A 60948-nucleotide genomic window follows, 5' to 3' on the forward strand; every position below is an offset into this window, starting at 1 on the left:
GTTCATATCTAGAATAGAATCCTGAAATTTAATATTTAAAAGAAAATATTAATCACATATTTTTCAGTATCTTTTAAACTCAAGCTTGACAATATAGTCATATCAGAAACAATTACTGGGTTATTTAAGTAAGAGATATTGATCAGATCATCTGCATTGTAGGAGGCAAAATTATTAGGCCTAATTAGTAGAAGCAAAATAAATAAATTTAGAGAATTTAAGGAAAATTAAACAAGTTGACATGATTTTATACAGAAACAATCTAAATCCTGAAGTGGTCAGCAGAATAATAAAAACTAAAATCCACAGAGCACACGCTGTATGCCAGCTATCATCCCAAGGGCTTTGCATATTTTCTGATTCAGTTTTCAGAACAACCCTATAAGACAGGTACTTAGGCAGCTGATGCATATAGGCACAGAGAGGTTAAGTAACTGGGCAAAGATCACACAGCCAGTCAATGGCAGAGACAGGAGCTGGACTCGGGAGGTCTGACTCCAAAGTCAGTCAGCAGTATTGTAAAAAAGGTGAATGCTTTACAGATTTTGGACCTCAGGAGTGACAGGAACCAAAATGACATTGGGAACATAACCAAACAGGGCATATAGTCCCACTGAGCCTGAAATGAGGGCTCACCACTTGTAGTCGCCTTCGCAACGAACCCCTTTGGCGGCTACGAGAGCAACATGAGAAAAGAAAATGAAATTTTGTTTCATAATTTTGCAAATTACTTAATTACTTAATAGTCGAAGCGGCAGAGAAACAGGGGAAGCGGACATCTCTACTGGAGAAGAAGATGTACGGAGGCATTTGGCACGGCTTATAGGAAAGAATGTGGGCTCCAAAAACTGGGGCTCAATAAACTGTTGTGCTCCAAAGCATACAGGCATATCTGTCGTTTCTCTCACTGATCTGATCAACAAAGAGCCAGTAAATCAAAAAGTAAAAATCTAGTGTCTCCTTTTTACCACGTGTCATCATTGCTGAAGGAGAGGGTTGCAAAACTCATCCTCCAGGCCGTCCGTGCAAACAGACCGGAGATTGGAGCCTCGAGCATGCTGTTTGGGTGACTCTCCCCGCATGGTGCTGTGTGCCTTCTGCCAATGGCAATGTACTGGGGGGGGGGGGGGGGGGGGAAGCACTTATTCATTATATACATATTTTGCCTAAAGAAATGCCTTTTACATTTCAATTTATGGGTTCACATATCTAAAACATTATTTTTCAAAAGGGGGCTACATGGGGCGCCTGGGTGGCACAGTCGGTTAAGCGTCCGACTTCAGCCAGGTCACGATCTCGCGGTCCGTGAGTTCGAGCCCCGCGTCGGGCTCTGGGCTAATGGCTCGGAGCCTGGAGCCTGTTTCCGATTCTGTGTCTCCCTCTCTCTCTGCCCCTCCCCCGTTCATGCTCTGTCTCTCTCTGTCCCAAAAATAAATAAACGTTGAAAAAAAAAATTTAAAAAAAAAGGGGGGGGGGCTACATATATACATCTACTCGGCTGCATGCAAACAAATAGAGGGACCAGCTTTTAAACAAAATTAAATCGTTACCAGTGGCAAGGAGGGAAGTATAGTGACAATAGAGACAAAACTTGACTTTTCTGAAGGAACTTGGTTTTGTAGATTTGACTTTGGAATCATGTGAGTGTTTTTCCATGCTTACATAAAAAAATAAACTAATAGAAAAGCAATCTCTAAATATTGAATGCAAAAACGAGATAAATGAGCCTTAGAGTGCATCCAGTTGATCTTCATAATCACACAAATAAAAACTACTCCAAGTGATTTTACATCAGTTATTTGACTTATATCCCAGTGGAATAACCCTAAGGACAAACAAGAACTTAAAAAAACAAACATGTAGACTGCTTTCAGTGTTCATACTGTTATCTGTAATGTTGTTATTTTGAGGCAAATGTGTGACTACTGTGGGGTAAAATGAAGGGAAAATGAGGTTCGTGTCACTGAGAACAAGTAGTTTGGGCATGGGGCAGAAATATCTACAGCTGCAAGATGAATGAGATTGAGTAAAATCCTAAAGTACTGAATTTAAATAGGAAGTTCCCTGGTGTACTCACAGTCTAGTTTATCTTTAAAAGAAAGCCTTTCTCGGGGTGCCCGTATGGCTCAGTTGGTTAAGCATCGGACTTTGGCTCAGGTCACGATCTCACAGTTCACAAGTTCAAGCTCCGCGTCAGGCTCTGTGCTGACAGCTCAGAGCCTGGAGCCTGCTTCGGATTCTGGGTCTCCCTCTCGCTCTCTGCCCCTCCCCCACTTGCGCGCTCTCTCTGTCTCTGTTCTCTCTGTCTCTCTCTCAAAAATAATAAACATCTAAAAATTTAAATAAAAAATGAAGAAAGCCTTTTTCAAATCAGTTTTTAAAAGATCGAGAAACAATGACCAACCCAGTAGCGATGAACACCCCTGGCATCCAGACTCGGGTCTCTAAATGCCATTTGCTACTAAAAAGAAACAAGGCTCCAGGGAGCAACGGTTGATTCTAGGTAAAATATGAAGCTGCCAGACCCAACAGCAAGACCTAATTGCCAAGGCTGACAAGAATCATGTCAAGAAGATGAAGGAGCCTTCGACTGAAAGAGGCTCCTACCGGTTGCAGATGGAACAGTATGATGAGCATCAGTGGACAATAGTTATGTGGCAATGCACTGAACCATAAGCTCGAAATAATACTGAAAAAACAAGGCAAGGGGCGCCTGGGTGGCTCAGTCACTTAAGCGTCCGACTTCGGCTCAGGTCATGATCTCACAGTTCATGGGCTCAAGCCCCACATCAGGCTCTGTGCTGACAGCTCGGAACCTGGAGCCTCCTTCGGATTCTGTGTCTCCCTCGCTCTCTGCCCCTCCCCTGCTCATGCTCTGTCTCTCTCTGTCTCTCAAAAATAAAGAAACGCTAAGAAAAAAGGCAAAAATTCCATTGATCACCTTTGGAGGCTGCTACACTCATTACTTTGAAAACTGACAAGTAAACGGGAAATCAGTCATTTATCTTACCTTTCCTATGAACTATAACTCGGAGTAATTAAATGGTTACTAAAGAGGCAAGTAACAGAAACAAAGAAATAAAGATGTCTTTATAGAAATATTCCAGCTAGAATATGAAAAAGGAATGATATAATTAGAACACTATTATTTTCAGATCCTAATAAATGAAAGGATCTAAGCAGTGATTTTCAATGGCTGCTAACATCACAAAAAAAGAGACCACCAGATACCTAGACATCAAAGTCTAGAAATACACCACCTCGCCTCGTGTTGCTACGTGAAATCTCCAAGCAGCAGCTTTGACAAATAGCTTCGTAGGCATCGTGCTGGGAAGAAGTCAGATTTCAGTTCCCCCTAGCAGATTTTAACACTGTTTCCCAAACTTGTGTGCATCTGAGTCATCAGAGGATGTTAGTTTTTAAATACTGAACGCTGAGAACATAATCCAGTAGTCCTCAATTGAGAGATTAATTTTATAAAGTTCCACAGGTATCTCTGGTGTTCAGGCAAGTATGGGAACCATTGATTTGCATCACTTATTGTCCCCAACACCTCACCTACAACCTGCATGGAGCAGGTTGCAGGCAGGTGAAGCATTGGGATTTTTGGGGAATTCATCGAAAGGCTAATATCCTCAATCCCTCCTTCAGCTCATGGCTGGCACCTTAAATTCCGCCATCAGCACCCAACGCATTTAAGTTGCCTGCTGTCAAAATAAGGGCTAGACGTTCCAAGAAAACGATCAAGATCCCAGCGAGGAATCTTGATAACCCTGTCATTCAAGCTAGGTTCAAAGCACTCTGATGTCTTCCCTGATACAACATTCTTGATTTCTGGAAGTGGGAGTCCTAGGGCGATCTTTGCAGCAATGAAGGCCAATGGGTAGCTACCAAGGAGGAGATTTTATTTATTTATTTATGTATTTATTTATTTCAGCAATAAGTGTTAAAGACAGCCCCAAACACAAATTGGCCTTTCTTAGAAATTCGGGAAGTAAAGAAGGGAATGGAAAATACATGGCCAATGTGATGTCATTTTTCACTCCCAGCCCATTACCCCACTACTAACTGATCACCATCCCCTTTCCCACCGAAATCAGATGTGACTCCAGAATCCTTTCTACTCCAATGTTCCAGGCAGTCACTACCCGTTAACTCTTTGCTGACAGACACATCAGAAACAATGTGTCATCCTCGGCTTCATGTGTGACGGGGGTCCCTTGTGCACTTTAAGTAGACAGAAAAATAGAATCTGTTTGCAGCTACGTCTTACCACGCATGAGGGTCTAAGAGTAGAGACGCTGAAGAGGGAGAGACCACGAACACTTCACGAGGCTGGGGCTGGTAGCGGAGGATATGCCCACTCCTTCAGCGAGTATCTGCAGAACTGACCGGGCCCAGGTCCCAGGCTGGGCAGCAGGGCTTGAAAGGGGGACACCCAGCCTCGGTGGCATCCCCATGGACCTTCCTCTCCCACACTTCTCAGAAGGTTCTTGTCAAGGAGGGAGCACGCGGCCTGGCAGTTTCAGAGAAAGAAGGAGTTGGAACAATTTTGTTCACGTAACCTGATGAACAGGATACGGAACGTGGGCTATTATTTCCACAACAGCTTGCTCTCTTGTGCTGTCTCATGTGCTGTGAGGACAGAGCCTGTCCTTTGGCCTCAGCGAGCAATTCACGTACAGGAGCGATCTCCTCATATTCTCCCAGCATCTGTGGGTTTACTCTTCAACTGAATGTGTTAATTCGCATAATTTGTTGTTGCTCCTGTGTTTGTGATGACCAGGTTCACTATAAAGGATCAATGGCTTGAAGGTTGTTCATCGAGATGGAAAATTAGAGATGACAACGGTCTCAAACACCACAGCACAGAATAATATAATAAACTTAAAAACCAGCTCCGGGTCAAATGACTCTGGAAGGATGAGAGGAATACAAGGAACAATACAATGTTTTCCATTTTCCTTCTGGTCCCTGATATACAAATGATCCTCCAAAAGTGGCATCCATTTTTGACATTCTCATGACATTTTTTTTTTTTAGCAAAAGATAGCAACCTCTTTGTTAAGAGTATTCCTTAAAACAAGCAGAAAATAATACTGTCCTCAGTACGGGGTTTATTAATAGCGGGATGAGCTCAGGAGCAGGAAGGTGGCCTTCAGTGTTGTGTTCCTTGGGGCAAAAACAGGTGCAAATGACAGCTTCACAGAGGAGCTTATAAAACCAGCCTCAAAGACAGTGACAAGTATTTTTGAGAGGTCACAGAATAAGCTATTGGTGCAATTGCTTCATCGGATGAAATTGTTGGACGTGCAGAGGAGAAACGATATCTTTTTCTTTACCCCTTCAAGTTCTCAAGTGGGACCTCCAAAACTAAAGACAGGTTAACAAGAGAAAAGTGTACAGATTTGTTTAATATAAAGTTTATGTGATGCTGGAGTCTTCATAAGGAGAAGACCTAAAGAAACAGTTAAACCTGAGTGCTTCATGCTGGGTTTGATGAAGAATTGCAAGCTGTGGAAAGATCCGGAAGGGCAGACTATGTAGTGAGTGTCGTAAACTGGGGGAAATTGAGCAAGACCTGTTCTTTCAGATTCTCCTCTGAGTACCTTCATCTTCAGGGGTAAAGATGCCCCTTCCCTCAGACCCCTCACACGAAGTTCTTAATACCTGCTTTAGGGAAAGATCAGAGAGTCCTTCCTGTGTCTGCCATTTCTCAAATTCCCTCAGCTTAAAAGAGTCAGTACGGGGCGCCTGGGTGGCTCAGTCGTTGAAGCGTCCAACTTCGGCTCAGGTCATGATCTCACGACTTGAAGACTCATGAGTTCGAGCCCCAGGTCAGGCTCTGTGCTGACAGCTCAGAACCTGGAGTTTGCTTCCAATTCTGTGTCTCCCTCTCTCTCTCTGCCCCTCCCCTGCTTGCGCTCTGTCTCTCCCTCTCTCTCTCAAAAATAAATAAACATTAAAAGAGTCAGTATGCCACAAGGTGCCATATTTGGGGAATAGCATGTCCTGAACCGGTGGGATTGCTATGACTTGTGTGACAGCAATTCAACATGGAATGCAGTGCGAGGGAAACATTTGATGACCTGTGGTCCCTCTTTATTGCTGAAAGCCCATGCGGCAGGAGGAACGACTTCCATCCAGCTGAACGATTGGTGTGTGAGCCATCAGATAAGCTGGAGGAGGAGTACTGGGACCACCACCGACAGCACCAGCTCTGTTTGCAGCAGGGAGGCTGCGACCACACAACTGGAAAACGTGGCACCAGAATGACAGTTGTCACATGGCTGAGTTTGCGAAGAACGGTTGGTCAGCTTTCAAGTGCCCTCTGATCCTGACACAGAGCTGAGAAAATGGTGGCATTTTGACTCTAACAGTGTCGAGACCATGGAATATTCCTTGTGTGCTACATGAAGAAGAGAGCATAAGTTCTGGGGGGAAGTGTGTTCACTTGAAGGAGACAAAAGCCTTTTCTTTTTTTTTTTTTTTTTTAAATTTTTTTTTTTCAACGTTTATTTATTTTTGGGACAGAGAGAGACAGAGCATGAACGGGGGAGGGGCAGAGAGAGAGGGAGACACAGAATCGGAAATAGGCTCCAGGCTCTGAGCCATCAGCCCAGAGCCCGACGCGGGGCTCGAACTCGTGGACCGCGAGATCGTGACCTGGCTGAAGTCGGAGGCTTAACCGACTGCGTCACCCAGGCGCCCCAAGCCTTTTCTTTTTTAACGTTTATTTATTTTTGAGACAGAGAGAGACAGCATGAATGGGGAAGGGTCAGAGAGAGAGGGAGACACAGAATCTGAAACAGGCTCCAGGCTCTGAGCCATCAGCACAGAGCCTGATGCGGGGCTTGAACTCACGGACCGTGAAATCATGACCTGAGCCGAAGTCGGACGCTTAACCGACTGAGCCACCCAGGCGCCCCGACAAAAGCCTTTTCGATACCCGCCTCCAATACCCCTGATGATATCTATTCCATGGTTTCAAGGGGCGGGGGGCGCCTTGGTAATATATTCATTTTCTGCAATAGCCTGAACCTCTCACTTCTTGGACGAAGTACAAATTTTAATGATGACAATAAAATTGTAGAATTTTTGAGAAGAGCAAATTGTGGTGGGTGAAAAGCTGCTTGCTCTCCCAGATTTTATTCTTTCCCATCACTTGCTAACCCCCTCCACCTCCTATGCCTTTACTCCTGCCACCAAATAGGCACATTTCCGAGAATAAAGAAGGATCTTCTTTTTAATATCTTCCACTTAACGGTATTAAGAATGGCTGGATTCTCAGATACTCTTCATTCTCTGTGTAAAACATACCAAGTGATGTCTACCGCATAGTGACCCAATACGTCCCTGTAGTTCCGTGTGATCTCGAAAATATTTGCCAATTGTATTTGTTAATGGAGGTAAGCTTTTTCATTAAACATTATGCCAAAGCCATTATAAATGATTATAACATATCGTTTTAATTGCTGATATCAAAGTACACACCAGAATCTCAACGGGGAGCTTTAAAAATCCCAACATCCAGGCCACCCTCCAGCCCAATTATATCAGCATCATCGGGGGTGGCCCTCAGGCATCTGTATTTTCTTTAAGGATCTCCAAGTGATTCCAACATGTGGCGAAAGTTGGGAAACAAAGATTGATCACAAAGCTATCTTAGGTGGGGAACAAAATAAACAGTTTGGCACAAATTATTACCTAGTTACGATTTCTCCTTTCTCCTTTCCTCCTCCTCCTCCTCCCCCTCTTCTTTTTCTTCTTCCTCTTTCTTCTCCTTTTTCTCCTTCTCCTTCTTCTTCCCTCTTCCGTCTCTTTCTCCTTCTTCGTCTCCTTCTTCCTCTCCCGCCCCCCCCTCCTTTCTCCTTCTTCTTCTTTTAAGCACAGCTCATAACAACCAAGCTACCTTCACTGGATCTGCAGAATGTTGCCTCTTTCCTTTTGGATCCTTTTTACTACCTTGTGGCATTTGGAAAGTCTCATGACCACCATTTTCAGGTGCTAGGACACAGCCTAGCTTCATATAACTACAGCTGATTTTTGAGATATTGTGAAAGATGACCCTTTCCCCTTGCCCACTGCCTGCCCCCCGCCCCCGTCCCCGCCACCAGCCCCATTGAGTACTGAATGTGTCGGGATATTAGCCAGCTAAACATTCAGAGGATACTTTAAAGAGGTTTGAGGGGAAAAGTAGCCTAGGTGGGGGTGGGGTGGGGAGGCTGGGCTATAGGAGCATCTGGGCAAGATTTTGTGCCCAGAATAATTTACTGTGCAGACACTGGCTTCCTGCCCCATGAAGCACTGGGGCAGGAGCCTCCGGGGTGCTACCAGGCCCATGGAGGGCAGGAGGCGATGCCTCTGCTGGAGCAATGTGGAGGTGAGAGGAGAGCTGTGTCCCCAGGAAAGCCATCCCGTGTCCCCAGGGCCGTAGGAAGATTCCATGGCGCAGCTGAGCACATTCTGGAAACATCCTCACCTCACCTCCCTATGGGCCACAGGGGAAGACACAGGAATGGCTGTTGGTTTTTCTTCAAGACCTTGTTTGTTAGATTTTTAAACTCATGCTCGTTTATTCATTCAACAAATATTTGCCTGAGGCAGGGGCCTGTATGGCCTGTTTGAAGAACAGTAAAGGGCCCAGTGTGGTCAGCGCCAGAGAGGAGGCAGAAGGTAACAGGAAATGACGTTAAGGGGCAAAGAGATCTGCCTTGTAAGACATGGTAAGGAACTTGGAATTCATTCCAAGGAGGTCGGGAAACCAGTGGAAGATTCTGAGCATCTCCCGTAAGTTAGTTCCCTAACAGAATAACTTAAGCCTTCACATTTGCAGAGCTGTTGGCTAAGATGTCCCAATTTTTTGTGAATAAGCTCGCCACTAACAGACTGGTGTGCGTTTTGGTAATTGTGTGTGTTTTCTTTTTCCTTTAAATTCCTATAGGGTATCTTATTTACTCTTCTTCTGATGAATGACTTCCTGCAACTTCTTTACGAGTAAACATCTTCTTTTCTTTCCTAAATGCTTTGCTTCTGACTCATTCTTTCGCGCCACCCACAGGCCTCAGCAGGATCCCTGTGATCAGAAAAGAGAACAGATTCATGAGAATTGCGTCCCCCACTGTCAGCAGTCGTGACTTGGGGGCACCTGAGCTAGGCAAGGGTGACCGTGGTTGGGCCCTCCCCAGATGTGATGTGCCACTGGAGGACAGGTTTTGGTGACAAGTCCAAACAGCCCCTCTGAGGTGTTTGAGTGACTGTGTAAGTGGCCCACTGGGCAGCTTAAGTCTCACAGAAATGGTGTCTGGGGATACACAGCACAGGGCAAATCTGCACTAGGGTTTCACTTGACCTCAGGCTGCCTGGGAATCAGAATTCCCTTAAGCGTGATAAATAACAACAGTCGTATTGGAGTGCTGTACCAAATCGTGAATTTCAGGTGAGTTAGGGACAGCAAATGGAAAGGATTTTTTTTTCTAATATAGAATAGCTCCTTTCAAGATACTAGGGTTATGTACAAATATTATTTCTTCAGAACTATTCTTAACTATTGCCCAAAACATTCAGGATGTTTGTACCCCATAGGAGATTTTTTTTTTTTACTTGAACTTTTAATGGACTTTAAGGGGAAATCAGTGAATAATGAAATACAGAAACACTCTAAACTACTTTTCTACTGGGAAATAAATGGCACTCTAGAGACCTGAATAAATCATTACAGCTAATAAAATTTCCTGATATTGCCTCTAGTGGATTTGCACCAGGAATATTGAATTTGTACAGATTTATACAGTCAAATAAGGTCAGTCTATATAAAAGAGTGCTGTTTATCCAGAATTTGGGCAACATAAATTTAGACTATTCATTATGTAACCACATCTATGGTGAGTGCCCTCTGTAGCTTTCCGATGAGATCGGAGGATAGAAAACTTACATTACAAGTAATGCTTATCACTGCCAGTAAGAGGGGGCACACTACAGAATTCATTCCCTGGCAATGTGACTCAAAATCCTGCCTTCAGTCACTGCAGACTTTTGTATTTTTTCTTGTCGAAATGATATCTCATTTGAATTTGCATTTTCCATGACTATATTCTCTTATTACATTTTATATATTTTACATTTATAAATAATTTTCATTGTAATTATATTTTATATATATTCTTTAATGTTTATTTATTTTTGAGAGATATAGATAGACATATTGCAAGCAGGGGAGGGGCAGAGAGAGAAGGAGACACAGAACCTGAAGCAGGCTCCAGGATTTGAGCTGTCAGCACGGAACCTGACGCGGGGCTTGAACTTGTGAACTAACTGTGAGATCAAGACCTGAGCCAAAGTCTGATGCTTAACCGACTGAGCCACTCAGGCACCCCAATTTTATGTATATTCTTAATTTCTGAATACCCTGTTTGTGCACTTTGCCTTTTTTATCTATATGGTTGGTCTTTTCCTTATTGATTTATAAAAACTCTTTGTATATCAGGAGTATTAATTTCTTTCCCTAAGAGATGTAGTGCAAATATTTTCCCCAGGCTGTGGGTTGTATTTTGTTTTTTTTTTAAATATGTATATATACAGTGGAGATGTTTTTCGTGTTTATGCATTATCAGATTTGGGGTAAGAAATGAGGTTAGGATGAGCTCTAACTTTTTTTTCTCATATGGTTCATTAATTACCTAAAATCCTCATTTTCCACTGATTTACTGACACCTTTTTATTAGATTATATTTCAATAGATGCTCAGATCTAATGTTACATTCTCTACTCTGTTCTATTCATTGGTCTATTTTAGTTTCTCAGACTTGGGTCTTTGACATTTTGGGGCCAGATTATTGTCATAAGTGGGAGTGAGAGAGTGTCCTGTACATTATAGGATATTTAACAGCATCCCTGAACTCTATCCACCAGACCCACATCATCCCTCCGTTGTGACAATCAAAAATGTCTCCAGATATTGCCAAATATCTTTGAGAAGCGAAACTGCCCCAGGTAGAGATCCTTGGTCAATTTCTGTCCCAGTACCTCATTATCTTAATGACTAGAGTTTATAGTTATAGCACATTATAGAATCAACTAGGGTACGTTCCCCTCTTTTTTTCAGAATTTCCACATTTAGACTCCAGAACTTAGCATCCCTTTGTGCATTAACAGAAACATCCTGCTATGAATAATTAATTGTATATCAATAAATTTGTTGCATAAAAACAAAATTTGTCAGGACTTTATTGGGTTTGATTTTAACTCAAATGTGGTCTGATAAGAATGGACATCCTTCATGATATGCAGCCCTCCTCTGCAAAACTTACCTCCACTGAGTTGGGTGTTTTATGATCCCTTAGAACTGAGTTCCATGGTTTTCTCTGTAAAGGTAGAATCTTGCCTAATGGTGAATATCTTGATTCTGCTGTGTTCTGCCCATGACCTTGGGAAGGTACTGAACCTTTCTGAAGCTCGGGTTTTTCAATTACAAGATGCTGATAACAATAACAATGCCTACCCATATTTTGCTTTGAGGATTAAGTAATAATGCAAAAAGACCCTCCCCCTTAGCTGCTATTTACTCTTAATTACCATTGGGATGCCTAGATATTTTGTGTCTCATTGGTTTTTTGAATAGAATCTCTTTTTTATTCCTATAAAAGAGAATCTATTGATTTTGCATATAAATTGTATACCTGACCACCTTACAGAATTCTCTTATTTTGTTTTCAATGATTTTTTCATAAATATAGTGATAGCATCTGGAAATGAGGGAATATTGCCCCCCTGCTTCCCAGGTGGTATACTGCTTGTTATTGCATTTTTTTTTGCATTATTTAGCACTTTGGGAACAATATAAATCATAATAAATAATGAACATATGTGTCCCATCTAGTGCAAATGAAAATGCTTGTAGCCTTCACCATTAAGCATTGGCTCCTAAGATGTATCGCTGTTCTGTTGAGAAAGTAGCTTTCTTTTTTTTTTTTAATTTTTAATTAATTTTTAAAATTTAAATCCAGGTTAGTTAACATAGAGTATAATAATGATTTCAGGAATAGAATCTAGTGATTCATCACTTACATAGAACACCCAGTGCTCGTACTAACAAGTGCCCTCCTTAATGCCCATCACCCCTTTATCCCTTACCCCCACCCAACACTCCATCAGCAACCCTCAGTGGGTTCTCTGTATTTACCAGTCTCTTATGGTTTGTCTCCCCCTCTGTTTTTACATTTTTGCTTCCCTTCCCTTATATTCATCTGTTCTGTATCTTAAATTTCACATAAGTGAAATCATATATTTGTCATTCTCTGACTGACTTATTTCGCTTAGCATAATACACTCTAGTTCCATCCACGTTGTTGCAAATGGCAAGATTTCATTCTTTTTGATCACTAATACCCCATTGTGTGTGTGTGTGTGTGTGTGTGTGTGTGTGTGTATGACATCTTCTTTATCCATTCATCCATCGATGGACATTTGTACTCTTTCCATACTTCGGCTATTTTCAATAGCATTGCTATAAACATTGGGGTGCATGTTCCCCTTCAAGTCAGTACTCCTGTATCCTTTGGATAGATACTTAGTAGTGCAATTTTTGGGTTGTAGGGTAGTTCTATTTTTAATTTTTTGAGGAAACTCCATACTGTTTTCCAGAGTGGCTGCACCAGTTTGCTTTCTCACCAAGAGGGCAGAAGGGTCCCTTTTTCTCTCCATCCTCACCAACATCTGTAGTTGCCTGAGTTGTTAATTTTAGTCATTCTGATAGGTGTGAAGTGGTATCTCATTGTGCTTCTGATTTGCATTTCCCTGATGATGAGTGATGTTGAGCATTTTTTCATGTGTCGGTTGGCCATCTGGATATCTTCTTTGGAAAATTGTCTATTCATGTCTTTTGCCCATTTCTTCACTGGATTATTTGTTTTTTGGGTATTGAGTCTGATAAGTTCTTTATAGATTTTGGATGTTAACCCTTTCTCTGATATGTCACTTGCAAATATCTTCTCCCATTCTGTCGGTTGCCTTTTAGTTTTGCTGATTGTTTACTTTGCTGTGCAGAAGCTTTCTATCTTTAAGAGGTCCCAGTAGTTCATTTTTGCTTTTGTCTCCCTTGCCTCCGGAGACATGTCAAGTAAGAAGTTGCTGTGGCTGAGGTCAAAGAGGTTGTTGCCTGTTTTCTCTTCTAGGATATTGATGGTTTCCTGTCTTACGTCTTGAGTTTATTTTTGTGTATGGTGTAGGAAAGTGATCCAGGTTCAATCTTCTGCATGTCGCTGTCCGGTTTTCCCAACACCATTTGCTGAAAAGACTGTCTTTATTTCATTGGATATTCTTTCTTCTTTGTCAAAGATTAGTTGGTCATACATTTGTGGGTCCATTTCTGGGTTCTCTATTCTGTTCCATTGATCTATGCATCTGTTTTTGTGCCAATACCATACTGTCTTGATGATGACAGCTTTGTAATACAGCTTGAAGTCCAGTACTGTGATACCTCCAGGTTTCATTTTTGTTGTTGTTGTTGTTTGTTGTTTTTCCAGTATTGCTTTGGCTATTTGGGGTCTTTTCTGGTTCCATACAAATTTCAGGATTACTTTTCTAGCTATGCTGGGAAAATGCTAGGATATTTTGATGGGGATTAGATTGAATATGTAGATTGCTTTGCATAGTTCCACATTTTAACAATACTTGTTCTTCTAATTCATGAGCATGTAATGGTTTTTTTCCCATTTTTTTATGTCTTCTTCAATTTCTTTCATACACTTTCTATAGTTTTCATTGTATAGATATTCCATCTCTTTGGTTAGGTTTATGCATAAGTATTTTATGGTTTTTGGTGCCATTGTAAAAGGGATTGAATCTTTTATTTCTTTCTGCTGCTTCATTATTGGTGTATAGAAATGCGACCAATTTCTGTACATTGATTTTATATCCTGTGACTTTGCTGAATTCATGTAGCAGTTCAGGAAGTTTTTTGGTGGAGTCTTTTGGTGTTTCCACATATAGTGTCATGGTGTCTCTGAAAAATGAAAGCTTGGCTTCCTCCTTGCTAATTTGTATGCCTTTCATTTCTTTTTGTTGTCTGATTTTAAGGCTAGGACTTCCAACACTATGGTGAAAAACTGTGATGAGAGTGGGCATCCTTGTCATGTTCCTGACCCTAGGGGGAAAGCTCTCAGTTTTTCCCCATTGAAGATGTTAGTGGTGGGTCTTTAATATACGGTCTTTATGATCTTGAGGTATGACCCTTCTATCCCTAATTTCTTGCGGGTTTTTATCAAGGAAGGGTGCTGTATTTTGCCAAATCCTTTTCCAGCATCTATTGAGAGGATCATGTGGTTCTTATCCTTTCTTTCATTAATGTGATGTATCACACTAATTGCTTTGTGGATATTGAACCAGCCCTGCATCCCAGGAATAAATCCCACTTGATAGCGGCAGAGGTTCAGAGATTATGGCAAATCACAACACACAGCCAGCATCAGGTTTCACCATACTCTGGAGTCTTTGTCCCAATACCGGCAAACTTGGCTGCTCTCTGGGGTCCACCGGGACCTTTGCCTCTGAGGAGGCTGCATGGCCTCTACCAAATGCTCTCTAAGCAGGGGAACCACTTCTCCCTGTGTGGCACGTGGACCCCTCAGACGCCGATGCCTGCTCCTGGGGATTCGCCCTATTTCCTTACCAGAGCACCGCCAGGCACTGAGCTCCAGAACTGCAGACCCTGTGCTCCATTGTTTATAGAATCCTGGTGGTATAGAAACCCTCTCCTTTCTTCTGGTCGATGGTTTTGGGAAACAGATTTCCTGTTCAGTTCCCTGTGAGTCTTTTCACTCTTTCTCCCTCTTTCTCTGCAGCTACCTTCAGGGGAATGCTTTTCTTGCACTCCAGATGCACTGCACTCTCCCCCTTTCTCCGTCCTGTCTCCGCAAAAACAGCTCCCTACCCTCCGGCTTTTCTCTCTCCTCTAGTTCACCTCTCCGCACCCTGTACCTGCTGAGTTCTGTGGCTCACGTTATGCAGACTGTTGTGTTGATCCTCAGATCGTTTTCCTAGGTGTTCAGAACAGTTTGGTGCTGATCTAGCTTCATTTCAGGGATGAGACAAGCTCAGGGTCTCCATGCTGCCCCATCATCTTCCCAACCCCCCCAAGAAAGTAGCTTTCTATTCTTGCTTTCTAAAATATTTTTAACCAGGTGTTGTGAATCAAAAGGTATAACGTTTCACTTACGCAAAATGAGTAAGTTCTAGAGATCTGCTGTGTAATATTATGCCTATAACCTTCTGCGTTGTAAACTTAGATTTGATGTAAAGTGCTCTTACCACGATAAAATAAAAATAAAGTTAAAATGTAAGTATTGAATAAAAGGATAGACAAACCAGTGGAACAACACAGACCCATACAAATATTAAAATGATACATTTTGGAACTGCAGATGCAGACCCGTGGGAACAGGTTAGATTTTTCAACTAATAGAAAATATGTAAAGAAAATAAAAGTCCCACAATCCCACGACTGGGAGGGTATACTGCTACATAAATAACTGACAACTGACAAGTGATTTCTATCCAGAGTATGTAAGGGATGCTTACAAATAAGAAAGAGAGACATAACCCAATAAAAAAAACAGTCAAGAGGCACTTTGAGGAGGAAGAAGCCCAAATACTGGAAAGAAAAGAAGCTCAACGTCATTGATAATTGAGATAATGCTCATTGAAACCACTAGGCTGTTTTACTGCCAACAGATTGGCAAAATGCAACAGTCTGATGACATCAAATTATAGAAGAATGTGGAGCGACCAGAACAGTTATATAGCGCTGATAGAAACGTACATTGCAGCCATCTCTTTGGAAATGATTGACACCATCTAATAAAGACAAAGAAGAAAAGACCTTACAACCTGTCAAGTCCACTCCTAGATAGATAATCTAAAAAAAATAAATAAAACTTAGATAATTAATTATATAGGATGCATATGCTCATAGCCACAATTTTCATCACACCAAAACTAGATACAATCCAGTTATCAGCAAAGAGCAAGATGGATAAATTAAGTGCGGTGAACTCCTATCATAGAATATCATACGGTGGCAAGACTGAGTCAAACATCCACACGACACGGACAAACTTCCGAAACACAGCGTCGACTGAAAATCCCAAATCGCAGAAGAATGCATATAGTCTGCTTTTTATAGAAAGTCAAAACTATGCAACACGGAACAGTACACTTTTAGGGATACAAACACACAAAGTATAAATTTTTTTAAAAGCCGGGAAGGGATACATTTAGATGTGCGGCCACCTGTGATGGGGCAGGGAAGAGGCTGGGATGGGGGAGAGTCGCGCGGGGCATTTGTCCTATTCCTTCAATCGCATGGTAGATACAAGGGTGTTTGCTCCTGCAGGCATTCAGCGAATATTTATTCGGGCCCCTCTGTGTATCGGGGAGATGGCAGTGAACAAAACAGACATTTTGTTCTTTGGAGCTGACTTCTGGTGCTTGGAGATAGACAATGAATATACTTAATAAACAATATGTGTTACATAGTGATAGGTACTAAAGGACTTTTTTAAATAAAGCACAGAAGGAGAGGAGGTATTGACTAGGGTGGGTGTTGGAATTTCACGGCCAGGGAAGGGCTCCCTGTGGAGGTGGGACTCGGGTGAAGCATGAAGAAGTTGGGCCCAGCCCTGTGGGTATGTGGAGGCGAGCGGCAGGCAGAGGAGGGACAGTCAGCCTTGCTGGAGCAGTCAGCAAGAAGTCGGGTGGCTGGAGCCCAGGCAGCAGGAAGTAGGAGGCACGGTCGAGTCCGACTGGGGGAGGGTGGTGGAGAACACTTTGGTTTCACCACGAGGGACACAGGTAGTAAGTATGCTTAGAACACGATTATAAATAGCAAAGCCCGCCGTTGGGATTCGATGTGCCATTTTCTCAGTAGCTGGCCAAGAGATGCCGTGCAAACTCACCTTCATGACAAGCCCACACTTAGTCTCCGGCTGTGACTGAAAGGTTGACTAGAGGCTCACATGACCAAACGCCCTTGAAGAATTAGGACTTCGATTCTCAGAAGTTTCTGTTCTCTGATGTTGTAACCCAGTTTTGAGATAACAGGAGCTCATTAAAACCCCAGTGCAAGATTTTACAGGCAGCTGGTGTGACTAATCCCATTGTACAAGTTCACGGACTCCCTCTATCCATAAAATCAGATTTTATCAGGACAAGTTCTTGCTTCCACGTTGTCATTATAAGTCGTCACTCCCCAAGCCTCTTGATCGCTCGTTACACACAACGTTCTCTGCCCTCCTTTTCCTCTTGCTTTCTTGTTCCCATACCCGATGTCCCATCTAGGCACCGAGGCATCTTTCCCGGTGACACATCTTCAGGACTCAATGGCACTGACTCTGTTACGAACAACGAGGCCCTCCCTGCTCCTGGCCTCAGGGAGCTTCCGAGCTGGTAGATACTGTACCCATGACCTCCGATTCTCCTCCAGAGATTCTTCCTGACTCTTTTTCCTCTGGATGGAATTTTCCAAATTAAATCTCAGCTTTCTCTCTCCTAAGTTCATCTGGTAACCTGTGACTTGCGTTTCCCTTAGACTTTAACCACAACGCCTTCGGTTAGCTCACTTTTTTTTTCTTCTGCCTTATTGTTGAGCGGTCAGTTGGCCAGGCATGCTTTATTCTGACACCCATTTTTCTAGGATGACTGAATTATCTTGTTGGGTGCAGGAGTCTCTTTAATTTTCTGTTTCTGAATTGGCTGTGGGTTAGACAAGCTGTTCACAGAAAAATATGTGGGCAGGTAACTTTTAGCGTTTGGCAGGCTCCCCTAACAGGTTCTATGGTAACAAAGCTTGTTCAACCACAAGCACGTATATACTCAGAATCGTGGAGTAAGAAAGAACCATATTGAAAGAGTGACTTCTTTAAGCATTGATTACCCACATTTAAAGATAAATTTTATGTGTACATTTATGACCTTCCCTCAGATGTTATTAATATGAGCTTTTAAAATGGTGAAAATTGAAAACGTATCCTTAGAACCTTCTCTCTTTTCTTGTTCTTTTTCTATGGAACTATAGGAAAAAGGAAACATTTACCTAATATATGGCATTTATACTCTAACATGATATGTAGAATTTCCTGGAACTTCCTAGTGAGTTTGGGAAATCTGCCCTGTTTAATGAGATATCACAAATGGGTTTTTAAACATATAAAATTTATTTCATACCTATCTATATTTAAATCAAATTTAAATATATCATGGCTCTCAGTTTGCTGAGTCATATCTACTTAAAAATATCACTGTTAAGCGTCTTTGAGGGTTTTTAGGTATAATTTACACATAGTAAAATGCACATATATTAAATGTTTGGTTTATGCATTTTTATGTATACTATGTAACTTCTATCCAGATCAAGATATAAAATGTTCCCATCACCCTAGATTCTTTCCTCCTGGCCCTTTCACTCAGCCCTCCCCACTCAGAGATAATCACTTCTCCGACTTTATCACCATAACAGTTTTCCCTGTTCTTGACCTTCCTATAATAAGAATCATACGGTAGTATTACAAATGTTTTTAAAGGTTTTAAAATTGAATTGTTAAATAGAATTGCCAGCAATTCCACTTCTGGGTATATACCTAAAGAAATTGAAAGGAGGGACTTGAATGGAGATGTGTACCCCTGTGCTCCAAGCAGCAATATCCACGACAAATAAGAGGAGGAAACACCGATGAATGAATGGATAAACCAAGCGTGGCATAGACACACAACGGAATATTACTCAGCCTTAAAAGAGAAGGAAATCCTAACACATGCTACAACACAGATAAAACTTGAGAACACTATGCTAAGTGAAATCGGCCAGTCACCAAAGAACAAGTATTGCGTGATTCCACTTTTACGAGATACCCAGAGTAGTCAAAGTCACAGAGATGGGATTGGATGGTGGTTGCCACAGACTGTGGGAGGGGAAACTGTGGAGTTTTTGGTAAATGGACACAGTTTCAGTTTAGCAACATGAGAAAAGTTCTGTGGACGGATGGCGGTAATGGCCACACAACAGTATCAATGTTACTGAACTGTGCACTTAAGAATGGTTAAGATGGTAAATTTTAGGGGCGCCTGGGTGGCACAGTCGGTTAAGCGTCCGACTTCAGCCAGGTCATGATCTCGCGGTCTGTGAGTTCGAGCCCTGCTTCAGGCTCTGGGCTGATGGCTCAGAGCCTGGAGCCTGTTTCCGATTCTGTGTCTCCCTCTCTCTCTGCCCCTCCCCCATTCATGCTCTGTCTCTCTCTGTCCCAAAAATAAATACAAACGTTGAAAAAAAATTAAAAAAAAAAAAGATGGTAAATTTTAGGTGATGGGTGTTGTACCACAATTTTCAAATTGAATTATTTCAGTTATTTTTCCATTCTTTTAAAGCTAGAGCTAACCCTTTTCGGGGGGAACTTGTTGTAGAAGCTGCTGTTGGGCGTAATGGCAGATAAACACCAATAAGGTGTTAAAAGAGATGTCCTACGAAAGCTTTGGTAGAGTGATAAAATCATATGCTTTGAAATTATTCACTGGGTAAAACTTCGGCTAGGCCAAATGTTTTTCCCTTGAGATGTGTATTCATAAAACAGTTTTAGAATCTTGAAATTCACACGTTGTTTTGTTCAAGAGCGCACTCCCATCCCCCTTGAACCCCCAGTACAAGCCATCAGGGGGAAAAAAACTCAGCTCTGCATAAAATGAAAGATTTTGGCCCTGACAGGAACCTTTAGGTCTCCGTGTAGCGTTTAAACCAAGAGAAACTGAAACCAATATCACTCCTCCCTCTGCATTTACAGTCCCAGCCACCAGCCTTAGGAGGGGGAAAGAAAGTTCTGAAAGCATGACTGACCTGGGAAATGGCAAGGCTAAAATACTTTTTTTACCTAGAAAAGAGCATTTTTGCCATTGATATTGCAGTTAATTGTTGACAATTTTGTTTGGATGTTTGGATGTGAATTGCTGGGAGGGAAAATAAACGCCTGCCACTTAAAAAATGTTTATTTCATTGTAGTAAGAACACTTAACATGAGATCTACCCTCTGAACAAAATTTTAACCTCACACAACGGCTAACGCCTGGCGCAATGTTGTACAGCAGATCCCTGGAGCCTATTTATCTTGCTTAACTGAAACTTTATGCCTGCTGATTAATAACTCCCCACGTCCCCTCCCCTGAGTGCTGCTGGCAACCACCATTCTACTCTGTTTCTGTGAACTTGACTATCTTAGATACCTCATAATAAGTGGATTCACGCATTATTTGTCCTTCTGTGACCGGCTGAATGTTCTCAAGCTTCATCCACGTTGTTGCATTTTATAGAATCTCCTTCTTTTTAAAGGCTGAATAACATTCCATTCTATGTATATGTCACATTTTCTTTATTCATTCATCTGACGATGGACATTCAACTCAACGGCATGAAAACCAATAACCAGATTTTAAAATGGCATAAGGACTTGAATAGACATTTCTCCAAAGAAGACATACCAATGACCAACAGGTACATTAGAAACCTAAATAGCTTCGGATAGTGAAATTTATATGTTTGGCAATATTCAGAATCAGTAAGCCCAAATATAATTTAATTTTAATTGGTATATTACATTGGTATTATTATTTAATAATGTAATAAATATATTCTATTATTTATTGCTCTTTTATATGAAATGGGCATTTTAGTAGCATTTGCCTCATAGGGCTATTTTAAAAACCAACTTTGGTATAAATTTTATTATTTAAAGTAAACTGCACCCATTTAAAGTGTACAGTTGATGAGTTCTGACAATTATATAAGCTGCTAAATCCACCACCATAATTAAGATCTACCCACAAAAGTTTCTTCTTGCCCCTTTGCAATCCATTTTTCCCTCCACCCTGGCTCCAGGCAACCCCTAATTTTCTTTTTGTGCAAAAAGATTCATTTCCATTTTCTAGAATTTTAGATAAATGAAATAAGATAGCATATATGCTTTTGTGTCTGGCTTCTTCCACTCAGCACGATGATTTTGAGATTCATGCATGTTATTGCTTATATCAGTTGGCCACTCCTTTATATTGTTGCGTGTTGTTCCATTGTATGGATATGCCCCATTTTGTTAATCTATTTACCTGTTGATGGATATTTGGGTTTTTCCAAGTTTGGTTATTGGGAAGAGAGAAGCCATAAACATTCATGTACAAGGTTTTATGTGGACGCACCTTTTCATTTTTCTTGGGTAAATGCCTATGAATAGAATGACTCGTCAGGCAGGTATATGTTGCACTTTAAGAAGCTGATAAATATTGGACCACCTGGGTGGCTCAGTTGGTGAAGCATCTGACTGGCTCAGGTCATAATCTCGCAGTTCATGGGTTCAAGCCCCACATCAGGCTTTGTGCTGACAGCTCAGAGCCTGGAGCCTGCTTCAGATTCTGTGTTTCCCTCGCTCTGCCCCAACCCCACTCACACTCTGTTTCTCAAAAATAAATGAACGTTAAAAAATGTTTTCAAAAGGGAAACCACTTTTCCTAAGTGGTGATATCTTATTACATTCCTACCAGCAGTGTATTTTCCAGTTTCTCCATATTCTTACCAACACTTGGTATTGTCAGTCTTTTGAATTTTAGCCAGTCTAAAGGGTGCAGTGGTATCTTATTCTTATCTTAATTTGCATTATACTAACATGTTTAAGAATATGAAGACTATTATGTCATAATGAATGAACACAGAAGAAATCTTAACACAGAACTAATAACTATAAAAAGGAAACAGGTGGGAATTCCAGCATGAAAACATAAAATATGTGAAATTAAAATTCCACGGATGGGCATAATAGAAGATTGATGATGACAGACAGGTGTGAAGGCAGATCAATAGAAATGGTCCAATCTTGAGAACAGAGAAAAAGACTGAAAAAAATAATAAAGAACAGAGTTTCAGGGACCTGTGGAACAATATCAAAAGTCTAACATATTAAAATTGGAGTTTTAAAAGAAAAGGAGAGACAGATGGCACAGAACAAAAATTTGAAGACCTAATGACTGCAAAATTCCCACATTTGGTAAAAGATGTAAATGAACAGATTCAACACGCTCAGCAAACTCCAGGAAGGATAAATACAAAAACAAAAACAAAAACAAGAAACCCACACCCGGGCACCATATACTCAACCTGCTAAAAACCAAAGATAAAGAGAACTCTTGAAAGCAGCTAAAGGAAAACAACATATCACACAGGATTTAAATGGCTGCTCACTTCTTAGCAGAAACCAGAAGAGCCAGAAAAAAATAAAATAAAGTGGTAAAGGAAAAAAGCCGTCAAACCAGGTATCTATATCCAGCAAAACATCCTTCGAGAATGAAGTGAAATAGGGGCGCCTGGGTGGCTCAGTGCGTTAAGCGTCCAACTTCAGCTCGGGTCACAATCTCATGGTTCGTGGGTTCGAGCCCCGCATCGGGCTCTGTGCTGACAGCTCAGAGCCTGGAGCCTGCTTGGGATTCTGTGTCTCCCTCTCTCTCTGCTCCTCCCCTGTTCACTCTCTCTCTCTCAAAGATAAATATTTAAAAAGGTGAAATAAAGTCGTTTGCAGATCAAAAAGCAGACTCCCTGCTCTACAAGACATGACAAAGGAAGTTCATCAGGCTGTGGAAAATGATCCCAAAGAGAAAACTTGGAATGAAGCACTTCAGAAATCGTAAATGTGCAGGCAAATGCAAAAGACGCCTTTTTACTCTTCACTTTTACAAACTCTGTGACTGGAACAATAGAGAAATTATAATGAGTTAAGAAACAATAGAGAAATTTAAATGAGTGAAGATACCATAGAAATTAAAAAACAGAGAAATTGAAATGGGATGGTAACAATTTCCATCAATGAATTTACACAATTAGAAATAGCCACAGCAAAACCCGAGGGAGAGCCTGAGACACCATTTAAGGCCAGAGGCATAGGGCAGTAGGAGCCCATTTCCACCTATAGTGACGAAAGCCACAGTATCTATTACCTGATGCTCACCTCAAAAGTCATGGGATGTTGGGATCTTTCCCAGGACTTGAGAATCAGAAGGACAATTATTTATCTGGACAGATACAGATACATGTGAATGCAGATGGAATATGGGGCCGGAGTCTGGCGTCTCTCAGACTCTGCAGTTTGGACAAATTATTTCCCCTCTTTGAGCCTTGATTTCTCCAATTTCGGTAAAATGGAGAATGTTAAGATTATTTATAAGATTGTTTCCTTTTTTAAAAAAATATTTGGGGGCGCCTGGGTGGCGCAGTCGGTTAAGCGTCCGACTTCAGCCAGGTCACGATCTCGCGGTCCGTGAGTGCGAGCCCCGCGTCGGGCTCTGGGCTGATGGCTCGGAGCTTGGAGCCTGTTTCCGATTCTGTGTCTCCCTCTCTCTCAGCCCCTCCCCCGTTCATGCTCTGTCTCTCTGTCCCAAAAATAAATAAAAACGTTGAAAAAAAAATTTTTTTTAAATATTTGTAATGATGTTAGAGTATTTCTAAAATAACTATTTTGTTAGGTTTTTAAAAGTTTCCATCCAGCACTAACATCGTAAAATTCTGTTATTAATTTTGCTTATGACAGTCTCCTCTGACCATAGACTCCCAACTTATAAAGCCCTAATTGAATATCTGTATGTTTTCATGTGAAATGACTTTCCACTGATATACAGTAATAGGAGAGATTCAAAAGCCTTTTGATTTTTTGTAATAGTCTTTTCATCCTGAAAAGGAATCCTTTCTCACCTCCCTTCAATATATTTAGTTGAGGGGCCCTCTAGTGGAAGAATTTGCATACAGCACTACACCAGTTACTGCTTACAGGTTTAACAGCCCAGGATACTGCATTTTGCATATTAAAAAATAAAATATCCGTGCCTATGTTACAACAAAATTCTCAAAATCCAAGTTACCACCCAGGTTAAACTTCTAGCTTGGACTTAAATTTATTTTTTATTCTTTTTAACGTGTATTCATTTTTGAGAGATGGAGAGACAGAGCGTGAGCAGTGGAGGGGCAGAGAGAGAGGGAGACACAGAATCCGAAGCAGGCTCCAGGCTCCGAGCTGTCAGCACAGAGCCCGACACAGGGATTGAACTCACAAACCGCGAGATCATGACCTGAACCAAAGTTGGACGCTTAACTGACTGAGCCATCCAGATGGTATATATATATGTAAAATATATAAGAGAGTACATACGCATGATTATAATATTAAATTTTCTTCCATCCCAATTAGTATTTTTGCCATAAGATTAACAGTATGCTGGGGCGCCTGGGTGGCGCAGTCGGTTAAGCGTCCGACTTCAGCCAGGTCACGATCTCGCGGTCCGTGAGTTCGAGCCCCGCGTCGGGCTCTGGGCTGATGGCTCAGAGCCTGGAGCCTGTTTCCGATTCTGTGTCTCCCTCTCTCTCTGCCCCTCCCCCGTTCATTCTCTGTCTCTCTCTGTCCCAAAAATGAATAAACGTTGAAAAAAAAAAAAAAAAAAAGATTAACAGTATGCATGAGAATGTAAAACATACAGAAATCTTTATTTTGTGCCCCGAATGTATTAAAAGAAAAGGTACCTGGGTCCTGAATGATTTCCCTCTTTCTTAGAATTGCTGCATTTTTCAGGTGAAGCTGAACACATCTACATTGACCACATCTAGGGAAAGCACACTAAGGAAATAAAGTCAGGTCCCACACAGTAGCAGAAGCTGATACGAATCTTCGCCGGGTGTTGATCAGGTAATGGTCTTCAGATTCAAAGGCTACCACATGCCCTGCTCTCCAGAATTTTTTTAAAACCATTTTTAATGTTTTTAATTTACTTTTGAGAGAGAGAGCGAGAAAGAGCATCAGTGGAGGAGGGGCAGAGAGAGGGAGAGAGAGAATCCCAAGCACGTGATCATGCTCACGAACTGGGAGATCCTGATCTGAGCCGAAATCAACAGTCGGATACTTAATGGACTGAGCCACCCAGGCGCCCCTCTCCAGAACTTGTCTAAAGCAATTGCATCAGCATGATAACGGATATAGATGCTTCTCCCCTTCACTAAACAGAAAAGTACTGTAAATGACAAATATTTTAAATTTCATTCAGAAGCCAGTTTGACCTCATTTACTAGTCAGTTCTGCTTTTAAAAACATAAATGTACGTGAAGCAATTTAATCAAGCAATTACTCTGGTCTTTAAACTGAATTTCATCAGTTATTGATTTCGATTTTAAGAAATTGATATAATTCATCCAAAACATCGGATTGGTTGTTCAACAGGCAGCCTCATGGAGCAAATGAACAGCTAAACTTACTTAGATATGAAAATCCTCTTGGGTTTAAATTTCATGGGGTTAAGTAATTACTTTCATTATTAATTTTTAATGTATTTTTTTCTAGTAGCAAGTTCCTAAAATGACTCATCGTTAAATTTAGTTCCTTTTCATAGAGGGGCAAGACAATGACTCATGATAATCACCTTAAGGGGTAGATGTGCTCTTATTTTCTTATGTAACTATGAAAAATTCGCAGCTAATGAGTATTTGGAATGCTTTCATATATTCCCTAAGTGAGGCCCAAATTGCACTGTTTCTCTTTAGCTGTTATTGTCAAGTTATCTTGGCAAATCAAGTTACCAGAGTCCCATTATAGACATATTTTATTGCTGACTCATTCCAGAACATTCTGAAGTTTACTCTCCCAAAGTGGGCACTCCTCTCCTGAGATTCATATAACCCTGGAAAGTCCTGGGCTCCTACTCTCCTGGGGAGGCTGTAAAGAGGGCAGATGGGGCCATAAGGCAAATCACAGCCTGTCTATCCTGCAGCCCTGGTAGGACAGGCAACACTTTTAAGAGAGAACATCAGATAGTTACAGACAAGCCTGGAAGAGGGAGCATTTCCCAAGGCTTGTCAGTCCTGAAGCACATGATTAGAAATTTTGTGTTGAGAGGTTAGTGGTGAGCATGATTTTCTTTTTTCTTTTAATTGTTTTTTTTAACATTTATTTATTTTTGAGACACAGAGTGTGAGTGGGGAAGGGGCAGAGAGAGAGGGAGACACAGAATCCAAAACAGGCTCCAGGCTCTGAGCTGTCAGCACAGAGCCCAACGCGGGGCTCGAACTCACCAACCCCAAGATCATGACTTGAGCCGAAGTTGGACGCTTAACCGACTGAGCCACCCAGGTGCCCCTGATTTCCCTTTTTTTATTGATATAATCTTGGAGTTGGAAGAGCATGTCCCACATATAAGTATTGGCCTGAGACTCAAAAGTCAGTCATCAGGTGGTTTTGTGACCTCATTCAGGAGGTTCAGTTCAAGATGGTGGCATAGGAGACTCCTGAACTCACCTCCCCTTATGGACACTCCAAATACACAGCTACGTATGGAGTGATTCCCTCTGAAAGAAATCCAGGAACTGGCTGAACGACTTCTACACATTGGGTGAATAAGAAAAAAACCACGTCAAAACAAGTCTTGGCATACCCTCAAGATTGGGAACCACTAAGAACAAAGAAGCCATTTGGATCATCACAAAGTGCGAGGGACAACCAAGAGCTAAGGCCCAGCTGAGTGAGAAAGCTCATCTCCATTCTGGTGAAGACTAGAGATGTTCTTACAGAAACCAACACAGAGAGTCAAAATGAAACAAAACAACAACAACAAAAACAAACAAACAAAACAGAAGAATATGTTTCAAACAAAAGAACAAGATAAAATTCCAGAAATAGACCTTTAAGAAGCAGAGATAAGTGGTTTCCCTGATAGACCTCATTCACATATCCATGTCCATTCAGTTGGCCATTCCCAATCTCCCAGTTTCACCATGCAAAGTAAGTGGAATTAACTTTGTGTAGCTCAAAATTGTATAACTGAGGACAGCCAGGTTCAACTGCAGTCACTCACTGATGTCCGACCTGCCCCCAGATAGTGTCCGTTTTTCGACAGTAGTCACGGAAGGAGGTCAGAGTCTCCAGGTCATGTTTGCTGAATAATCAGTTAAACCTCAGGTGGGCTACATCTCAAGGCCTGGGATGGTCCTGTTACCTTGATGCGCAATGTCAAGTCTGTAGATTGAAATCACATGGGTGCTGCTTCCACAATCCCCACAAGGATGAAGGGCACCTCAGGAAACACCTACCACCTCCCTGTAACTTCTTCTCTGTGTGGCTTTCATCAATATGAAGGAAATCTGGTTGCATTCAAATGTCCTAGAAGAGATATTTGGTATTTGGAATTTCCGGCAGGTTCATTTGCTGGAGAGAAGTCCTTCATCACAGCTGAGCTGTTTTATGGTGCCAGAATCTCCTACCATTTGGCAGAATCTTAGCAATTCCCTAGGAAGCAGATGGTCCTCAGAGCCAGGCTTCCTTGGGTATTTGCAGCCACTGGCATTTCTTAAGCTTACTCTGTGCCAGAAACTGTGCAAAGCCCTCACGTGCATTGTTTTGTATATTCCCCACAATAACTCTGCAATGGAGTTACCGTTACTGTTTCCATTTTACAGAGAGAAAAAGACAAGTTTAAAGAGGCTGAAGCATATTCTGTAGATTTCTTCTGAACACAAATGGCAACTAGGAAATTTCACTTCAGAAAATGAGAGGAGAGATGGGGTTTTTCTTCTCCCGTACATAGACCCATTATGAAGCTGGTGCTTATGTGCATTTTCATTTTCTGAAAGACAACGCACCTGCGCAATTACGCCTTGGCATTAAGATGATGTGTAAATATTTGTTTAAGGGTTGGATGTGCCATGACTGAGAAAGTATGAAGATGCCATTGATGCTGTATCTGTAGACGCAGTTTCCATCATCTCCAAATGGTTGAAACTTGACCCCAGTTTCCCAAAGTGATCAGCTATTATTTGTTGGTTGGCAGTTTATTAACTTCACCTTCTCCCTTTTAAAATACATCAGGTTTGGGGATGAGCTAAATTAGAGCCATCCAGATGATCATTTCTCAAACTTGAACGTGCACACAAGCCTCGTGCAGATCCTGTTACACTGTAGATTCTGATTCAGCAGGTACAGGTGGCTTTTGCATACCTAACTAGGTAGATTCCAGAAGATTCTGATGCTGCGGGTCCATGGACCACACTTTGAATAGGAGGAATCTAGATTTCTTACAAATGGAGGAACAGAAATACCATGTGTAAAAAGAATTCTCTCCTACCCTCTGTAGACAGAGTATGGGACCATAAACCCATTATGTGTATAGAGAGATTTCCCCAGGAACATGTTATGTTTTGCCAAACCTGCCAAGGATTTTATATTATCTGGTTCTTTTTTGAATGCAATAGAGCTGCAAATAGTAGAGATTTCCAGTGTTTGGTGAGGATGCTAAGGTGAGGGAAGGTAAGAAAACCATTGGAGAAATTATGTTTGTTATAAACATTGAGTTAATCCAGCTTACCCATTAACGAGTTAGATTCATCAAAAAGAATCTTTTTTCCTACATTCTTCACAACTTTTTCTATGATCTAACTATTCAAAACGGCTTTTGGGAACGGAAAAAATGAATCGTAAGGCACAGATTATCCCTTCATGACTATAATACGCGTCTCAATGTGATTCAGATCCAACTGACAGTAATCTATCCTATTGTTATATCCTGATCAGGATACTAACCGGAAAAAAGATAACTGTCATTAAATGTGTAATCAAGTCTGATTTCATAAGAGAAGTTATGGTGTGCAAACACTTAAGAAGTGGTTATTCTGGTAGTATTCTCAACCCAAATAGTTTTGTAGCATATTTTTGCCCTTCCTGTAATATTTGAGAAAAGTATTTGCCATGACACGGCAGTGACTAGGGAATGATATCACCCATAAAAAATTGGATAATATTTCCAGTAATTCTTATGACTCATACAATTTTCTCATACATTTAAGAACTACTTTACATAACTGCTTATCCCAGAAAGGATATTTTAGAGAAAATGTAATTTAATTTAACTTTAAACTATATTTAATTTAACTTCAATTATTCAAATGACTGCCTCACCTAAAATGTTTTCGTCTACGTGTGTAGTACTCTCTAGACAAAGTTACAGTCATCATATAAACGAAAAAATGTAATTGCCTTAATTATCTGGTGTTGTATTAACTGTGATTTTCCTTATGTACTAGTAATTATTTGTCAATTATTTCTTATAATCAAGTTTTAAAATATATATTTATCAAACTCAGATTCGATGATACATATCATTCACAATTAAAATGTCAAATTGTGTGTTAAGCATGTGGTATTAATCAGAGGTGAGATCTGACTTAGAGGAAGGAAAGATATTGAGTTCATGAGAAGAAATAAAATAGATAGTAAATTCTGCAAAGCCTTATAAGAAACACAAATAAAACGGGAACAGTTCATCAGGATAACAACAATAATATCTATTAAGTGCCTACTATGTGCCAAGCCCTGTTCTACCTGCTTTACCTGTCTCATCTCATTTATTCCTCACAGGAACCCATTGAGGTAGGTTCTAGAACATTCCTACTTCACAGATGAAGAAACTAAGATACAAAGAAATAGACACCAAGTCTAAGATTACATCAGCACACAGTGGTGTTGGGATCCACACCTAAGAAATCTGGTTTCTGAGCCCACATACTTCACCACAGAAGTGTAAGAGGTTTTGTGTTTGGACCAGAAGTCTGCAAACTGTGGCCCATGGGCCAAATCTGTCCTGCCACCTTCAGCTTGCAAACTGGGAATGGTTTTTACGTTAAAAAAAATGTTTTTTGAAAGAAAACTAATATTTTGGTGACACATGAAAATTATATGAAATTAAAATTTTATCATTTATAAATAAAGTTTTATTAGAACACAAACACATTCATTTGTTTCCATATTGTCTATGGTGGTTTTCATGTTTTAATAGCCAAGTTAAGTAATAGCAGTGGGCACTATATGACCTACAAAGCCTAAGGTATTTACTACCTAGCCCTTTATATAAAAAATTCACCAACCCCTGCTGTGAACCACAAAAGTGAAGAAAACTAAGAGCAGAGAATTTGAGCAAATGCACAGAGGATCCCTCCAAATGGAGCGACTATGAGTCACTCAAGTTTACCTGGCAATGGGGCCTCATCTTACGAACATGAGAGTTAATGAGAGAAACCACATGCATCAAGTAAATAGCAATCAGAGGCAGAGAAATAGGTGTCTAGCCTGCTCTTTCTGGAGCAGAGTTGTGGGAAGGAGTTTGGGAAAGGTCTGGGCAACAGGAAAGGATAAGATCAAGAAGGGCAGAACAGTGTCCCCAATCTTCTAGATACAGAACAACATACCTGCTGTTTCTCCCACTGATTTGCTCAAAATCTGAGCCACTAGATCAAGGAAAGACAAAAATCTCATCCATCTATCACCATCATTACCTGGAAGGAACTTTGGACTGGAGGCCTGCAGAGATCTTCCTGGGGGCTGGGTTAGGGGTGACGGAATTATAAATGGACTTGGTAGAGCTGGGGTGCAGCATGCCCAGGCTCGGTGGGAAGAGGGCAGAGAGGCCCTCTTGTGTGTCAGAGGAGCTGTAAACCCATGTGCCCTTGCTATAAAGTGGCAGTGTTGCTGAAAAACTATGTGTCTTGACTGGGAAATGGTCTTTTAATAGGTTGTATTTTCCAACATCCTTAAGATCTCCCAAACAGAGATTACTTGAAGATATTCCAAAGCCTGGAGAAGATCAGTTACCACAAATTTATTTATTTTCATTGGCTCGGATGGGCTGCCATGCTGATATATTTGTACTAAGACCTGTGAAGTGGGTCAGGCTAATGATTACAACGCCGGAGATGCCAGTCATGTTGATCATGATTTCCAAAATACTTTCTCAAATGATTAGGTTCTCTGTAATGATCAATGATATCTTCTGTGGTATCATGTACATACACAAAAGCACATCCGTCAAAAGTAGGAAAATGATCAGTGTGTGTATCACCAGTTTGGAGAACATAGCGGGATTAGGAGTCTAAACCAATAGAATGATACACAAGTGAATGTCTTTCTATTAAAGTTAGGTTTGATCAGTTTCTAGGCCTTTCTTTGCAGCACACGTTGTGAAATACCCAGAAGTTTCGCTGGGAAAATTCAGATGTCTGTGCCAGCAGTGTTGGTGTCAGCTAGGGAAATGCAGTTTAGCACAATGTGGGCATCCCTCTGGAAGAGAGTCAACGCCCCCCGGCCCAGAATATTACATCCGTGTTTCCCAAACTTGTGTGTATCAGAATCACCAGAAGAAGTTCTTAAAAGTACAGATCCCTTAGTACCATCCCTGAAAAGTCTAATCTGGTGGGTTTAAGTTGCATCCCAGAAATCCAAACTATTGTAATGTTCCTGGGGATTTGGAGCCACTGGCTTATGCCTCCAAGTACCTTACTGAATGATCTTCATATAACCATGTGTGGGTCAGATTTTTTCTAACTTTTTGGAGAAACCTGTTATAATAGCCTCAAAAAAGTAATTATTGCCAATAAAGTCCCAATACCATCAAAGAGAAACTCCTTGACCGCTAGTCAGAGAGGACTAAGATTCCAGCTTCAATGAGGTCTGTAATTGGCAGAATAATGCCTCCCCAACCCCCAAAGATACCCACACCCTAATCCCCAGAATCTGTGAATATGTTATGTTATGGCAAAGGAGAATCAAGGTGACAGATGGAATGAAGGTTGCTAATCAGATGACTTCAAAATAGATTATTCTGGATTATGCAAGTGGACCCCATGGAATCACAGGAGTCCTTGAAGTGGAAAAGGAAGGTAGGAGAGGGAGAACCAGAGAGATGACATCTTGGGAAGGACTTGGCTCCACATGGCTAACTTTGAAGATGGAAGGGGGCCACACACCAAGGAATGTGGGTGCCCTAGAAGTTGGAAAAGATAAGGAAACAGATTCTTCCCTAGAATCTCCAGAAGGAACACAGCCCTGCCAACATCTTGATTTTAATCCTGTAAAGCACTTTTGAATTTCAGAACTGCAAGGTAATAAATTAGTGCTGTTTTAAGCAACAACAATTTGTGACAACAGAAACTAATGCTTTAGCCTTTAGTGTTGCAGTTCTCAGCTTAATGTGGGATGGGCAAATACAAAACAGACCAATGTCTTTCTACCCACCCAACCCAGACCCCTCATTGCTCATTTACTTCAATTCTTTTTCCATTGTACTCAAATGTGACTCTAGAATCTTCCTCACACCAGGGCTCCAGATAGTCACTACCAGCTGATTATAGCAGACACACACATTAAAACCTATGGCTATCCTTGGCTTAATACCTGTTGTAACTATGATCTCTAAAGCAGTTTATGTTATCAGAGTAACGATGTAAGTTGTATGCATCTCTCTCAATTTGTGTAACAATCCAGCAGAGATGCTACTGATGTTCATAAGCACACAAAGGCACAGTGTTCTTGGAGCTAATGTTAGGAAGTTGATCAATTCGCTAATTCAATAAGTACTTACAAAATGTTAACCACGTACCAGGTCCTAGTGTAGGTATTGGGAAGCTGAAGTTGAAAATACAGCTTTGATCCCTACCCGTTAATGGAAAAGCGTAGCCCATCAGCTAGATGATGAATCAGTTAGCTAGTACTGTGTAACAAACCACCCCCAAACTCAGTGACTTAAAACAAAAGGCATTTATTATAGCCCCATGGGTCAGATGGACAGTTCTGGTGATCTGGACCAGTTTGCCTGTCCTTGCTGGGTCTCGCACATGTGTCTGCAGTCACTGGCAGGTCAGGAGAGGGCTGTCGGGTTTGGGAAGCCTCATCTGCTTTGGTTGCCCTCCACATAATCTCTCATCCTTCTGTAGGCTAACCTGGCCTTACTGATCTGGGACTCCCAGGGGTTAAAGTAAATGAAAGCAAGAAGGGCCTCTTGAGGCCTAGACTCAGAGCTGGAAAACTGTCATTTTCACCATTTCTATTGGCCAAAGCAAGTCACAAGACAAGCCTAAATTCAAAGGTGGATAGACTCTATCTCTTGATGGAAGGAGCTAAAAAGTCATTTCAAGAGTCTTGGATAGAAAGAGGTACACAGGACACCGGAACCATTTTTGTAATCAATCTAAGTGGTGTGTCAGTTTCAGTAGAGAATGTGATTAAACAATTTATTTGCCTACATTTGACAAATTTGAAGTGCAAAACTTATTAGAATTCCACATAAAGTCCTTTCCATTGTAATAACTGTGACGAAATGTGGTGCAGGTGGCCCCTGCATTTTGCCTCAACACCATTTCCTTCCCAGAGAACAATTCTTCTAGATTAATGTATTTTCACATCATTTGTGTTAAATTTGCATTTTATGTCATTCCTATTCTGTTGAGTTATAGTCTTATTTTCACACACACACACCAAAAAAAAAAAAAAAAAAAAAGATCAACAGCTTTAAAGTGGCTCACTTAAGTGAAAAAGGCAGTGATGAAAACACTGACACAAGTACCGTAGTTCAGAACAAACTCAAATGTAAATAGTGACAAGGTTCCAGTGAGAATCTGATATATGAATCTCGAGCTCTTGGAACAACTGTGAAAATGTGATGGTGCCATTAGGGTATACAATGATGATCAAAACTTGGATTTTACAGGGCAGCTGGGTGGCTCAGTCAGTTAAGCGTCCAACTCTTGATTTTGGCTCAGGTCATGATCTCAAGGCTCATGAGATCGAGCCCTGCATCGGGTTCTGCACTGACAGCGTGGATCCTGCTTGGGATTCTGTCTCTTTCCCTCTCCCCATGCCCATCCCCCACTTACATATGTGTTTTCCTCTTTCCCTCTCTCTTTCTCAAAATAAATAAATTAATTTAAACAACAACAACTGGATTTTACTAGATCAGCATTCATTTGTCCTGAACACCCTGACCTCCAGTCCGCAGTGGGATTAGCATGAATATTTTGTCCAAAGGGGAATTCATGGTGCTGCTTTTTTCATATTTTCAGATAATACATGGGTATGCACAATAAACTGTTCTTTCTCCCCCAGAACAAGTAAAAATTAATGTTTTCTGGGATGAAATCAATTAATTTTGCCACAAAAGGCAGAAATCAACTCAAGACTATTCAGGAATTATTTAAAATTGCATTTCTTAAGCAAAAACAGTTTCAAATCACACTGTCACCTGAGGAGACTGTAAAACCAGCCACAGGCCACAATAATAAAGATACATATCATTTTTGGACAGAAAACAAAGAATGAGCTATCATTTTCTCTGTATAGGATGTGTCTTTTCTCCCCCCTCTGCCTTTAAGAATTTCTTTTCTTAATCATTGGGTTTCAACAATTTTCCTACAGTGTGCCTTTGTACACATTGATTTATCCTGCTTGGGACCGTAACTACCATTTTTTAAGTCACTATTGGACATTTTCAGCCATTATTTCTTTAAATATTTTACTTGACACCTGCTCTAGGAATCCAATGATGCGTCCATTCAATTGTTTATTTTTCCACAGATCACCAACGCTCTATGCAATTTTTCAGCCCTTTCTTCTCTCTTCACTTCAGCTGGGATAGTTTTGATTGCCATGTCTTCAATACACTGATCTTTTCTTCAGCAGTGTATAATCTGCTATTAAATCCATGCTTCATAATTTCTATTCTTCAACTCATTGTGCCCATGTTTTCCTTTGAATCTTAAGTATGTTTCTACTTGCTGTAATCGCTATTTTAACGTTCTTGTCGGCTAATTTTATCATCTCGATGGGTTCTGGATCTCTTTCTCTTAACTGATGGGTCGTATTTTTCTGCTTCTTTGCATGCTAATAATTTGAGTTTAGATGCTGGGCATTTATCATTTTACATTAGTGAGCTCATCATTGTCTTCTATTAAAGAGAATTGTAGGTATTTATTTATTTATTTACTTACTTATTTATTTATTCGTTTTTAGTCATATGGGGCAGGCAGAGAACTTACTTGCAGATCAGTTTGATCTTTTTCACGTTTGTTCTTACGGTTTTTTAAACTAGGTTGGGATTAGCTTTTGATCTTGGGCTATGTTAACCCCCGCCCTCCCCTTCTAAGGCATGGCCTTTGGGGCTTGTCTGCTGGTTTCCTTGATTGTTCAATGAAATCTCTTACTGCATTGGGCTGAGGAGTGTCTCCCCATTGTGTGTGAGCTCCAGGAGGTGTTCAGATTATAAATTCTCTCAACGGTTGGTTGTTCCCAAAGAGTTGTTATTTGATCAGCCTCATGGAATTTTTCTATTTACAGCCACAGCTTAACATTCAGCCAAAGACTCAGGTGGACCCCATACCAATTTCTGAAACTCTTTATCTCTGTAGCCTCCTTTCATCACATCTTCCAGTATCCAGTTAGGATCTCTGGGTCTGTGGAATTTTGCATTTCTATTTGTTCTCTTCCTGCTCAGCGACATCGGGAAAATCATGCTGTTCTGTTCAAAGCAACCTATAGTTGGATCCCATTCAAACTTCTTGAGAACTTATATCATAAAGGGAGTTTAGAGTGGCTGGAAAATTGGCCCAATATGTATGCAACAAGGTTATAAACCTCAGAGAAGCTGACCAGATCTTTAAAGGCTTATTTGTGATATTACAAAGAATAAATATAATCTAGAATTGTATTATACAATACGATAGGTACTAACCACAGGTGGTCATTGAGCACTTGAAATGTGACTAGTGCCACATGTTGGAGCGATCATATTTTGGGTATATTAGATTAAATAAATTTTTAAAATATATTTCACCTATTTTTTTTTTTACTTTTTAAAATGTGGCTTACAGTATATTCCTTATGGACAGTGCTGATCTAGAAGGCACAGAGCAAGAAGGGAACTGGAGTTTTAAGGACAATAATATAGGCAGTCTGCATTTTAAACCTGACTGTCAAGCAGTGTGTAGAAGACAAACAAAAGATGGGACATTCTGAGGGCAAAGGAAACAACTCAAAGACTACTGTGATGACCCACGAAAGAAACGATTATCAGATTCAATGTCACAAAAGTTGTATCTCTATTCGATAAGGTTGCCATTTGTTGCATTAGTTGTAGGAAAACAAAGTACGAATAAAATAAGTTATCCAGGGGCGCCTGGGTGGCTGTCAGTTGAGCGACTGACTTCGGCTCAGGTCATGAGCTCACGGTTCGTGGGTTCAAGCCCCGTGTCGGGCTCTGTGCTGACAGCTCAGAACCTGGAGCCTGCTTCTGATTCTGTGTGTGTCTCTCTCTCTCTGCCCCTCCCCCACTCATGCTCTGTCTCTCTCTATCTCAGAAATAAACATTAAAAATAAATTTAAATAAGTTATCCAAAATATGTGTGTGTGACTTCATTTTGGAAAGCAGATACTCAGTCTTACAAGTGTATATACACACGCATATTAACATCTTCTGCTGTACCCATTCTTGACCATTTTCTAGATCGACTCTAGACAAACACAGCCTGGGAGAAACTGGCCTTCTGTGGATCCACACAAACAAGTATTCTGGAGTTGGTGGAAAGAATTTGTCCCTCCAGACGTGGGGCTGCTCATTACCAACCATGTGACCCTGGGCAGTTTGCTTAAACTCTCTTGAGTCTCACTATTTGCACGAGAAAAACAGCTAAAACTTCCACAGGTTCTGTGGGAGATTAAAATCAAAAACTTTAAAAGTATGCCAAACTAAATAATTAATGCTATAAAATTATAGGTATGCTTGCTATTCTATTCCACCAAGGAAACCACCTTCATGCATAATGGAGGAGGGTTGACTGTAATTTCACTCCCTTGGGTCTGTGTGAAATAAACCCCCTCGCATTTGGCAAGGTGGTTGGTTGCTCTGGACCATGCGAGGAAAAACACCCCCCAGATCAGCATTCTTCTGCTCAGAGCAGCTTGACATGGCCAGGTGAACATGTTCTGCCTCCCGTTGGTGGCCCTGGCAGTACGCTGAACAAGGAAGGACAGGACTGGATCTCTGAAGGCTAAGTAAACCAGACCCCGTTTGGTCAACATGCTGGTTATCTGGCCACCCAGGTGTCCCAGGGCTTTTCTTTCCCTCACTTGAGTTTGATATCACAAGGCTTCCAGAATCAGAACCTAAGCATGTGTCAATATTTAACTCCTCTGCAAACATTGCCACTGAATTAGAAACTTCCCAGTTTGACATTTTTATTTTTAAATGTCCAAGGTTTTAGAGTCAGAGTTGAGTCAATATTATGTAATGCTCTGCTGATTTCAGGAGACAGGAGATTATTTTTGTATGAGAGTCTGTTTTCAATGCCATGAGATGCCTGGGGGAGGAATGTCAAGTCTCTACCAACCTTTACAGGGCTCTCCTCCTAGCCCACAATCCTGAGATGTACAGAGTAACAAAGGCTAGTGGAGAGCAGAGTTTGGGTGATAGCTCCCCCCCACCCACCTGTAGTACTCGAGAATTTTCTATGTAACCAGCACACTGATCTGCTCCAACTACACTTAAGTTGCTCTGTGAGCCCAGGCAACATTGGGTGAATTTTCACTAACCTCTGAGGTATTATGTGGCTTCCAGTTGCTTGTAAAACAGTGGTGACTGTCAGGGAATAAATTGAAAAATGCCTATTAGAATTAAAATTCTACAAAAACAGAGTAAAGAATTTAGCAATTATTTTTATAATTCAGTAACTAGCAGGAAAGGGGATTTTTCAAACCAAAAATTAGACCAAAAAAAAACACGCATCCAAGTGTTAACATTATGTATGAATATCATCAGATCTCACGGTAAAATGTACAGCCAAAGATTCAATGTTTAGTTCCTGAACCATTCTTGAAAGTAGGAGAAATCATTGTACAACAAAATAATCTCTATTGGTTGAGGTAATGCTAGTTGTTATAACCCTGAAATATCAGTGGCTTAAATCAATAGGAATTTATTTCTTGTTCACATAAATTTCAGAATGGACGTTCATGATTCATGGGTGGCTATCTCCTAAGCAGGAAACCCAAGCTCCTTCCATTTTGTGCCTCTGCCAGCTTCCACACATGGCCTTCAAGATCACTATGCTTGTCTACATCAAGCCATGGAAGGTAAGGCACATGGAGAATCATGTGTGGGTTTATGTGAACAGGACTGGAACTGGTGCACATCTGTGCACTCACATCTCACTGGCCAGAAGTTGGTCATGTGACTCATTGCCCTGCAAGAGAGATTGGGTAACAGAGTCTGGTTCCATTCCTTATAGGAAGAGGCCAACAATCTCTACCACATACTCTATCAACAGACATTCCTAGATCACATGTTAGCGATCTCAAGGAAACAATATGGTTCATAAAATTTTACAGCCCAGCTAAAGAGGTCAGCAAGATTGAATTTAAGGGAAATCATTCATCCGGAGCTGACATGGTAGACTGCTAAGATTATATACAATTCCCTTCTTAGCTTTTATAACAGTTTGGGAAATTGAATCTTCTCAAAACATTCTAAAATTTCAACCTATTTCAGTTTATAAAATAATTCCCCATGACCTCTAGTCTCACTTTCAGAATTGGGTGACTTTTAGTCCTCATGCTACAGCCTATATTGAATTTGGTACTATCTAAAATGCTAACCTAGGGGCGCCTGGGTGGCGCAGTCGGTTAAGCGTCCGACTTCAACCAGGTCACGATCTCGCGGTCCGTGAGTTCGAGCCCCGCGTCGGGCTCTGGGCTGATGGCTCAGAGCCTGGAGCCTGTTTCCGATTCTGTGTCTCCCTCTCTCTCTGCCCCTCCCCTGTTCATGCTCTGTCTCTCTCTGTCACAAAAATAAACGTTGAAAAAAAAAAAGTTAAAAAAAAAAATAAAATGCTAACCTAGAAATTTGGTGTGAATTATTCGGTAATTCACACAGAATGTATTTTACTTCATAGTAAAACCCAGAGTAAACATTGGCTCATTTTTTTTTAGTTTGTTTTCTTGCTTGTTTTGAGTAAAAAAAAAGGGGGGGGGGTTCAGAAAATTATAGTTCTTTATCATAAGCCTGTGTGGGAAGTTGTTCTGGAGCAATTAGGCAAACTAAATTGCTTTTCTTTTTATTTCATTTCATTTATTTATTTATTTTAGAGAGAGAGCGCACACAAGCAGGGGAGAGGGGGTGAGGGAGAGGGAGAGAGAATCTTAAGTGGGCAGGCTAATCTCACGACCCTGGGATCATGACCTGAGCCAAAATCAAAAGGGTCATTCAACTGACTAAGCCACCCATGCACCCCTAAACTGCTTTTCGTATTCATTTCCTCATTCGTTCACCCATCCAACAGAGGTGTGTTTAGAGCCAGCTTTATACACAAAGCAGGCTAGATGCTGAGTGACGAGTAACAACAAGGCCCAGAGAATTCAATCCTTCTCAGACTTAATCGCCCACAACTGATTGCGATGGGTTATCAAATGAGGGAGCTTCAAAAGAGAGGTGTTCTTAGAGGGAATAAGGAAACCAACCTAATCAGGGCTGGAGAAGGATCCCTAAGGAGGGGATTGAATGCTGAGACAAGAAGGATTCAGTGGGAATTTGGCTCAACTCCAACCCATAGAATTCCTGGTGTCTTCTGTTCTAATTTTAACATCTCTTTGCCCAACTTTTTTGAATTTTCCCTCATACAAAAATAATTTCATTGCTTTTTTCTGTACCTGTAAACTTTGCCAGTGAACTGAATTATTATTTGACCATTTTTGACCTGCAAACATGGCAATTCCATATGATTCAGCTTATATCGGTGATGGTATCATGCTGAATGGCTCCAATCTCTCAGAATTACGATATCCCGTTACAGTGCCTTAAAATTTATTTTAGGCAATCTATCACCAACTGAAAACATTTCAGTTCTTTTCCATCAAATGCTTCTCTTTCAGATTATTGTTCCCAGACCATTTTTTTTTCCAAGTTGAATTTTATTTTTCTGTCTTACCCGTAATTTTTTTTGATGGTGAGATCACCAATTCCACCTCTTTGCTCTTGGAAGTACCCCCCATCTCCTTTTGTCAGTTCATTTATTCTTTTCTCCACGTTATTGTTGAGAAATAAACTAGTTCTATAGACTATCGTAATGAACACTCTTGAAGAATTGCTTCTAATTTCATGCTTTTGAAGGTAAGGCAAGGTTATACAAAAACTCAAGCTGTCAAGCTTTCAATATTTGTTTTCAAGACTGCTGCTATCGAATCTGTGAAAACAATTTACTTTCACACATATCCACAGAGCAGCACAGAGAATTGGACAGACTAGAACCTCCTCTACAATGAAATTATGGTGATGCTGAGCATTATATAATCTCATTGAGACAGAACAGTCTGTATGAACCTTTTTCTCATCTTCCCACAAGTACTGTGGAAAACTTGACCTGCACTATCATTCTTGGTTTATTTATGATTAGAACCAGAAATGTATACTTGGAACTTCCTCTCCTTTTCCATGGAACTTCTCAAAGAGATAAGGTTTGCTTATAAAAGGACCTTTAAGGCGCTATCTGCTTGTGTGTGGGACCTGACGGAATTGCCATGGTGAGTCAGGAAAACATATTTTCCAAGCCCTAATTTATTAGAACTTACTTATTTCCCCCAGAGGCCTAACTTAACCTGAATTATGCCAATCTTTTAAAAAACCTATTTAGTCAGACTTAATCATATTTTTAACTTTATTTAGATGCTGCTAATCTGGACACTATCGCTGCTGCTGGGAGCAGTAGCAGGTAAGAAAAGATATTTATGCAGTGCTGGAAGAGATTTCTTGCTTGGCACTTTCAAAAAAGTCTGTGATGGCTGAATTCAAGCCACTAGGGGATAAGGTGTGAGTGAGAAAGGTGCATGTTGAGAGCACAGACACCTGGAGTAAGGTTACCAGATATAATCTAAGATATGCAGTTAAATTTGAATTTCAGATACACAACAAGTGTTTCCGATAAATGAATATGTGACAAAGTTATACTGAAAAGTATTCATTGTCTACCTGAAACTCAAATTTAACTTTTACTTTTATTTGCTAATCTAGCAACCCTGACTTGGGAGTCCAGTGTGGGGTTTGAAGCCTTGCTCCGCCAGCCACAAGTGTATTACCCTGAGCAAAATTCTTAACCTCTGCGTGCTTCACTATCTTCATCTCTAGAATGGGAATATAATACCGCCCCTAGTGCAGGATACCTGTGAGACTTACGTAGTCCTGTAAATCATCTTGCCTAGTACCTGGCACATAGTAACATTTTGCAAATGCAGCCCTCACAACGGCTACGACTCCCACCACTACTATAATCCAGACTTAATCCTCCTGGACATCCCTCCCTTTGTGCTGTTCTCTTATGGCTTAGCATTCAAGCATACAGTTGTGCCAAACCATGGATTTTCTGTTTGATTATTCACGAGCAGCTTCTTCATCGTAGGAATCCGAAATTCTCCTCAAACATAGGGGGCCAAAATACTTATAATGTATTGTTATATATATAATGTTCTGGCACTTGCATGAAGCTTAAGTTCTCTACCCAAAACCCAACACGAGAAGATGGCTGTGAGGAATTGAAAACCTCACCCCTCTCTACCAAGGCCCGGAAATACAAGGCTGCTCTTTTCTTGAGCACCAGTGGCCCAAGGAAGACATCTGCATTGAGAAGCTAGACCGAGTCCCAGCAAGGGCTGGACAGAGACACGAGGGGAGTGAGGTGGTCATACATTGTAGAAATGAAGACCAGAAGCCTGGGATGTTGAAGCTGTTTTGTGAGTGCCTAGATAGGAATATGTCTGGGAATATGGAGGAGGTAAATATGTCACAAAATGTAATTGAACTCACATTCTGGCAGAGAGACCATTAAAAAGAGCATTCTGATCAAACTGACGTCCTTGAAACACTTCTGGGTTATTACAGGAAAAGAAATCTGCTTCCCAAGACTTGGCTGCTTTAGCGATGATGCCCCATGGGCAGGAATTGCGCAAAGACCCCTCAAAATATTGCCCTGGGCTCCAAAAGATGTCAATACCCGCTTCCTCCTGTACACTAACGAGAACCCGAATAACTTTGAAGTAAGAGAACTCATTGTTTTCAGAACTAAGTTCTATCTATTTTATTTATAAAAAGTCCACTAACTTGATATTATTCTCTCTTTTGTTTTAATTTAGATTCACTTTATTTTCTATTGAAGAATAATTGACATACAATATTGTATTCATTTCAGGTGTATCACATAGTGATACATATATCATATATATATGTATATTATATATAATATATATGTTACAAAAGGGTCACCATAATAAGTCTAGCTACCATCTGTCACCGTACAAAGGTGTTACAATATTATTGACTATACTCCCTATGCTGTACGTTACATCCTTCTGTCTTATTTGTTACTAGAAAATTGTACCTCTTAATCCCCTTCACCTATTTAATCCATCTCCCTCCCTCCCTCCCCTATGGCTACCATTTTAGTTTTCTCTATGTATTTATGAGTCTTGTTTTGTTTTGTTTTATTTAATCATTTGTTTTGTATTTTAGATTCACATATAAGTTTAATCATGTGGTACTTATCCTTTTCTATCTAACTTATTTCACTTAGCATAATACTCTCCAGGTTTATCCATATTGTCATGAATGGCAAGCTTTCATTATTTTTTTTTACAACTGAGCAATATTCCTATATATATATATATATATATATATATATATATATATATCACATACCGTTTTTGTCCATTCATCCATCAATGGACATATAAGTTGATTCCATATCTTGGCTATTATTAAAAATACTGCAATGAACATAGGGATGCATATGTATACCCAAATTAGTGTTTTCATTTTTTTTTTTCAGATAAAAACCTAGAAGTGGAATTGCTGGATTATATGGTAGTTCTATTTTTAATTTATTGAGGAACCTCCATACCATTCGTTATTGGCGACTGCACCAATTTACATTACTGCCAACAGAGCATGAGGGCTCCTTTTTTTCCACATGCTCACCAACAGCTGTTAATTCTTGTCTTTTTGATAACAGCCATTCTTACAGATGTAAGGTGGTATCTCTTTATGGTCTTTGTTTGCATTTACCTGATAATAAGTGATGTTGAGCATCTTTTCATATGCCTATTGGCATCTATATGTCTTGTTTTGGAAAAAAATGCCTATTCAGGCCTCTGCCCATTATTTAATCTGTTTTTTGATATTCAGTTGTATGTGTTCTTTATATATTTTGGATGTTAACCCCTTATTAGATATATCATTGGCAAATATCTTCTCCCATTCAGTAGATTGCTTTTTCATTTTGTCAATGGTTTCCTTTGTTGTACACAGTCTTTTTATTTTTTTTTTAATTTTTTTTTTTAACATTTATTTATTTTTGAGACAGAGAGAGACAGAGTATGAACGGGGGATGGGCAGAGAGAGAGGGAGACACAGAATCGGAAGCAGGCTCCAGGCTCTGAGCCATCAGCCCAGAGCCTGACGCGGGGCTCGAACTCACGGACTGCGAGATCGTGACCTGGCTGAAGTCGGACACTCAACCGACTGAGCCACCCAGGCGCCCCTGTACACAGTCTTTTTAATCTGATGTAGTCCCATTTTTTTATTTTTGATTTCACTGCTCTTGTCTGAGGAGACAGATCCAAAAAATATTGCTAAGATTGATGTCAAAGAACTTACAGCCTATGTTTTCTTCTAGGAGTGCTATGGTTTCAGGTCATACATTTTGTCTTGAGTTTATTATTGTATATGGTGTAATAAAGTGTTCCAGTTTCATTCTTTTGCATGTGGCTGTCCCACACCATTTATTGAAGAGACTGTCTTTGTCTCACTATATATTCTTGCCTTCTTTGTTGTAGATTAATTAACCATAGAAGTGTGAGTTTATTCCTGGGCTCTCTGTTCTGTGCCATTATCTATTTTTCTGTATTTGTGCCAGAACCATAATGTTTTGATTACTCTAGCTTTGTAGTGTAGTTTGAAATCAAGAGTGTGACACGACTTTGTTCTTCTTTCTCAAGATTGCTTTGGCTATGCAGGGTCTTTTGAGGTTCCATACAAATTTTAGGATTATTTGTTCCAGTTATATGAAAAATGCCATTGATTTTTTTTTTGTAGAGATTGCATTGAATCTGTATATTGCTTTGGGTAGCATGAACATTTTAACAATATTACTTCTTCCAATCAATGAGCAAGGTAATCTTTCCATTTATTTATGTTGCCTTCAATTTCTTTAATCAGTGTCATTGTTCAGAGGACAGATCTTTCACTTCCTTGGTTAAATTTATTCCTAGGTATTTTATTCTTTTTGATGCAATCACAAATGAGATTGCTTTCTTAATGTCTCTTTCTGATAGTTTGTTATTAATGTGCAGAAATGTAATAGATTGGGGTGTGTGGGGGGCTCAGTTGGTCGAGGAACCAACTCATGACTTTGGCTCAGGTCATGACCCCAGGGTTGTGGATTGAGCTCTGCATCAGGCTCTGCATTGAGAGTGGAGTCTGCTTAAGATTCTCTCTCTTTCCCTCGATCTGTCTCTTCCACTTGCATTCTCCCTCTCCCTCTGTCTCTCAAAATAAATTATAAAAATAAATAATAAGAAGAAATGCAACGGACTTCTGTAAATTGACTTTGTATACTGCAACTTCACTTAATTCATTTTTTAGTTCTAATAGTTTTTTGGTGGAGGCTTTAGGGTTTTCTATATATAGTATCCTGTCATCTACAAATTGTGACAATTTTACTTCTTCCTTTCTAATCTGAATGACTTTTATTTATTTACTTATTTATTTATTTATTTATTTATTTATTTACTTTTGCCTAAATGCTGTGGGTAGAACTTCCAATATTATGTTGAATAAAAATGGCAAAAGTGGGCACCTTTGTTTTGTTCCTATTCTTGGGGCAGGGGGAAGCCTTCAGCTTTTCATTGTTCAGCATGATGTTAGCTGTGGGTTTGTCATATATGTCTTTTATTCTGTTGAGACACATCTCTCTGTGTCCAATTTATTGAGGTTTTATCATAAATGGAAGTTGAATTTTGTGAAATGCTTTTTCTGCATCCATTGAGATGATCATTTGATTTTTATTCTTTGTTTTGTTAATGTGGTGTATCGCATTGATTGATGTGTGGATATTGAGCCATCCTTGCATCCCTGGAATAAATCCCACTTGATCATGTTACGTGATCTTTTTAATGTATTGTTGAATTCAGTTTGCTAATATTTTGTTGAGGATTTTTACATCTATGTTTATCAGGAATATTGGCTTGTAATCTTTCTGTAGTATCTGTCTGGTTTTTGTATTAGAATAATGCTGATCTCATAGAAGGAGTTCAGAGCCTCCTTTCCTCTTCAATTTTTTGGAATAGTTTGAGAAAGATGGGTATTAATTCTTCTTTTTAAACGTTTGGTAGAAGTCACCTGTGAAACTGTCTGGTCCTGGACTTTTGTTTGTTGAGAGTTTAATTACTAATTCAATCTCCTTATTAGTAATCAGTCTGTTCAGATTTTATATTTCTTTCTGATTTAGTCTTGAAAGATTGTATGCTTCCAAGAATTTATTCATTTCTTCCAGGTTGTCCAATCTGTTGTATATAACTGTTACTAGTAGTTTCCTGTGATCCTTTATATTTCTTTTTTTTTTTAATTTTTTTTCAACGTTTATTTATTTTTGGGACAGAGAGAGACAGAGCATGAACGGGGGAGGGGCAGAGAGAGAGGGAGACACAGAATCGGAAACAGGCTCCAGGCTCTGAGCCATCGGCCCAGAGCCTGACGCGGGGCTCGAACTCACGGACCGCGAGATCGTGACCTGGCTGAAGTCGGACGCTTAACTGACTGCGCCACCCAGGAGCCCCTGATCCTTTATATTTCTATGGTATCAGTTGTAACTTCTTTTTCATTTCTCATTTTATTTATTGGCCCTCTGTTTTTTTCTGGAAGAGAAGAGTCCAGCTAAAAGTTCATCAATTTTATTTGTTTTTCAAGGAAACAGCTTTTAGTTTTATTATTTTTCTATTGTATTTTTAAGTCTCTATTGCATTTATTTCCACTCTGATCTTTATTATCTCCTTCATTCTACTAACTTTGGGCTTTGTTTGTTCTTCTTTTTCTAGGTTTTCAGTTATCTAGTGTGTGGTTAGGTTGTTTTTTGAGCTTTTTTTTTTATTTCTTAATGTGGGCCTGTGTCACTGTAAACTTCCCTCTTAAAATTTCTTTTCTGTATCCCATAGATATTTGAACATTGCATTAACATTTTTATTTGTCTCAAGATATGTTTTTAACTACATCTTTGATTTCTTCCTTGACTGTTCCTTGACCCCTTGGTGCCACATAGTTTAGTCTCCATGTGTCTGTGGCTTTTTTCACTTTTCTTCTTGTAATTGATTAGTAGTTTCATACCAATGTGGTCAGAAAATATGCTTGATATGATTTCAATCTTCTTAAATTTATCAAGGCTTGTTTTGTGGCCTAACATGTGCCTTATTCTGGAGAATGTCCATGTGCACTTGAGAAGAATGTGTATTCTGCTATTTTTGGATAGAATGTCCTATAAATATATGTTAAGTCCATCTGTTCTAATGTGTTGTTTAAGACCACTCTCTCCTTATTGATTTTCTGTTAGATGATCTATCCATTGATGTAAATAAGATGTTAAAATTCCCAGCTATTTTTGTGTTACTTTAACTTTCTTCCTTTGCATCTATTAATATTTGCTTTATATAATTAGGTGTTGCCATGTTGAGTGATTAAATATTTCCAAGTGCTATATCTTCTTATTTAATAGGTCTTTTATCTTTATGTAAAGGCCTTCTTTGTTTATTCTTACAGACTTTGTCTTAAAGTCTATTTTGTCTCATATAAGTATTGCTACTCCAGCTTTCTTTTTGTTTCCATTTACTTAAAATATCTTTTTCCATCCCTACATTTTTAGTCTGCAAGTGTCTTTAGATCTGAAATGACCTAAAATGATCTAGTAGGCAGCATACAGACTGGTCTTATTTTTTAATCCATTCAGCTACTCTTTGTCTTGATTGGAACTTAATGTCATTCTTATCCTACCTCTATGTTGCCATTTAGTAAATATTCTAAATATTGTTATATACATGTGTATATACACACACACATATATATATGTATATATAAACTCTCCTAATATCATATATAATCTCCCAACATTACACACACACCCACACACACAGGCACACACACACACACACACACACACACACACAGCAAAGCCATCCATTGCATGAAGACAAGATCCCTACATCAATGTTATAGCACATGTTTATCCCGACTAAAGCAACTGCAGAAATGTTATGATGTCTGGAAAGTAGTGGCTTGATGATGGTTGCAAATAGCTTGCCTGTAATAGGAGAATCCATATTCACAAGGATCTCAAGTCTTGGCGGTCTTTTCCTACTCGTCATCTCTCTCCGTGTACAAATGATTCTATTGGACGCTATAAGAAACTTGGCATTAAACACTTTTCTTCTTAAAATAGGAAATTATTGCAGATGAATCAACTATCATGAGCTCTAATTTCAACACAGATAGAAAAACCCGCTTCATTATTCATGGATTCATAGACAAGGGAGAAGAAAACTGGCTGTCCAAAATATGCAAGGTAAGATACGGTAATCAATGAAGGGAAGGCTGCTTCCAGACTGATGATTAACAATGAGTAATGCGCAGGCCCCAACCAATCAGGACAAATGCTAGCCACTATGACACCAGAGGATCACCTGACTCTTCTGGGCCTAGGGATTCTGGGTAAGGTCCAGGAGGTGGTAGAGGGGTAGAAGGGACCTGGAACAGTCAGGGCAGCAAGGTTGGCAAGCATTTGTTGGCTCTGTGTAATAGCTATTTAATAACTAATACAGATATATTTCAAAATTTTAGCAAGGAATGTTGCCATACTGATGCAATATTAGTTGTATTTTCAATAACTTTTCATTTTTTTCAAGAGGCTTTAATTTCCATTTGAAGAACTAAGATAACTTATTTTGCCCAAACTAATTGTTTTCCTTTGATTTTCACTTGCTACTCTTTGATCTCCTATGGTAGCAGTATCTAGGAAAACTCTGTATGTTTTCATTGACAGCTTCTGTTGTTTCAACAGTAGTGATCCAATTTTCTTTAATTTGTCTTTGGCTATGTGCCTCGTTATAATGAAGAATTAAAAGACAGAAAATCAAAGAGAACAATTTTTCCTAGCAACTGCTAGTGCTTGAGGAACATTATCATTGATTCATTTATTCAACAAGCTTCTGTGGCCAGCGTGGTGCACAGGTGCAGTTATTTCTTCATAGGTCTAAAAAAAAAGACACAAAGGTTTTCCCGAACACTCTTAATTTCAGACCTATCTATGACTCAAGCCAAAGGCTGGATTGAGTCAACTCTAGAGACTATCTGCTGATCCTGACGATAGCCAAAATTAATGAGCTTCATGTCACAAGTTCAAAAATAGTAAAACCTTAATTTGTCTTCTAAAATAATTTAAAGCTGATGATTACTGGGGAGAGGGTAGTAATAGATTTTTATACAACAGGGAAGGAAAAAGACTATGATTCTTAGCTCAAAGGGGATGTAAATTTTTAGATAGGGGTATACAATTTATTTCCAAAATCCCAAAAGCAGATTTATTTTTCTTGCATGCTTTGGCTCTGACAAAATGGTTGCTTTAGGATGGAGAAATAAGTGGATTAAACTAGAAAGTTGGGGCGCCTGGGTGGCTGAGTCGGTTGAGCATACGACTCTTGGTTTCAGCTCAGGTCATGATCTTGCGGTTCGTGAGTTCGAGCCCCATATTGGGCTCTGCGCCAACAGTGCAGAGCCTACTTGTAATTCTCTCTCCCTCTGTCTCTGCCCCTCCCCTGCTCTCTCTCTCTCTCTCTCAAAATAAATAAATTTAAAATAAAACCTAGAAGATTAAAGGTCCTAGACTCTAGTTCTAACTCTTTACTTAGCTAACCGTGACATTAGCAAACTATTTTCCCTCTTTGGATATTTCTATCTGTAAAATAAAATAATTGGAGATGATTTATAAAATTGCTTTATTCTTCCGAAAGTCTTCTTGGAAAAAAGGTGGAGATACGTATAAACATACATACACCCAAACAGACAAAATTCCTGCTAGATCTAACATTCATGAAACTATCATTGACCCCCATCAGACAAGGCTTCCAGTAGATATCTGGTGGGTTATGCTTTTATGTGAAATAACTCTTCAGTGATGTATAATAAAATATGTTCATCCAGAAACTTTGATTAGTCTTTCCATCATGGAAAAGCTTACTCATTTACTGTCAGTATATTTACTTAAGAGGGTCCTAACATAGGCTTTCATTTATTCATTAGTCCAATAAATATTTATTGAACACCCACTATGTGCCAGGAACTATTTGAGGCCCTGAGGATATAGCAGTGAACAAAACAGGCAATGTCGTGGGGTACATTTTAATAAGGGACAATGTAGGCCTGTGACATTTATGATGATCTAATGAGACAATCCACTGTACCACATTTTATACATTTCTTCTTGCAGCAAATGTCTATTTATGTGTTACAGTAGATATCCCAAGAATCCAGTTCCCATTATGGCCAAACCTTCAATTTGGAACACATGTTAAACTTTTTTTTATATATTATTTATTTTTGAGAGAGAGAGAGAACATGAGTGGGGGAGAGACAGAGAGAGAGAGAGAGAGAGAGAGAGAGAGAGAGAATCCAAAGCAGGCTCCAGGCTCTGAGCTGTCAGCACAGAGCCTGACCCTGGGCTTGAACCCATAAACCACAAGATCATGACCTGAGCCGAAGTTGGACGCTCAACCAACTAAATCACCCAGGCACCCCAGAGCACATGTTAAGCTTTAAATTTCAACTTGTTGGGATGAGCACTGGGTGTCGTATGGAAACCAATTTGTCAGTAAATTATATTAATAAAAATGAAATAAAATAAAATAAATGAAAAATAAATAAACAGAAAAAAATAAAAGGAATTTCATAACCATAACAGACTAGAAGTTGTGTTTGTTGTTTTGGGGTTTGGTTTTGTTGTTTCGGTTTGTTGTTTGGGGTTGTTTGTAGAGGTCGAGAAGGGAATTTACCCTCATTCTCAAATGTGTTATTAATTAATAAACATCCCCAATTATTCACCCATTTATTGTGTCTGTTCCATCAGAACTTGTTTACAGTGGAAAGTGTGAACTGCATCTGCGTGGACTGGAAAAGTGGCTCCAAAACCGGTTACACTCAGGCCTCACAGAACATCCGGATTGTGGGGGCAGAAGTGGCATATTTTGTTGAAGTTCTTCAGGTAACTACCTCCAAGTTATATAAAAGCCCATCCACATTGCTCCCTGGGATTCTCCTTCAAAAAAAAAGAAAAAAAAATGCTGTAGGTATGATAATTATGAAAGACATTTCTCTACTGAGATTTGGCTTTCCCCATGGTTGAAAAGAAATACACAGTATCGATCAATCAATCAGTCAATCTAGATTTGGGCTTCTATTCCTATTAAAGTCAATAAAGTAGTTCTTTCAGCAACCAGGTAGGCTGTTTCTATTGAATCCCACCAGCATTTCTTTGAACTTTATCAGTTATAAATTACAAACAAGTTGGCATGATATAAAAACAAGTTGGCATGATAACATCAACCTTAAGGTTAAACTATCTTGTTTTTGTTTTTGTTTTTTTTAATGTTTTTAACAGAAGCACAATGACAGCAAGCTAATCTAATTTGGTAACAAAAAACCTTAAAAAATGTTAACCTGAAATTTGCTTAAGTAAATGCTTTTATTATTATTTTCTAACCCGAATACTTGCTTCAGCACCGCTGGGTAACAATTCCTTATACCTGGCGAGGATTTCCTCTACATAGTAAAAGAACAGAGATTCCTACTTCCACCAGTTTAAATGTTAAACCATTGCCATATTCTGTTATAACTGGGGGGAAAAAGTCCGTGAAAATCAGTTGCTTTGAAGGGGCAGCACGTCTTCTTTTTTTAAAATTCTTTTTTTAACGTTTATTTATTTTTGAGACAGAGAGAGACAGAGCATGAACGGGGGAGGGTCAGAGAGAGGGAGACACAGAATCGGAAACAGGCTCCAGGCTCTGAGCTGTCAGCACAGAGACCTACTCGGGGCTCGAACTCGCGTACCGAGAGATCATGACCTGAGCCAAAGTCAGCCGCTTAACCGGCTAAGCCACCCAGGCGCCCCCAGCACGTCTTCTTAAAACTCAAGTTTTGAGGGGAATCTTCTTCTGTGGCCGTCTTGAATTCTGATATATTTGAAAACATTCTGAAGAAGTTTTCTTTCCAACAGTCAGCATTTGGGTACTCACCTTCCAACGTCCACATCATTGGCCACAGTCTGGGTGCCCACGCAGCTGGAGAGGCAGGAAGGAGGATCAATGGGACGGCTGGGCGAATCACAGGTTGGTCAAACAGTAAAAGCTGAAAAATTGGACTAAGCGTTGCCTACATGGGGTCTAAACGGATGGCAGTTTGGTTTTCTGAATTGAGCCACGTGATCGGGAATCAGTATGTTCTGAGGACTTGCAAATTTTTTACTAATATTGATATTTGGTCTACAGAGCCCTGGTTTTTTGTTAGTTTGTTTGGTTTTGTTTTGTTTGTTTGTGGTTTTTTTTTGTTTTTTTTTTGTTTGTTTGTTTTTTGAGAGAGAAAGCAAGGGAGGGGCAAAGGGAGAGGGAGAGAGAGAATCTTAAGCAGGCTTCATGCCCAGCACGGAGCCCAACTCGGGGCTCAAACTTACAACCATGAGATCATGGCCTGAGCCGAAATCAAGAGCTGGACACTTTACCGAGTTACCCAAGTGCCCCCATCTGTTTAACATATGTGTGTGTGTGTGTGTGTGTGTGTGTGTGTGTGTATACACACACATATATTGCATGTGACTAAAATTTGAATTAAGAACATCGGAAAGTCTTATTCACATCTCTTTTCCTGTTTTCAGGCATTCACAAAAAACAAGTCTCATGACTAGAATAAAGAGAATAAATAACAAAATAAATAATAAATAGAATTAAATCTAAAGAGCTCAAGATATATAATTTATTATATTACGCTTTGACAGCAAACGATAATTAGCGTAATCCTCACCCACCCTGAGCTAAGAGTTACAGGATACAGGTGGTTAGGACAGGCTGCTCAGTCCTTCAGGCTGCTAGTTAGATAAAAAATATTATTCCACAAATCTCAGACTGATTGCTTCTGGCCAATGGGGCCACATGTTGTATATACTCCGGCCCTAAAACGACCTTGTAAGTTTATAGGAAAGACTTTGCTATCCTGGATCTGAGAGATGACTATTTCAGGGAGCAGTCACTTTTCTTTTCCATCTTTGCACTCTCTTTCCAACCTTCTGATTATTTTTTTTAATACCTTGGGCAAATGGTTCATGTTTGGATTGGTGGGGGCATCCAGATGTCTATCATTAATTTGCTGGAGAGAACATTCTTTCTCGTGGTCCGTGACTGTTTACAAGAGCCTACTCAGCCAGGCACTTTGTGAAGTTGTGGTCCTGGTGACCATGAATACCGAAGTCCTTGCCTTTATAGGATTTTACAGGAGAGTGGGGCAGGTGGGGGAGGGGAGACTTCTTTTAGCCTGAACAGCTTTTAGGAGTCTCATGTCTGCCAGAGTCTAGCTCTTTCCCTAGAACTGTTGCTAGTGGCCTGGATTGTCCCAGTGACTATACATCCATAAGGAGAGCCAAATTTCATGGTTTGAGAAAAATTTGCTATAATTTGAATAGTGAATTAGACACAGAAAGTGGAATAAGATGATAAGGTAGGGAAGAACTACCTTATCTCTTTCCATAAATAAGTCATGGTTCCCACCAATGCTTGCACTTGGGTAGGTAATTAACAAAGAAAGGTGAATGCATACACTGATATTAACATGACACACCCTATCTACTTTAGGGTTGGATCCAGCTGAACCTTGCTTTGAGGGCACACCTGACTTAGTCCGATTGGACCCCAGCGATGCCCTGTTTGTGGATGTAATTCACACAGATGCTGCCCCTATAATCCCTAACATGGGTGAGTTCTGCAATTCATCCTCCACGAGTGTTTACTAACTCTACACAGTAGAGTGTTTTAGAGCGTTTTGACTCTATACAGTAACATGAACTTTCTCATATTTTAAAATTCCTCAGGGTTTGGAATGAGCCAAACCGTAGGCCATCTAGATTTCTTTCCAAATGGAGGAAAAGAAATGCCCGGATGTCAGAAGAACATTCTCTCTCAGATCGTTGACATAGATGGGATCTGGGAAGGTAAAAACCATTGTGGACATGAAGAGATTTTCCTAGGGGAAGATTTGTATTTCATTTTACTAAATTTGCTAAGTATTTTGGTACAGGTCTCACATTTTCTGTAATGAAGGACTTTTAACACAAAATATGGCCTTTTCACTGAGGAAAGTTGGGCATGAGGAGACCCTAGGAAAGAAAATGTAATTGTAGTCAACTTTCCAAGGACCTAATTCAGGGAATGCATTACTAAGTTGTACTTATATCTATATGGACCAGTCTTTTCCTTCTAAAGTTATTTTTCCATTTCGTTTAGCTATGGCATTACTGTTAAATTTTTCAATAGTACTTAACTTCTGATCACATCACAAACCATAAATACACTGTATCCATGATTTTGTTCTGTGCCCACCATGAGTTCACACTAATTAGAAAAATCTACTCAACAACTGTGTTCTAATCATGACATTGGAAAAATAAAATCTGTTGCTGATGTGTAAATCATTTCTGATTTCCAAGGGACCCGTGACTTTGTGGCCTGTAATCACTTAAGAAGCTACAAGTATTACTCGGATAGCATCCTTAACCCCGATGGCTTTGCTGGATTCCCTTGTGCCTCTTACAGTGTTTTCTCTGCAGTAAGTAGATATTCTACTTTGTACCTGAAGAATTTTGTAACCATCACATCCTCATGACGTATGGTTCACTGGACGCAACATGCATTCAGTGAATGTCACTATATTATTGCCACATTATTTATACTTTTAATCGTACATATTTTTAATTGAAGTACATTGACATTATTGTAATAGTGGTAAGGCATTGGAGAACTTTAGAGGAATAGGCTTATATGCTGAAATGTCCACTTTGTTCTCTATCACTCCAGTATGTATCAGGTAAATGTTCAAACTTGTCTTAGAAATATTGTAAGAAAAAAAAAAGTAGTCTAAGGAAATCTGAGCTATGGCTCCAGGATGCTGATACATATGGAAAACTTGTCTTAAATGCTGATCCTATAAAACGATATCATTATGGGCATGTGGATATTTCTGTGCAACCTTATAATTGTCAAGTTTTTTGTTTCTTTGCTTGATTTTGAGTTTTCATCTTGCTTGGTATTCGCTAGACATCTGGGTTAAAAACCTTAAATGTGATATTGAAAGTGATATATCTATTGCCTGTTATTTTTTTAACATTAACATCATTTTTAAGAGACAGACAGAGAGCATGAGGGGGGAGAGGCAGAGAGAGAGAGAAACACAGAATCTGAAGCCAGCTCCAGGCTCTGAGCTGTCAGCACAGAACCCGATGCAAGGCTCAAACTCACGAACTGTGAGATTATGACTTTAGCTGAAGTCAGATGCCTGACTGAGCCACCCAGGTGCCCTTTGCCTGTTATTTTTTATTGCTCTTCTTTTCACTATAAATTTTTTCAAGGAAAAATATGTGATCCGTGTCATTTAATAAATAAAATTTTAAGTAACATGCCAGGTGAAGTCATAGTTACAAAGGATGTATCACTTCGTGATGAAGAGAAAGGGTCTGAAACCTGATTTCACTATTAAATGGTTGAATGATTTGAACAAAATTCTTAACCTAAGGCAGTTTTTTCATTTCTAAATGCAATAATAATGGGAGACTCCATAGGTTTTGTGGGAGGATTTAATGAGATGCTATGTTTTAATTGCTTAGCCCAGAATCTAAAATATAATAGCTAGCGTTCAACAAATATTGGCTATATGTGTATGTGAGATGCATGTTTTATTTGCAGTATAGCTTATGCACGCAACAACACCAACCCCATTCTTTGGTCTAGCTTTGTTTTTATCTTGTTCCCAAATCCCCAGTCTCTAGGTAATGGTGAAACAAGCAAAGAAGCTTTCGGTTTCATTCAGTTAAAATTTAGTCTGATTCAGTAATATGTTTAGACCTTTTAAGTGATGCTCATACACTTTTTTTTTTTTTTTGACGATGGCAGGGAGAGAGAGAGAACGTGTGCACGAAGTGTGCATGCTAGCAGGGAAAGGACAGGGGGAGAGGGAGAGGAAGAGAGAATTTTAAGTAGGTTCCACACCCAGCACCGAGTCCAACATGGGGCTCTCAAGACCAAGAGATCATGAGCTGAGCTGAAATTGAGAGTCAGCCACTTAACCTACTGAGCCACCCAGACATCCTACTCAGACACTTCTGTAAGAAAATGTTATCAGTTAGAGCACCTGGGTGGCTCAGTCCGTTAAAGCGTCTGACTTCGGTCATGATCTCGTGGTTCATGAGTTCAAGCCCCATGTCAGGCTCTGTGCTGACAGCTCAGAGCCTGGAGTCTGCTTCGGATTCTGTGTCTCCCTCTCTCTCTCTGCCCTGCCCTGCTTGTACTCTGTCTCTCTCTCAAAAATAAATAAAAACATTACAAATAAATAAATACTTTTAAAAAAAGGAAATGTTACCAGTTTTGCATACATCCCAGCCTTTGGACCCCTTCATCAGCTTCTCCCCAAGCTGGTATTGGCACAGTGATCACGGGGGTGGTGGTCAGTTTGTGTGCAGGGCAGAGGGGAGAACTTGGGGGTCTGCATTTTTGATGAGCATGTGGCTGGTGTCTGCAGATAATGTCTCAGCACATATACTCTTCTGGTTTGGCCAACTTCCCCAGATAGCTCTGGCCATTTCTTCCTGACTGGCTCAGTCTCCCCTTAGTTTTTGCTGGATGCAGACCCCGACTCTGGCCCAGTCCCCATCTGGTTCATTGATCCAAGAGACTGCCCCTCGCCTCCATTGCGGAGCAGGCTTGCCCCTCCATAGCAGGAATTGTGCTGTTTGTCTCTCCCATTGTGTTTCTCCCTCTCCCTTTTCTTCCCATAATTCCTTGACCCAGAAAGAGGACATTTTTGTATGTGATATATATCTTCTCCACACCCCAACCTCACAGCTATGACTTAAAGGCCAACTGGGGCATTTTCTGCTCACATTGGGAAAACTCTTAGATCTGAATCCTTCAGACCTTAACATGCTAAGTGGAAGCTAAAAATTTTGAGAAAAACCTGACTTTTGAGCCCTGCATCCTACTAATGGGCCCGCTTTTGCGTATCAGAGCTCCTCATCCCCTCTGATCTTTCTTTTGCAATCTTTCTAAAATAAATTCTAACCCCTGGAGGCAGATGGATGCCTTGGGGGCCACTTGAGCAACTTACAAAGGCAAGAGACAAGATTAAAGTATATGTAGAAATATATATCTAAATTCCCTTTTCGTATGATTTCTATAATATTTTTGTTAGCATCGTGTCATTGAACATTAAAATCACTGGTTTATCATTGTAACTAATGAAATGCTTTTTAACCTTTGCTGAGATACTATGAAAATCCTCTTTTGCCATCAGTACAGAATTGGCTTTAGAATGTTTGAATTGCAATAACACGTGGAAAAAGAGGGTGCGCTTCATTCATCATTTGTTAATTTCCCCTAGAACAAGTGCTTCCCCTGCCCCAGTGAAGGCTGCCCGCAGATGGGTCATTACGCTGACAGATTTCCTGGAAAAACAAACGGAGTGGGCCAGATATTTTATCTAAACACCGGTGATGCCACCAACTTTGCCCGTAAGTCTCTACCATATTTGCCTTAAATCCTTAATGCTCTGTATTTTATCATGTTTGGTGAAAATGTGTGAGATTGCTCTTCCGCAGAAAAGTTGGAAACACTCTTCCCAGACATGGACAAATATTCAAAAGCCGTCATGCTCAATGTAACTCGGGCTCAACGGGGGCAACAGAACAGAGTTTTGGGGGCCTGAACTAAAAATGATACCAAGATTGATTCCTTCATATTCGATTCCGGTGCTGAATTCAGGGGGCTTCTTCTGCTCCAGACCCTTCCAAGTTTCACTAAAGGAAATTCTGAGGTTTTGTACAAGCAGAAAAGTAACCCAGGAGAGAGGTGGCAGAGATTGTGGGAATGGAAGGGAGTTGCCAGATCGAAGAGCTGTTTAGGGTGGTATCCTCCATGGGTGATAGGAATTATCAGGATAGGATAGGATAGGATAGGGTGCAGGGATGGTAAGGCATGGGGACAGCCCCCAGGTTTCCTTCCTGGGTCACAGAGGAAGAAAACTATTGGAGCCGGTGGGGTTGGCCGCACTGTAAAAACTAAAGCCAAGTTTAATCCTCTCCTCAGTTTGACCCAGGCTAGCTCTAAATGGCATAAACTGCTAGTTAAGTATGGACTGGTACCATAGAGTGGTTACCATAACTTAATACATTTCCAATGGCAATGGAAAGCTGAATTATAGAATTTTTTAAATAAGTGTAGACCACTCAGACCTGTGAAAAGGAATTGATGAAAATGTCACACTCTACCATTTTCCCGCTTTCTTTTAACATAAAGTTCTTAGAATATTCAAAAACAAATTGCTAGGTCAAGAAATTGAAAGCAAAATACATGACTTACTTACATTTACTTGAAATTTCTTGATTTTGGAATGATTCTGTACTCCTGCCCTGCCCCCACATCTGTCTTCCGAACATTTAGATAAAGGAGTATCTATCTGCTTAGAAGAACGGCCACTACTGGGTCACCTGGGTGGCTCAGTTGGTTAAGCATCCATCTATTGATTTCGGCTCGGGTCATGATCTCAAGGTTGGTGAGATCTGCCCTGTGTCAGGCTCAGTGCTGACAGTGTGGAGCCTGCTTGGGATTCTCTCTCCCTTCCTCTCTATCTGTCCCTCCCCCACTCGTGCTTTCTCTCTCTCTCAAAGTAAATGAATAAATAATTTAAAAAACAATGCTATATATAAATTACTCAAAATTCAGCAGCAGTGGCATCCAATTAAGCCTGTTTTCAGAATATCTTCTGCACAAGCTGACATTTTGCAAATATTTTCACCCTGTGCAGGTTGGAGGTATAAGGTAGCTGTCACGCTGTCTGGAAGGAAGGTTACAGGACACGTGCTAGTGACCTTGTTTGGAAATAAAGGGAATTCTAAACAATATGAAATTTTCAAGTGAGTAAAATATTACTCTAAGCTGTTTGTTTTACCTTGCACCTTAATACATTTCAGAATACATTTCTGTTTCGGAATTTTTTTTTTCTCTGCTGTTTCCTGAAAAAACCACTGATGTCCGTTTTGATGCGTGGCATCTGGTTTATAATCAGTAAATAAGTATCCTGCCCACAAAACAACCGGGAAAAGACGATATGATGATGTCATCACTTATTAAGTTGTGGGAGAATTGTGACCAAAACATATTTGAAATTTTGTTAAAGTAAGGATGACATTAAAGCAATACGAGTTATTGCTGGCAAATGACCTGCCACTGAGTTACCATACCTGTCTGCATCACTTAACACATTCGGATGGCAAACGTACTACCAGTCACCTTACTAGAGATGCGTTGTTAGCTGGTTTTAGAACCCTATACGTATATATTGATGTGTATATTTTTGTATGTTCACGTAACGTTTTCATTAACTTCTCAACTCCCAAGGGGCACTCTCCAACCCGACAGCACTCACTCCAACGAATTTGACTCTGATGTGGATGTTGGAGATGTGCAAAAGGTTAAATTTATTTGGTACAACCGGGTGATCAACCCAACTCTACCCAGAGTGGGAGCGTCCAAGATCATGGTGGAAAGAAACGATGGAAAAGTGTAAGTAATAAAAATCCAAAGAGATTTGCCGCACCACATCATTTTTGTAATCCTATTCCCACTGGAAGTCTACTTTAAGTTAAATCTATAGTTGTTCTCCCACATCATGGTCACAATTGCTTTCCCAATTGCTTCTGTTTCTTTGCTAAAAAGAGCAGAATTTCAAGGGGATAATTTTGAGAGATTTGTAGATGGGTATGTGTTATTTGATACATGTGTTAAAATGAGAATCCGGCTTCATGACCCTAAGTTAAAAAGAATGATTTCATTTAGCAACTGTGTGTGACAGCAGATCACTGGTTGCCTGGGGAGAGGAGAGATAGGAGGGGATGAGGAGAGATTACAAAGCCACAGGAGAGTAGTTGGGGACAATGAATATGTTTACTCTCTTGATGGTGGGGATGGGATGGGGGGACTACTCTCATCCCCTTAGAAGATAATTCAATGAAGGCCCAATGCCATAATTCGTGGGCAGGAAATTTGACTTCAGCAAGTTGCTAACTGCCACCAAAAAAATTCAGCTCACTTTTATTTATACATAGTGTGTGTGCCCTTCATCTCTTGTGTCCTTCATCAAGATTAGTGTTTAACCTTTAATGTGCTATTTGAGAACCTTCCAGCCATCAGACCACAGGGAGGGAAATGAAGATGAAGAGAAAAGGCATCTTCTCAGAACCTTGTCTGTGCCAGGCACTTGACATATGCTTCTATATGTTATTAAAGAAAATTAGCTTCCAAGCAAACTGAGCATTGTTTAGTCTCATGGGTAATGCTCATCAGTTTCAATTCAATCATTGAATTGAAATAAGTGAATGTAACACCAGGACCTCAGAAATATCCCTCTGGCTGATTTCTCATCATACCGCTGACCCTACTTTTCTTCAGTTGCGTCGATTGACGACGTGCCAAGTGCTCAGTAGGTGTTTTTAGGATATGACAAATGAACACTCTCTGTTTTTAGGGACATCCAATGACACCGCCTCCCTCTGCTATTGCACAGCCATGAGAGCACTGGAAAGGAGAATTCAGTCCTCTATACAGAAGAGGCCTGTCTTCCCTTGGCCAATGTCTGCTCTCGGGCACATGGAGTGGCTCTCGCTCAGACTCGGGAGAATAGAGGCTGTCTTTATGCTCCAACACACCAGCCGGGTAGCAGGAAAAGCTGACTTTCTGTTGTTTTGTCTCTGCAGGTTCAATTTCTGTAGTAAAGAAACTGTAAGGGAAGATATTCTGCTCACTCTTACCCCGTGTTAGGAGCAGCTGACATGTGACCACTGCACCTTACTGCTAATAAAATCTACTGGTGAAGCAATCCATTCCTTTGCCACCATGTCCATTTTTTCCAATATAACTTTTGTATAATGTGATTAAAATCCAAATTCTGGAGTTGGTCTGAAGAACCATAAATGACTGTTGAAGCTGGTTACATACCTATTATGTGGCATTTGAGCTTTGAGAATATTGTTTACTTGGCACTGACATCATGCCCATTGCTAATATTACTGATGTCATTCTGATCACGTAAGGCAGACTTCCAGATCCAAGATGATCCCCTCCCAGTGTGCACATGGCCAAGTACCAACCTTTATCATTTTCCCATCTTTACATTTGTTGGGGGTAATCAGACATCTCAGAAAAGATGACACATAAGGATAAAAGGACATAGCAGATCCAATGCTTCCTAACCAGTCCCCCTGCTCCCAGTGGGGTCCCCCCAGGCTCCTTTCCTGTCTGCAGCCTTTTTCATCTTTCTAAAAAGCACAAATCAAAAATCCTGCCAGTGTTCTCCAGGAACCAAAGACTCTAGCATTCTCTCTCACCATATTCCTTCTAGAAATCTGCTTTCTGGTGTCCAAAAGGACCTTGATCTTGGATGGTGCTGGACCTTTGCACAAACCCTTCCACTCCCTAGGATGTGTTTTCCCTTGTCTTTCTGTCTGTGTAACTCCTACTGGTTCTTAAATCTGTGTGTAGACATCATTTCTTCCAGGAAAGCTTTCTTCACATCCATTACCATATCCCCTAAGACTGGATTAGAGGCTGTCCCACTGCCTTACTGCTGCACCCGGAACTCCCCCCATCTCAGCACTTATTCCTCTATATCATAATTGCTTGTTTACTTGTCTGCATATCTCTCATTAAG

General features: G+C 40.2%; 1 protein-coding gene across 2 annotated transcripts; it reads left to right on the forward strand.

The window, feature by feature from the left end:
* The first annotated feature begins 40575 nt into the window (after positions 1–40575).
* On the forward strand, positions 40576–60059 carry PNLIP (pancreatic lipase). 2 transcript variants are annotated; one of them, XM_047825640.1, is made up of 12 exons: positions 40576–40621; positions 41785–41954; positions 47384–47506; positions 50063–50197; positions 51209–51320; positions 52833–52952; positions 53069–53188; positions 53684–53802; positions 56626–56755; positions 58048–58156; positions 58641–58805; positions 59996–60059. In XM_047825640.1, exons 1-12 carry the CDS (start codon positions 40576–40578, stop codon positions 60057–60059), a joined length of 1413 nt encoding a protein of 470 aa, XP_047681596.1. The 2 variants fall into 2 exon arrangements, with proteins under 2 accessions (XP_047681596.1, XP_047681597.1); XM_047825641.1 differs by having other exon boundaries at positions 41785–41939.
* Positions 60060–60948: the final 889 nt, after the last annotated feature.

Source organism: Prionailurus viverrinus, chromosome D2 (genome assembly GCF_022837055.1).
Source record: "Prionailurus viverrinus isolate Anna chromosome D2, UM_Priviv_1.0, whole genome shotgun sequence".
NCBI classification, from domain to species: Eukaryota; Metazoa; Chordata; class Mammalia; order Carnivora; family Felidae; genus Prionailurus; species Prionailurus viverrinus.

What these genes read in the sequence shown, in the direction of transcription:
- PNLIP (XM_047825640.1), top strand. Translation starts at nt 40,576, where the DNA reads ATGCTGCTAATCTGGACACTATCGCTGCTGCTGGGAGCAGTAGCAG. An exon ending in GCTGCTGGGAGCAGTAGCAG is followed by an intron (nt 40,622 to 41,784) that starts GTAAGAAAAGAT and finishes GGGTTATTACAG; the next exon opens with GAAAAGAAATCTGCTTCCCA. An exon ending in GACGGCTGGGCGAATCACAG is followed by an intron (nt 51,321 to 52,832) that starts GTTGGTCAAACA and finishes TATCTACTTTAG; the next exon opens with GGTTGGATCCAGCTGAACCT.